The sequence below is a fragment of the Aptenodytes patagonicus genome, chromosome 25, assembly GCF_965638725.1.
Source record: "Aptenodytes patagonicus chromosome 25, bAptPat1.pri.cur, whole genome shotgun sequence".
In the NCBI taxonomy this organism is placed as follows: domain Eukaryota; kingdom Metazoa; phylum Chordata; class Aves; order Sphenisciformes; family Spheniscidae; genus Aptenodytes; species Aptenodytes patagonicus.
The window spans coordinates 105,832-166,779 of NC_134973.1; the positions used below are offsets into that span (position 1 = coordinate 105,832).

Consider the following 60,948-nt stretch of genomic DNA (forward strand, 5'->3'; position numbering starts at 1 on the left):
CCTCAGTCAGTTTGCAGACGACACCAAGTTGGGCGGGAGTGCTGATCTGCTCGAGGGTAGGAAGGCTCTGCAGAGGGACCTGGACAGGCTGGATCGATGGGCCGAGGCCAACTGTATGAGGTTCAACAAGGCCAAGTGCCGGGTCCTGCACTTTGGCCACAACAACCCCATGCAACGCTACAGGCTTGGGGAAGAGGGGCTGGAAAGCTGCCTGTCGGAAAAGGACCTGGGGGTGCTGGTCGACAGCCGGCTGAACATGAGCCGGCAGTGTGCCCAGGCGGCCAAGAAGGCCAATGGCATCCTGGCCTGTATCAGAAATGGTGTGGCCAGTAGGAGTAGGGAAGTGATCGTGCCCCTGTACTCGGCCCTGGTGAGGCCGCACCTCGAATACTGTGTTCAGTTTTGGGCCCCTCACTACAAGAAGGACGTTGAGGTGCTGGAGCGTGTCCAGAGGAGGGCAACGAGGCTGGTGAGGGGTCTGGAGAACAAGTCTTATGAGGAGCAGCTGAGGGAACTGGGGTTGTTTAGCCTGCAGAAAAGGAGGCTGAGGGGAGACCTCATTGCTCTCTACAACTACCTTTCAGGTAGGGGGTCGGTCTCTTCTCCCAAGTAACAAGCGATAGGACGAGAGGAAATGGCCTCAAGTTGCGCCAGGGGAGGTTTAGATTGGACGTGAGGAAAAATTTCTTTACTGAAAGAGTGGTGAAACATTGGAAGAGGCTGCCCAGGGAAGTGGTGGAGTCCCCATCCCTGGAGGTATTTAAAAGACATGTAGATGAGGCACTTAGGGACATGGTTTAGTGGGCATGGTGGTGTTGGGTTGACGGTTGGACTCGATGATCTTAGAGGTCTTTTCCAACCTCAATGATTCTATGATTCTATGATTCTATGATAGTGGCTTAGCAACTTCATCCGCCAGTTCCTTCAGGACCTGCGGATGGATCTCATTGGGTCCCATGGACTTGTGCACCTTCAAGTGCCTTAGATGGTCTCGAACCTGATGTTCTCCCACAGTGGGCGGCTCTTCATTCTCCCAGTCCCCGCCTTTGCCTTCTGTGGCTTGGGCAGTGAGGCTCGAGCACTTGCCAGTGAAGACTGAGGCAAAAAAGTCATTGAGTACCTCCACATTCTCCATGTCCCGGGTAACCAGGTCTCCCATTTCGTTCCGGAGAGGGCCCACATTTTCCCTCGTCTTCCTTTTATCCCCGATGTACCTATAGAATCTTTTCTTGTTGCCCTTGATGTCCCTGGCCAGATTTAATTCTATCAGGGCTTTAGCTTTCCTAACCTGATCCCTGGCTGCTCAGACAATTTCTCTGTATTCCTCCCAGGCTACCTGTCCTTGCTTCCACCCCTTGTAGGCTTCCTTTTTGTGTTTGAGTTTGTCCAGGAGCTCCTTGTTCATCCATGCAGGCCTCCTGGCATTTTTGCCTGACTTTCTCTTTGTTGGGATGCATCGCTCCTGAGCTTGAAGGAGGTGATCTTTGAATATTACCCAGCTTTCTTGGGCCCCTCTTCCCTCCAGGGCTTTGTCCCATGGCACTCTACCAAGCAGATCCCTGAAGAGGCCAAAGTCTGCTCTCCTGAAGTCCAGGGTAGTGAGCTTGCTGTGCACCCTCCTTGGTGCCCTAAGGATCTTGAACTCCAACATTTCATGGTCACTGCTGCCCAGGCTGCCCTTGAGCTTCACATTCCCCACCAGCCCCTCCTTGTTGGTGAGAACAAGGTCCAGCATAGCACCTCTCCTCATTGGCTCCTCTACCACTTGGAGAAGGAGGTTATCATCGACGCATTCCAGGAACCTCCTGGATTGCTTATGCCCTGCCATGTTGTCCCTCCAACAGATGTTGTGGAGGTTGAAGTCCCCCATGAGGACCAAGGCTTGTGAGTGTGAGGCTGCTCCTCTCTGTCTACAGAGGGCCTCATCCACTTGGTCTTCCTGGTGAGGTGGCCTGTAGCAGACCCCCACCGTAATGTCACCTGTCCCTGCCTTCCTTTTAATTCTGACCCATAAGCTCTCGGTTGGCTCCTCATCCATTCCCAGGCAGAGCTCTGTGCACTCCAGCTGGTCACTGACATAGAGGGCGGCACCCCCTCCTCGTCTCCCCTGCCTGTCCTTCCTAAAGAGCCTGTATCCCTCCATCCCACCACATCTCCATGATGCCAATAAGGTCGTAGCCCTGCAGGCGTGCGCACATCTCTAACTCCTCTTGTTTATTCCCCATGCTATGTGCGTTTGCACAGAGGCATTCAAGTTGGGCCCCTGATGAAGCTGCCTTACTGGCTGGAGTTCCTTTCTGCTGCTCTTCAGGCGCTCTCCTGCTCTCCTGTGTTCCTTCTCCAGGCTCTGGGCTTCTGTTGCTGGCCCTGGCATCAAACTGGTGGGAGTGGCATGGATTGAGGTTCCCCTCCCCCGGCATCTCTAGTTTAAAGCCCTCTTCACCAGCTTGGCAAGCCTATGACTGAAGATGCTCTTCCCCTTCTCTGACAGATGGACCCCCTCAGCCCCCAGTAGACCTTTTCTCAAAGTGAGTCCCATGGTCTAAGTAGCTGAACCCCTGGCTGTGGCACCAGTCCCATAACCATTTGTTGACTCGCCAGATTCAACTGGCCCTTTCAAACCCCTTCCCTTTGACCAGCAGGATTGATGAAAAAACTACCTGTGCTCCCGAGTCCCTTACCACCACTCCCAGGGCTCTGTAGTCCTTCTTGATAGTCCTCAGACTGCTCCTGTCTGTGTCAGTGGTGCCCACGTGAAACAGCAGCAGCGGATAATAGTCAGTGGACTGTACGAGGCTTGGTAGCCTCTCGGTGACATCCCTGATGGGAGCCCCCGGTAAGCAGCACACCTCTCTAGAGAGTGCATCCCACCGGCAAATGGGTGCCTCCGTACCTCCCAGAAGAGAGTCACCTACTACTATCACCTGTCGCCTTTTCTTAGTGGCGCTGGTTGTTATACAGGGGGCAGATCGGGCTGCATTACTCAGCTCCAGCGCTTCTCCTGGTGTGACAGGACTTTCCTCTTCGGCCTGCAGAGTGGTTAAGTAGATCTGCAAGGGCACCTCAGGCTTCGGGGGAAGTCTCTTCCTCCTGCTGGTCCTTGCCTTTGCAACCATACATTCTTCTGCATTATTGCCCCCCCTGCTCCCTTCTGTGTGTGCCAGTGGGGGAGTTATTGGTTGTTGGGCCATGGGCTGCGGGTCCGCTGCAGACTGCACTTGGAACCAGCTATCTAGCTCCTTTCTCTGCCTCCCTGATGTTACACAGTCTTCTCACCGCCTCCTGCAGCTCAGCCACCTGCTGCAGAAGGTCCTTGTCCTGGGCACACCTTTTCCAGGCAGGTATGCTGCCTGTCCCTACCCCAGGAGAGAGGTCTAGGCACTTCCTGCAGCCTGAGGTCTGCACCGCAGCCTCCCCCTTCAGCAGTTCCGTCTGCATGGAGGCATCTGCCACCACTGGGGTAGACCCCCCAGCTGGAGCCGCGGCTTTTACCCTCAGACAAGTGCCCACCATTCTGCCTTGAGGGTCAGGTTGGATGAGTGCCCTTGACCTATGCCCAGTTGCTGGGTTATGTGCACGCCGAGTCCCCCACTTGGCCCATGGAATGCCTCTCCTTCAACGAGGCGCCCTCCCTGCATGCTCTGCCACGTGAACTGCCCCGCAATCTGCCACGCCACGCCCTAGCTGATGTGCCACACCCTGTTTGCCCATCTGTTCGCAGCGCTCCTGGTCGCTAGCGCTCCCTGGGGCTGCCTTTAGTGGGAATGGGGGGTGGCAGCCATTGCTCCTTGCCCCGCCCACGCCTCGTCAGCCACCCTTGTAAGAGCTGCTGGCTCCCGGCAGGTCTCTGCGCTCCTCTGTGGGTTCCCCGGCTCAGGAAACCCCCCTGTACACCACGATCTGCTGCTCTGCTGCAGGACGCGCCTGCACCGGAGCTGGTGAGTGACCATATCCTTGGGATTAGTGGGACTTGGTGGAACAACTCCTGAACATTCTGGAACATCTGGAGTGCTGGGATGGAGGGCTACAGGCTGTTCAGGAGGGGTAGGCAGGGCAGGCAAGGTGGACGTCTCACACTATATGTAAGGAAGAGGTTTGATGGTACAGCCCTTACAGTCAGCAATGATGTGGCTGAGAGCCTCTGGGTGAGGATTAGGGGGATGGGAAACAAAGGATATGTTGTAGTGGGTGTCTACTACCGATCGCCCAGCCAGGATGTTAGCACTGATGAGTTATTCTACAGGCAATTAGGAGAAATCCCTGGATTAGTAGCCCTTGTCCTTATGGGGGATTTCCACTTCTCAGACATCAGCTGGGAATACCATACTGCTGTGATGAGCAGGTCTGGGAAATTCTTTAAGTTTGTGGGAGAGAACTTCTTGTCACAGGTACTCAGTGAGCCAACTAGGAAAGATGCCCTCCTAGACTTATTTGTGAATGGAGAAGGACTTGTGGGAGATGTGATAGTAGGTGGCTGTCTTGGCCACAGTGATCATGGAATGGTTGAGTTTAAAATTGTCAGTGTAATGAGAATAAAGGACAGCAGAGTTCCTAGCCTGGATTTTGAGAGAGCAAACCTTACGCTGTTCAGGGAGGTACTTAGCAGAGTCCCTTGGGCATCTGCTGTTGAGGGCTTAGGAGTCCATGAGTGCTTGTCAGTTTTTAAGAAGCGCCTTTGAGAAGCACAGGAGCAGGCAATTTCATTGTGTTTGAAGTCAAGAAAGTGGGGCAGAAGACCAGCTTGGCTGAACAGGGAACTCCTCATGGAGCTCAAGAGGAAAAAGGAATTGTGCTATCTCTGGAAGCAAGGTCAGGCTTCACAGGAAGATTACAGAGCCATGGCTCCCATATGCAGGGAGAACACACAAAAGGCCAAAGCTCATTTAGAGTTGAAACTGGCCAATGTTGTTTTAGATAACAAGAAGGGCTTTTTTAAGTACGTTAATAGCAAGAGGAGGTCTAAAGAAAACATTGGAGAGATACTTGCTGAAGATTAATGGGGATGAAGAAAAAGCAGAGGTGCTCAATGCTTTTTTTGCCTCAGTCTTTAATAATACTGATAGAATGTGGGCTGCCCGGTCCCCCGAGTCAGAGGACCATGAGTGCAGGAACAGTGACTTTCCATTTGTGGACACTGAAATTGTAAGGGACCAGCTGTATCAGCTGAATGTTCACAAGTCCATGGGGCATGGTGGGATTCACCCCAGAGTACTGAAGGAGCTAGCATCTCAGTGTTAAAGAGGCATTTGGACAATGCACTTAATGATACGCTTTAACTTTTGGTCAGCCATGAAGTAGTCAGGCAGTTGGACTACATGATCATTGTAGGTCCCTTCCAACTGAAATATTCTAGTCTATTCGGGTCCTGGGGCTCTCTGGAGGGCAGCAGGGTCCCACCTGGGCCATGGCAAAGCCTGGTGAAAGCCCTGGACCTGTCTGGAAGAAGAGCCTTGTGGTGGGTATGAAAGGTGTATGTAAAATACAGCACATGGCCACCAGTTCATAAAGAACTGAGAGACGTGATGAGGACTCAACAGCCAGTGTTGCCTATACTCAGTGTTATCGCACGTGGCCCTGGCCGAACCACTTGCACACATCCATCACAGTACTTGTATGTGAGTGTCAGAGAACCAGTGAATGAAATTCAAGAGAGAATGAGTGTGAATGAAATCAGTTTTGTTTAAAATAAAATCACCTATTCAGTATATCACCCTGAGGTTTGCTGCACAGTCTATGCAAGGGGCGGGAGGGGGGGGTTGCTCTGACACTCTGCTGGGCTCTCTCAGGACAATTCCCTCTCCTCAAGGTGTGCAGAGCAGGGGCTGGAGGAGCAGGGACCTCAGCAAGGGACCACGTGCCCAGTGACATGAGTCCTGGGGTCCTGACATTCACCTTGAAAATGGTGCCACAGGCTGAGATCACAGCAGGAGTGGGCAGAGCCAAGCAGTACAGAAAGGGCGTTGGATTGCTTGCTGAAGTTGCAGTGTCTAATACTAGCCACAGGTCATATACTTTAGAAGCCATTTCGAGAAGGACAGAGATCCCAGGACAGCTTTCCTGTCTGTAATCTCCTGGAGCAGCACACTCGGTAGCAGTCCTTTGAGGTCTGTAACACAAATCCTGCCAGGCTGCACAGGGGAGACAAAATGGCTCTTGGCTACTTTGGTCTGTACTTAAAATAGGAACAAAGCTGCTCCCGTGTGCGTCTCCACAGGGCCTGGGATTGGGGGGAGAGGGGCACACGGCATCTGAGAGGGTTCATGGTGCCTGCATCTCTCTTTTTTCTATTACACTCACAAAGCCGTAACTTCAGCTCGAGCTACTGAACTTTGGCACCAGGCAATAAGCCACCTTCTCCGGATACCTGAGGTTGTAAGGATACTCAAGGACAACCAAGTCGGGCTGATACAAGGCAAGAAAAATGTGTGAGTGAGTCAGTGCAGTGGATGCCGGCAGTAGAAGTGGGTAAGTGGACTGCAATAAGCACCGGGACGTGCTGTCTCTGCACGGTGCGTCTGAGGCCCCTCTGTCATCCTAAACATTAGAGTTGAGAAACCAAATGGCACAGTAAGGGCAGACACCTATGTCAGAGGATTGGAGTGGGGATGGCAGTGGGAAAGAGAGGAAGTGGAGCCGTGTCAATGGGCCATCATCTGTCACGGGCAGGATTTAGGGCAGAGTCCAGGTAGCAGACAGCTGCTGAGAGACAGATAAGGGGGAGGGACCCAATGTCCCCAGATAAAAAATTCTGCATCAGGCTTGAAACAAATGAAGAAACTGAATGGCACCAAGAGTTGAGGATGTGGGAAAAAGGAAAGCAGATTAACAAAAATACCCATACAATGGTGGCAACAGGGAGCTGCGCGTTATCTTCCTAGGGAATAGTGCGATCAATAGTATTGGAATCTCTTGGGATGGTGTTGACCCTCAAAAGGGAGCTGTTATTCCAGGAATATAATATAATATAATACAATACAATATAATATAATATACACGCATATAATAATAATAATACATAATAATAATAACAACACATAATAATACACATTATATTATATTATATTATTCATAGAAGACACCGCTTTTACAGGAATAGCCATTGGTGGATGGAGAGAGAAAGGGACCTAGAAGGTTTGCAACTGTATATAATCTCTTCCTAATCAAGACATTCTTTAAATCCCACTAGCTATTCTGCATTTCAGGATATCTAAGATGGCAGAGACCTGCTCAAAGCACTCTGAGCACATTATGTCTAGGAGGGTATATGAAAGAGTTTGTCTTGGTGTGTTCGTGTTGCTTATTATACTTTGTGAGAATATGAAAATAAGTCAAGGATTTGGGTATAAGTCGTTGATTCAAAGATTTTTCAATGTAACCACAACACATGCTATGTATAAGTCAGTGCTTCCAGTGTAAGACAGTATGGTGAACATAGAGTAGCTGGTGAAACCAACTGCACTGTCAGAACAACCTGTGTGTTGTCATTTGTAAAGGTGCGGTAAGTAAAACTAAGCTCTTGCTGTTGTAATGTGCAGGCTCTGATGGCCTTCAGAGAAACAGGATCTGAGACATTTACATGTGCAGTGCATTATATTATTGCATTATATTTTGTCGAACTGCAAAAGGAGCTGGACTACTTCTGGTACACCTTAATCATGTAAATGCCCATTACTCTATTGACCCCAGCCAATGCTGAAACTGTGCTGAGGTAGGTGTAGCGAGCAGGCAGATGTGGAGGGGCCCAAGTGGAGCTAGAATTCATAGCCTCTAAAGAAGGGGTGGCCAGCAGACTTGGAACAGAGTTGTCTGCTTTCTGTGAAGACACGTGAGGATTTATTTTGAATGACCTCGCTTAGCTGATGACATAAAGACTTTAAGACTCCTTAGCCTGTTAGGGTTAGGAGTGTTGGCATGAGTAATGTCACCAGTCTAAAACAAGAGCATTTCTAGAAGGGAGGTTTGGTGCAGTTAATAATGATTGGGCCTTCTCTTGAGAAGCATAGTATCTATCCACTGTCACCCTCATTGCCTGACCATAAGCACATGCCTAACTATAATCTACAGGTAAGTAGATTTCTGAGTTTGTCTGCTACTGATGACTCCTTCCAAATTCCCAGCTTACTCTGCTTTGACAAAGAGACATGAAGTGATAATCAGAAAGGCATGTTCAAAAGGGCAGTCATGTTAGCAACAGCATCTTGTCAGATTTCAGGCGTAAATAATTGCATGCTCTTCCCTGAACTATCTATGCAGTTCCAGTTAGACACTGGCTCACAGCATCCTCTCTTAAGATCTGAGGAATTGCAATATCTACTGAAGACAGCCTCCCTCTTTCTTCACAAACAGGATATATTTCAGGAGTAAATGAACTAATCCCATGGATATGTTCTGTCCTGGTCTTGAATTATAATGGCTTTGGGATCCTTAGGATTGAGAGGTGCGTGAAGAAGACGGTAGGATGAGGTGTCATGAGAGAGTCATGACTCAGAGTGACTTGAACTTATGTAAGAATCCCACTATTTTCCACACTATAACCAAGGTGAGATTTGTTGGTGGGAAGATGGACTAGTAAGGCTGCAGTCCCCAGCAGCTCTGTCCAACACCGTGTGCCACATCACGCAGGAGCACTCACCTCGCCATCACCGACCCTGGCGCACACCCAGCTGTACGCTTATCAGCATTCATTTATGTTTGGAGTTTGAGTATACCAAGTCAGGCTGGGTGTGCAGGGACTTTGGTTTTCCACACGAGGGTGCTGTCCACATTGGCAAAGACCACACTGCAGGTTTTCCAGTAGAGCACAGCATAACCCAGCATCGCACCAGAGAGATCATAGCCAAACTGACCCTCAGGCCCGCTCAGAGCTTTATTTGGACGTGTTGAACAGGATTTCAGAGGGTTACTCTTTCATAGACTATAACTAGAGGACTTGTTTGACATCTGAACGCAATATCGTCCTGCTCACAGTAGGCAGCTGGTGGATAAATGATTACATTTAAAAAAAGCTGGTTTTCTTACTCATAAATATATTGTAATATAAATACTAACCCATCAGGGGTTCAGCAGCCTATGTTCTAAAATGATAAATGATTTTTAAGTACCTCAGATCCTAATTATTTCATGAAACAACTTGAAGAAGCCTGATATTTAGAGACCGTGTGTCCGTCTTTGTGTTTCAGACCCCTTTGGATGTCTCAAGGTACATATCCCAAAAAGACTGGTACCTTTTACGGCTTCAAGGGAGCCCTCTCTGCAGTGGTAGTGAGGGCCAGTGTTCAGCACTCATAGTCATAGTTCAAAATTCACCATGATTTATACAACTGACGAGGCACGCACAGGTCCTATCCCTGTGCACCAGGTCAGGGCTCCTCACCAAGGCTTTGTGTTGTGAGTTGCTTTGCTGTGTGGAGCCTTGCAGGTTTGTGCTGTGCTTTGACGGTTTGTGCTGCGGGTCTGTGTGCTGGAGACTCTCGGGTGAGTAAGCAGAGACTGCTCCTCCTGAGTGGCAGGATTCGTATTACACGTCTGTAACTGAGAGAGTCACAGCTAACCCAAGGGGAAAAAAAGACAAATAACACCCTGAACACAGCCCCTTCCTTTGCTCCAGTGGTCTTAGATGTTTTTGTTTCACCCTCTACACACACTGAAATGAGCAGATTTTTGCTCACGGAAGGCCCAATCCAAATCCTTTGGAAGTCAGTGGGAGTTTTTCATTGACGTCAGTGGGCTTTGGATGAGACCCAGAAAAGCTGGCTTTATAAATACAGACGCTGCAGGTCAAGCACTGTTTTAAGTTGGTTTCGGTGATGCCACATGACGAGCTACAGGACCACTACCTGCATGTAGGAGCACTGGGGTCCCCCCAAGGGGCTAAGATACAGCCAGAGATTCCTGACATGATTGTAACTCCAGGGCCTTACTACCTCGTGCAAATATATTCACTGATACAGTTGCCCAGATCCTAATCTGTTCATGGCAACCTGGGCTACTGGAGCAGAAACTCTTTTCAAGCCATCAGTCTGCTACGAGCTTGATTGTGTATTGCTTGATTGGAACGGAGCATGTGGACTAAATTGTGTAAGCGAGAAAACTATAACAAGTCACCCTATTTGTTTTAAAATTGTTAACATTTCTATCTGCACAGGTATTTATAACCATGCTCATCACAGCCATGCTGACTACAGCTTTAGAAAAGTCTGGAAATAAAGAGCTGATGGACAGCATTTTAGTAAGATGAGAGAAGAGTCTTAAGTGCTCCAAGAATGCATTATAGCACTCTGGCAAACAATAACAGTACACATGATCTGTGCTCCCAAGACTTGAAAGCAAGAATGATGGGGTGGAATTTTTTTTGGCCTATGTAAGACAGGAAGACAGAACAGATCATCTTAAGGATTTTTTTTTTTCCTGGCCTTAAAATCTACACAGCTGTACTGCAGTGATTCCAAAGCTGTGGTCCACAGTATTAGCTCTTTCTCCTTGTTTTGACTGAAATAATATGTAGTACTTTAACCACTGTTTTTCCGTATGAAGAGCAGCTGCAATTTGCTGAAGGACCTTATTATTTTTCCTTTTTTCTTCACTTGTGAAGAAAACGCTGGGTTAAAATAAATATATTCATTGTTGGCAAAAGATGAAATGTAGAACTGCAGAAATGGGTTCCAGCATCACCCACTCAAGTGTTTATAGGCTGCTATATATCCTGCTTGATACGTGATGTTTGGATTTTAGAATATATTTGCGTGTGCATGCATTCATACATGTATTTAAAATGTATTTTTACACAAGTGATAGAGCTTGTGTAAAAAGAGCTCAGACATGGAATGAGCAGATCTGTTGTAAAGAGCTTTAGGAGAGAAATGGAGGTAAAAGAGGTTACAGGCAAAAGAGAAGGGGGAGAAGCACGCATGACAAGAAAAGGAGCAGAAGCTGGTTCAGCAGGGCAGTGGCAGGAGGCTGTCTCTTCCATCAGACTGCAACAGGGTCTCATGATGAAGATACACCTTCTTTATCTTTTTATTTGCACTCATGAAAGGTGCATATAAAATAACCATTAGGCTAGCTCATTAGCATTTCATTCTCACTTTGGCAGCTATAAATGGCACCGTGCAAATGGCAGTATTACCTTGCAGTGACGGATGACAGAAAATCGGGTCTTTGGTGACGTTGTTCTGCCGGACTCCATCTGTATTAGGGCTGCCACGTCATTTATGTCACCTCATACATGTCCCAGCACGGCTGTCCCTTCCAGCCCTTCTCTTCCTGGAGATGTTTGTACCCTCTGGGGGAAGGCAAACAGGCCAAGTTTTCCCCTAATGTGGTAACACACCCGGGCCTTCCTGTAACGACCCGACACCTCCCAGGTGGCAAGGCTCAGACAGGGTGAAGCACTCCAGGGTCACCAGCACCTGCCTGTCCTCCCAAACCCCCGCTGTGCCCCGTCCCCAGCAGGTCTGGGTGCCCCTGCTTATGGTCCGCTGGCTTTGGGTGCCCATCGAAGCCCTCCCGCCTGAGGGAGACCCCGCCCCGGGGGCCCGCAGGGCCCTCAGCTCGGGACTCTCCCACCCGCGCCGAGGCCTCCCCGCGGAGGCCGCCCTGAGGCCGGGGAGCCCGGGCGGGAAGCCGGCGGACAGGGCTGAGCGAGGAGAGGCCCGGCGCCGGACGGGGGAGCAGAGCAGCGCCCGGGCCGGCCCCGCCCCGCGGCCGCCGCCTCCTCCTCGCTCCGCCCGGGGCGCGCAGGGGCCGGGCGCGGCGCGGGTCTCCGCGGAGACCGGGTCGGCGCCGGCCCGGCTGGGGAGGCTGGAGGTGAGCGGGCAGCAGGCGGCGGGTGCCGTAACGGCGGGAGCCCGTGGGGCCGGCGGTGCCGGGAGGGTAGGGGGAGAGTCCGGGGGCGCTGGCGGGGCGGCGGCTGCCTGAAGGGATAATGGGGGAGTAGGCAGTGCCCGGGAGGTGACGGGGAGGCGGCAGTGCCCGAGGAGGGAGGGGGTGGCGGGGCCGGGGGCCTGTGGCGCCTGGGCTGTGAGCGCAGCCGGGGGGCACGGGCTCCCGCTCGGTCTGCAGAAACCACGGTGGAAAGGGGGTTTCGGGGACCGGCTCCTCACGCCGGTCCCGCCCCGGCGGAGAGGTGTTCTGAGGGAAGAGCTGCGAGGACTTGGCTCCCACCTGCCGAGGGGCCCCCGGCGGAGTGGGGAAGGGGCCGGGTGGGCTCGTTGGCTGCGACAGCCTGGAGGAGAAGAAAAGTCCTCCGCGCCGCTGGTACAGCACAGCCAGGTCGTATGAAATCAATACAGAAATAAAGGGTCATATTGAGCTGTCTTTGTGGCGAGGAAGGTCAGAGCAGGCGGCCATAGCAGTACTTTTTGGGAAGCCATTCTGTCCTCCTGTAGGTAGCTCTTAGTTGAGTCTTCAGTACTTCACTCTTAACTCTTTGCATGAAAAGTTATGAGATTGAGGGAAGATTATCTTGCCGGCAATGAAAACTGTTCCCAGAGAAAAGGATGGCAAAGCTGGCCACGAGGCTGAAAGAATATGTGTGGGGTCTTTTTAAAAAGATTTGTGTAATGGTCGAAATTCAAGTAGTAGAAGGACAAAAAAAAATCATCTTAGGTTAAAGTTGCCAAAAACCCCAACCCAAATGCTTGATGGTGAATTCCACTTCTGGAATCATTTAAAGCCAGATTGGATGGTAGATTTTTAGGAAGCACTGGCAGTTGAGTAAGACTAAAGTCAGATATCAGAGCATGAGGTGAGTGTTTCCAGGATAGGTAATGATGCTTAATGTGAAGTCAGACATCTGAATTTTAGCTAGCCAGATTTGAAAGTGCTTGGTTATTTATCTACATCATTTGTCAGCATCTAAAGATAATTCCTTGTTTTGCAAGTGTAATGTGAAGTTTTATGAGGTAAGTTTTGCAGAAGTCAGGTGGAAGGTGTGTTTGAGAGGACAGACGTGGTGGTGTTTGTCCTCCAAAGGAGCCAATCTCTCCTTTGGCCAACAGGGATGACTGGTTGTGAGATGTGAGACTGTGCTGGTGATTGATGTATCTACAAGCTCAGGTTTATCAAGATAGTCAGGAGACTTACAGAGGCTTAAAAATGCAGAGGAGCATTTCCCCCAGAAAAGCTTTTATGTTGTTAACCTAATGTTGGAAGATGAAGGACCTTGTGAGATGCTTGTGTCCAGAGCAGCAAAGAAGCTGGCAAAATTGAAAAGTGCATCTGATGTTAAGCCAAAAGTGCTTTTTACCTAGAATCAATGCTGCTGAGTGAGGAATACCTGTTCTGGGTTATTAGCTGCTACAAACTGGTGAAATTAATATAAAATACTAATTTTCTTAATCTAATTCCCATCTTGTGTTAGAGTTATATTAAGGAGATAAAGGAGAGAGTAGAGATTTCTCAGCTTGAAAGCTGCTTCCAGGCAGGAAGGAGAACAGATACCTGCAATGAAAAATTATTACATTGTCCTTCTGTTATAGTCCACCTAAATCCACAGAATCTGGATTTATTTTTGCAGTCAGATAATTTTTACACAGATAATTCAGAGAGACTCAGCTTCTCTGTTTGCATAGGGCAAAGATTAGATTCCTGCTGCCAACTCTACAGGCTGTGCTTGAGGAGCTTATGCTGTATTTCAGCTCTGATCAAAATAAAAATGTCTCTTCTGAGTTGGTGCCCTTTTCCCATGTTCTTAGACAGTGTCTGGGGCAACCCTGCTCTAGCAAGAGAGATGAATGGTGGTGCTTGGGGATGTCTAAACTATCTGCTCTTACGTCCCAAGTCTACCTGAGGACAACAACCTGTCTGAGCTCTGAAACCCTGAGGTTGTCTACTCGTGCAGACATCATCACAGACTTAAAAGTTCAGTTTTCTAGTAAGCACTTCTTTGGCAGAAATAGAGCTAATGAAGGCTTCTTTTTAAAACTTCTGCACTTGATGGAGTTCCTTTTCTTCTCTTCATGAGGTTACCAGCTTGATGGAAGGCATTTTTATTGTGGTTTTTTGAAGGCTACTTACGGTTTTCTGACATCCTTTTGGGTGCAGAACTTAAATGGTGTCTGGTCTGAAGGAGAGCACGAGCTCTGAAGAGTCAGTATCACAACAACAGCCAATCTTTTATAGACCTAGCAGTGTCCAGTAAACACAAAACCAACTATGTCAGTCATTCCTGTAATTGAGAATTTTTCTGAAAGGCAGCTGATTAGGATCTTTGATTATATTCATGAGCCCAAGCAGGCTCAAGAAGCAAAAAGGTGTCAGGAAAGTCTGATTGCTTTCTGTCCTTTGAGATATATATCAAGACAATTAATACTGTTTTTCTAAATTTTTATTCTGTATTATAACACCAGCTTCTATAATACTCTAAACCCTTCCCTCCAGAGCTTTTGGGGAAAAACTTGCTTTCGGGTTCATAGATTTAGACAAATTTTTCTTTTCTGAAATGTTTACGGCAGAGAACAATACTTCACAGGCCAGGGAAGGAACTGAAAGCCTCTGTAGATCATGCATTTCAGCATTCTCTGATTCTAGGAAGCAGCATATGTGGGCTCGATATACAAAAATCAAACTGCAAACCGGTTATTTCTACTTGTGAATAGTGATTATGGTAAATGAGTGTTTAGTCAATACAGCTGCAGGTGGTAAGGCTGTAGCCATCTAGGCATACTTCTGAGCTTTGCCTCATTTTCTTCCAAGGTAGTTACAACCATGGGACTTCTCTTTCTGGAGAGCACTGCACACCGAACTAGTATAAAAGAGTTTGGTTTGTGACCGCTGCTTGCAGCAGATGGAGTGATCTAACATCTGTTCTGTAGCAGCTGGGTTGCCACGTGTCCAGGTTATGATGATTTGTCAAGACTTTGGAAGCAGTTGTTTTAAACGAAAGATCTCTCAGAGAATCTTCAGATCTTAATTCATAGCCAATTTCTCTGCAAGAGAGTAAAACGTAGCTAGAATGTTATCATACACTACTTTTTCAGGTCTAAGATGAGTAGGGGAAAGTTTTATAAGCTTGCTACTCACCCCTAAGAGAAATATGGGAGAAACGCCAGCACAGAGTGTTTTATGTGATGTGATGCTGAGGGTCACTTCAAGCTAGTTCCTATGTACACTCAGAAATTGCTTTGGGCTGCATATATAATATATTTAGGCTTAATTTTGTGGTTTGGGTTTTTTTTTCAGGTTTCTTTTGCAGAGGCCAGTAAGGACTTGATGACATGAATCCAGATATTTCCAGGTATGGTGTAGCAGTGGGACATTTGGAGCTCAATGGAGGCGTTTTCTGCAGCAGTACAGTTTGATCAGCTTGAGCTGCATTTCCGTAGAGAGAAGAAGTAACACTTTTGCCTGCCCCAAGCCACTTGTGCTTTTCTCTTGTACCTTGCATTGAGCCTGCACAAATGATTTTGAAGCCAGGTACTGAATTGCAGTGAGGAACTGGTGTGGGGTAAAATCAACGCCGAGTAAGAAGAAAAAAAGTTCAAGTTTTAACCCAAATCTTCTTTTCAGCCTGGTTCTCTGTGAAGCCTCACAAATTCTTGTATTGAGTACAGGGAGGTCGTGGCAGTGAAGTGGGAGTGCTGGTCAGGAATGGGTGGAGGCCAGGGTCTAGTCTTTGATGGCAGTGTTGGTTTACACTGGCTCTAAGTTACAAGGAGTCTGTCTCAGCAGGGGAATCTTTTCATGCTGTAAAGAGCAGCAGTTTCATTTTAAGGATTGTAGTGGATCTCTCCACCCATTGATACAATCTTAAAGGAAACACGTCTGTTTCTTCCCTCACTGTGGTTGCCTGCGCTCCAGTCTTTTTGGCTTTGTTCAGGTGAAAGCAAACTTACAAGAAATGAGATTATAGAATCTCAAAGGACTAGCATCCACAAGTCAAAACAAATAGTCTGTCTTGATTTTCTGTACTGTGGGCTGTAACTAACATGTACTTGTTCTCTCAAATGCTGAAAATTGAGTCTGTATCTCACAGCACTATCTGGAAAATCACATTTTTTAAAATTTGGACTCTTTGGATGCATCCAAACATTGCTATAACATAACAAGTACACACTTGTTGTGGTTTAACCCGGCAGGCCACTAAACACCACACAGCCGTTCGCTCATTTCCCCCCCCCACAGTGGGATGGGGGGAGAGAATCAAAAAAAAAAAGTAAAATTCGTGGGTTGAGATAAAGACAGTTTAATAGAACAGAAAAGGAAGGGAAAATAATAATGATAAAAGAATATACAAAATAAGTGATGCACAATGCAATTGCTCACCACCTGCTGACCGATGCCCAGCCAGTTCCCAAGCAGCAGTCACCCCCCACTGGCGAACTCCCCCCGTTTATATACTGAGCATGACGTCACATGGTATGGAATATCCCTTTGGCCAGTTTGGGTCAGCTGTCCTGGCTGTGCCCCCTCCCAGCTTCTTGCTGGCAGGGCATGAGAAGCTGAAAAGTCCTTGACTAGTGTAAGCACTGCTCAGCAACAACTGAAACATCGGTGTGTTATCCACATTATTCTCATGCTAAATCCAAAACACAGCACTGTACCAGCTACTAGGAAGAAAATTAACTCTATCCCTGCCGAAACCAGGGCATCGCTAAAATCCAATTTAAAGAGGGGAGTGCAGTTTTGAACTGACTCTACTTTAGCTGTGAATTTAGAGCCTGTTGATAAGAACAAAAATGTAATAACATTTCCAGGGTCAGGACTGCTTACTGTGCTCTGTGTTTTATCTCCTGCTTGTATTTCTAATGTCTGTTCCAGATTTCTTCCCTGTGGGAGAAAACCCATGCTTTCACCTAAAGGGAAAGGGGAAGCCAAGAGTCTTTATCTAATGCAAGAACTTACTTAAAAATAGACTTTGGCTCTTTAGAAAGCCAAAGTCATGTAATTATTTCCTACTAGTAAAATTAATTGTCCTCATTCTAGTTAATATTAATAGAGTAATTGAACACTGCAATGGAATATGTCACAGGTTTAGAATTTATACCACCATTTTCATTGCAGTGCAACACACTGCAGGTTGTGTTGTAAAAGCTCCAGCTGACAGAGTCTCTTGACCTGGAGTACATCTGATAAAGAGGTACATGGGAAACGCTGCCAAGAGCTGGGGCACTGCATCCTTGCCCAGCAGGGTATAAAGCCCCGGCATACACAGTGCAGGTTCTTGTTTTGTTATGTCAGGGAGATCAGTTCAAGGAGCCATTACCCAGCCCAGACTGATGTCTGGTGCAAAGCTACCATAAAGGGCTGAGGTGTGGAAAGCATTGCTCTCCACCAGTTGCATCCTTGCCATCAAAGGAATAAGACAGAGATACTCTCCTTGGTCCTGCTATGCATTCATGATGTGACTCAGTGGTGGTCCTGTTCTCGCACACGGACCTTCTAGCTGTAGGCTGTTTTCCACAGATTGCTGAAATATATTGCAAGTCCTTGTTCCATGTCCTTGGCCACCCTCCTCCTTCAAATAAAGGCTTTCATTTTATTACTTTATTGTGGGTCTCTACTGTATGCATGTATTAACCTTTAGTATATCTGTATTGAAGGTTTAATATTTAATTCCACTGGCATTCCATGACAGGTTCTTCTTAAGTAAAGAGAAATTAAATGTCATCATTTTCCCAGTTTTGAAAATCCACCGAAGGCTGTTTGTTCTGTTGGGGGTAATTTTTGTGGTGTATTCATGGTTACTGAGGAGTACACCTCAGCATGTTTGTCCATAATTACACAGCAATGTCAAGAATCCGGTGCACGTTCCCAACTCCTTTTTCCAATATGCTTTAGTTTTGATTAATTCAAGAGTAGCTTTCATTTGAAAAAATAGGAAATATGCTCAAAGAGGACCAACTGCAGTAATTCTATTAACTTCAAGATTGATTCAGCTTTTACTGAAATTGGGTTTGATAACAACTAGTTTCTTTGTTTTAAAAGTCAGTGCCAAAAATCAAGAAATTCTTCAAATATTTTGCTTTGTGAGGTTGTTGCACAGATGGCCACAGACACGGGTATGGCATACACCTTCGAACCCAACAAGTGCCAAGGCTTTGAATCAAAATAGATAAGGAAAAAAAAAATCTTGAAAGAGGTAAACTACAGGCTGTGTTCAGGTTATTTTTTTGTAATAAGCAGTGTTATTTTTACCCCTGGGGTACTATCAGAGCCTTTTGGGCAACTGCTTCCTTATTGTTCATCTGTCTTTCTTCATACATATATGAAAGATAGCCTCCTTCTGGAGAATTTGAAAGATGTTACGTCAGAGTTTGTGTTTAATGTTTTCAAAGAAAAGATCAGAGGAGTTTTTCTGTTTAGAGATGATGCACGAAGGCAGAATTCCCAAAATAATAATTTCTATGTGATTTTTCATGTAAAGTTATTTGTGGTGAATTGAAGCAAGGAGAAAGTGACCCTTAGTATCTGTATTTTAAAAATAAACCCTGAGCTCAGCCAGCATGAATGAGGGCTGTGCTGTGAGAGCCAGAGGTGCTGACTTTGTGCAGGGGCATCCAAATGGCTGTGGCTGTCACTCTGGCCTGTGCTCAGGGCTGGCGTATTCCCCCCTGCAGCTGGTGTAGGCATGATTGTGTCAGCTCAGGCAGGGCAGAAAAACTGGCTGCAGTGAAGATAAATTAATATATGTATTGTAGAGAGATTGGCCCAGTGTGGAATAAATGCAGTGTTTGAGTGATCTGTCACAGTCCCCTCATGCCTGCAGCGTAACACAGGGACTCCTCATTAGCAGAGCAGGAGGTGGAATCTGCAGCTTAAGGAGTGACTGTGTTAATATGGAGAAGATCGAGAAGACCACCTAGGCTAAGCAATCTGAAACACTCTGTCTGCATTTGGCAGGCTCACTCATTAAAATGGTCCCATTGTACGTCAAATTCAGAAACGATCCCGTAACGCCAAAATTGCTGGATAAATAACATGATGTGGTTGCAGCCTTCAGTATCATGACAAATAATATACTGTCCCATAATGATTTGTTATGTAATAGGTAAAGCTCAGTTGGAGACAGGTTCTCTTGATGTTAGATACTATTCCAGCAAAGAACAGAGGAGGACAGTGCCTGTTGAAAGAACTTGAGTTTTACATTCTGCTTTATAAGCTATCCGTATTACAGGGCTTTTAAGTTATCTGTGCTAATCAAGAATAATTCATATTCAAATTTTTTTAAAATAACCATCATCATATGATAGATTGCATTACTCATTAAGCAGTAGTGATTGTGAAAAGTGAGTCACAATTCTTTTAATCTTGGAGAAAGGGAAATCTTTCTATCAGTTGCTGTTTCTTTCTCAATGTTTTTAATGTAATTTGCTTTTGCGGTAATGTTGGGAATGTAGATGTTATTCTCAGATAAGGTTTTAAGTTTTGTGTTTTGAAATGAAAAATAATAAAAACACGTTCTAGTTTTAGAGGTATGAGAGTATCGTTTAAAAAAATCTTAATTTTAGACTAATTAAATTTCTTTTTTTTCCTCTAAGCTTTGGAACAGCCTGGGAGTTTGTGGGAACAAATACCTGGGAAACTGATGGAACTGTTGATACTGAAATTCAAAGCCAGCTCATACAGAGTAATTAAAGCCTGTGTGTTTCCTACATGAGGGAGGAGAACGAGGATTGTGTGAAAAGTCATACTCGGCATCTTGTAGGTGTACTAGGTTATAATATAGGATGCCTCCCTCAGCATGCAAACAAATTCATCCCGACTGATAGATAAGTGCTTTTCTAACCTGCGTTGGCATTCAAGATGATCCAATTCCACTTTGATGTTTTATCTTTGCTACATCTGTGGCAGAGAAGTCGCGCACATCTGTCCTTTGTCTTCCTATTTTATCACAACTGATTCTTTCATTTTGACCTAAGATTAGCAGTTCAGGAGTTCAGTGCTTCGCTTTAGCTGAATGCTCATGGGTGCTGGTGTGATGAATTAGAAAACACATCTTTGGGGAAATGGCCCATTTGCGGGATAACCGAGTGCTTGTCTCACTGTAGGGGCTGACTGTACAAATAAGGAGCAATGGCAACGCTTTGGACTGCAGGTAAGTAGGAACTCTAGATGAAACTGGGGATGAAGAGCTTCTGAGGGCTGCTACAAACTGCAGAATTAAGCGCGTGGCCAGAGGTGGCAGCGCAGAAGAGGAAGAGCTCTCCTGGAAGGGAACAAAGGCTTGCCAAGGGTGATTCTTAAAGGACAGATTAGGAAAGGGCCATCAGACAAGAACTGTATGACTATTTAGGAATATTTATGCTTTGAAAGAGCTGAAGAATCGGGTAATGCATTGGACAAGCATTGCACTGTCCCATGAGCTTGTATGAAAGAGGCTTTACTTAGAGCTGTGCGGTATTTTAATGTGACTCGAGTATGGCTTGGAAACTTGAACCTACTACCTGCTTTTTATTTTTCCCAGTTTTTAAGTTAGAATTAAACTTTTTGAGGCCTGATACGTGATTGTTGAGTAACAGGGACAGTGATAAGCAGTTGAAAAATTTCAGTTGGCCGTAGAAGAGATGTCTGGGGTATGTATCGTATCGAAAGGTCTGGGCAAATATTTTCTGTTTCTCCAGCATCTGAACCTCCATGCACAGGACCTGGGTTGTAAGGCCAGAACTTGCCTTTGGAAGTGTTTCGAGGATCTCACAAAGTTATTGCTGCTCATGCTTAAAGTTTTGAGCCTTATTCAGTGTGTATTCTCACAGCGTGTGATTCCTTCTTGTCCCTTTCTCCTTCCAAAATCTGTGAAAATGCTTCTATTGGTGTACAAACTGCTTGTTGCTACAGTTTTCAGGGATAAATAGGATTTCTGCTTAGAGGGCTTTTTGGCAGTTTTTACTGTCTCTTAACTCAGTTTGAAGGAGAAGGTCTCACTAAGACTGCCTGACTCTTGCTTTGTTTGGTACTGATGAATTCAGAGAAAGGAGAGATGAGCAGTTCAGGTGGAAGTAAGCTCCCTCTTGATTTCTTTGTGTGATCTTCCAACCTGAATTCTTAGCTCAGTGTGGCCTGAGGCCAATAACTTGATTTTCTTCCTCAGTTCTATCAAGTGATGTCAGTCATGACTGCTATTTCTACAGCGAGACTGGAGGAAATAGTAGGCATTAGAAGAAAGAATGAAGGAAAAAATCCAAAGAAATTGCTGAGTAGCTCGTTTGGATTTTATAGTGCCTCCTTGCATTTTACATTTGTACTCTCTCAAGAAACACACGTAGATCTGGAAATACATGTCTTTATGTATTTTGTGGAGATGTTCTAGCTGGTACTTTGGATGCCTCAGTTGCCTTACTTGGACACTAGTCATGTCTGATGTTCTTACTAAGATGTAGTATGGTCTGTAGTTTTTTACCCAGTGATGGTAGAACATGGTGTTCTTGTGCCTTACCAAACAATCAGCATGCAGTCTCCAGCGGTTTTTTGTTGAAAATTTTTTTGTTTGTAGAGTTAGCATTCAGTAGCAGAATACTGATTGTTCCCAAGTGTCAGGACGAGGTTTATGTTACCTCACCGTGCCCTGGAAGTAATAAAGGAATGTTAATTTATTTAATAATACAGCCATGGGGTTAGTGCCAGACAGAGCCTACAAAGGTCTTCAGCTTTTGTCTCTGCTGCATTTTACACTGGTAACTTAATGCAGCACTTTATTTTATCACCTGATGAGATGCATCCAGGGGTCCTGAGGGAACTGGCGGATGAAGTTGCTAAGCCACTATCCATCATATTTGAGAAGTCGTGGCAGTCCAGTGAAGTTCCGACTGACTGGAAAAGGGAAAACATAACCCCCATTTTTAAAAAGGGAAAAAAGGAAGACCCAGGGAACTATAGGCCAGTTAGTCTCACGTCTGTGCCTGGGAAGATCATGGAGCAGATCCTCCTGGAAACTATGCTAAGGCACATAGAAAATAAGGAGGTGATTGGTGACAGCCAACGTGGCTTCACTAAGGGCAAATTGTGCCTGAAAAATTTGGTGGCCTTCTACGATGGGGTTACAGCGTTGGTGGGTAAGGGAGGAGCAACTGACATCATCTACCTGGACTTGTGCAAAGCATTTGACACTGTCCCGGCTGACATCCTTGTCTCTAAATTGGAGAGACATGGATTTGATGGATGGATAAGGAATTGGCTGGATGGTCACACTCAAAGACTTGTGGTCAGCGGCTCGTTGTCCAAGTGGAGACCAGTGAAAAGTGGCATTCGTCAGGGGTCGGTATTGGGACCAACACTGTTTAACATCTTTGTCGACGACACAGACAGTGGGATTGAGTGCACCCTCAGCAAGTTTGCCGATGACACCAAGCTGTGTGGTGCAGTCGACACGCTGGAGGGAAGGGATGCCATCCAGAGGGACCTTGACAGGCTTGAGTGGTGGGCCCGTGTGAACCTCATGAAGTTCAACAAGGCCAAGTGCAAGGTCCTGCACATGGGTCGGAGCAATCCCAAGCACAAATACAGGCTGAGCGGAAAATGGATTGAGAGCAACCCTGAGGAGAAGGACTTGGGGGTGTTGGTTGATGAGAAGCTCAACATGACCCAACAATGTGCGCTCGCAGCGCAGAAGGCCAATCGTATCCTGGGCTGCATCAAAAGAAGCGTGGCCAGCAGGTCGAGGGAGGTGATTCTGCCCCTCTACTCCGCTCTGGTGAGACCCTACCTGGAGTACTACATTCAGCTCTGGGGCCCCCAACATAAGAAGGACATGGACCTGTTGGAGCATGCATGAGGGCTGGAGCACCTCTTCTATGAAGACAGGCTGAGAGAGTTGAGGTTGTTCAGCCTGGAGAAGAGAAGGCTCTGGGGAGACCTTATAGCAGCCTTCCAGTACCTGAAGGAAGCCTACAAGAAAGCTGGAGAGGGACTTTTTACAAGTGCATACAGTGATAGGACAAGGGGTAATGGCTTTAAACTGAAAGAGGGTAGATTTAGATTAGATATAAGAAGGAAATTCTTCACTATGAGAGTGGTGAGGCACGGGAACAGGTTGCCCAGAGTAGTTGTGGATGCCCCATCCCTGGAAGTCTTCAAGGCCAGGTTGGATGGGGCTTTGAGCAACCTGATCTAGTGGAAGGTGTCCCTGCCCTAGGGGTTGGAACTAGGTGATCTTTAAGGTCCCTTCCTACCCAAACTATTCTATGATTCTGTGATTCTATGATTTTTGAGACTAGTTTGACAATGGGTGCTGCAGTTCAACCCAGGTTTCTTCAGCCTTAGTAGGGAAGCATCTTCAGGTTACTGAAGGAGCAATATGGCAGAAACAGCCGTGGTATTTCAAAATGTGCATGTAAGTTCTTGGGTTTTTCTTAAATTTCAGGAGGGTAGGTTTTGGCTTGTTCAGGGATCTGCTTGGCAGGATCTCATGGGAAACTGTTCTGGCAGGCAAAGGGGTCCAGACGGCTGGCTGATCTTCCAGGACAGCCTCCTCCAAGCACAAGGGTAGTCCATCCCAACATGCAAGAAGGCAAACAAAAATGGTTGCGAGGCCAGCAGGGGTGAACATGGAACTGTTGATTGAGGTCAAACACAGAATGGAAGTATCAGAAAGGTGGAAGTGGAGGTGGGTGGCCAGGAGGAATACAGAAGTGTTGCCTGAGCGTACAAGAATGGAGATAGGAAAGCCAAAGCTCAGCTGGAGTGAGGAATGTGAAGGGCAACCAGAAGGGCTTCTGTAAGTACATTGGCAGCAAGAGGAAGGCTATAAAAGTTTGGGCCCGCTGCTCTGAGTACCTCCTGACCAAAGACATGGTGAAGCCAGAGGTACTCAGTGCCTTTTCCGGCCTTGTTTTTAACTGGTTAAACCAGTACTTGTTTTTTACTGAGCAAAACCAAGGAGTTGTAGTCATCCCCCTCAATGAGGGATGATCAAGTGAGAAGAGCTGTCTGATTTGCATTCTGACGTTGATGAGTGACATTAGCCTGAAACCTGTGCTGTTGGTCATACCTGGCTGTCTGCTTGGGAGCCAAACACTCGACAGTCAGAGCAGCCTAGCAGCAAAGGAGCTGGCAAGTGGAGCACAAGGTATGGAAGTTAGTAAGTAATTTATGCTGGGTAAGGAACATGTTCACTGGAGATCTAGGTAAGCAAGTTTGTCTGCTTGCTGGACTTCTATTTGCAGCTTCTAATGTTTGTTTGGGCATTTTATGCTTTTTCTGGGACAGAGGTCTCCCAAAAGAGAGTGTGTATGAAAATTGTTGCCTTTGAACAGAGCAGCACATAACCAGCCTGCACCAAAGTATGAGATAGGGTTAATGTTGGTGAAAAGCTGGAAAGTCTAGGAACCATGGCAGAGCAACCCAGCTCTCTCAGTGGGCTGAAAAGAGATGTTTTCTTAGCGGGTTGTGGAGGTGAATTTCGCCTTTCTGCTTTTGAAGTTAGGAGTGAAGAATCAAGCTTCTGTTGGACTAGTAGTGGAAGTAAACAAATAGTGAAAAGTTCCTTGAAAAAGATGAAGAATTGTAAAATGAATTTATTCTTGGATGGGCAGCAGACATAAAATAATTTGACAGGAAATGTCAGCTGGTAGATCTAAGCGAGGAGAACATCTGAAAGCCAGGAAGTTGAGGATAACTGGTCATTGGTGGAGAAACAAGGCTGCACAAATAATTTCAAATTTTCAGCTGGCTTCCAAAGAGGAGGATGTGGAGAACAAAGTCTGGATGAGGAGAGTGAGCCTGGAGAACACAGTGTTGATGATTACAAAGGGAAAGAGATTGTGATTTTGTTTCTTTCACTACTAGTCAGAGTTGAAAAACAGTCTTATTTCATGCAAAAACAAGGGGGAGATTCTGCCAGAAGTTGCAGTTTTAGGGAAAAGACAAGGGCATTCAGAGTCACAAGAGAAAGAGGTGAGAAAGCTGGGGAACAGAGGAGAAATAAAGCAGAATTAGCTGCAGGTAAAAAGAGATTCGTACCCAAGTTTCATACCAGAATCCATCCATGTGACTGGAGATTCTGCATCAGCTATGGCCAGAGCAAGCAGGCTTATAATAATCTCCAAAAGAAGTTCAAAGAAATGGAGCTGTAGAGGGTGGTGGGTTTGTAGGAAAGTTACTTTGACAAAGAGAGTGAGGAGAAGGCATGCCAAGAGTGAAGATCAATAGGTGGGTCATGGACTGGAACTGTAAGGAAAGATTTTTTTTTTTTTTTCCCCATGGGAGGACATTCTTAGAGAGCCATTTTTCTTAATTGATAAATCTCAGCTGAGTCCCTTGGACACTGTCCATCCATGGTCAAATTCGCTTGATGGTAAGAGCCTTAAAGTGGTGAAGAACCAGCAGAGGGATAGGGAAAGAGAGGGATCTCAGGCAAAGGAAATGTTGTTACGGATAAGGCAATATCAGAAAGCAGGTATGACACCAGGATAGCTAACAGGGATGAGGAAATGGAAATGAACATATCAAAGCTGAAGTGAAATTTGAAAAGGTTAATGTATTCCCTTCAGGCAGGAGACTGGAACTAGCTAATCGCCGTCTCAGCATGCTGAAAATAATGGTACATGTAATTAAGAATTTTGGAGCAAAGATTTTTTTATCTATAAATTTCACCAAATCTTTAGTGACAATACTTGATATATGTTAGAAAAAATGTATGAAAAATGTTAGAAAAGATACATGAAGAAAAAATTATCCCAGCAACTATAATCCCAGTATTGTGATCTTTAGTGTGAAGTTTTTACAAAAAAAAAAAAAGGACAAAAAAACCCTGGAACTGAGATTAAGAGATTAAATATAATATGGGTGTTCAAAAGATAGCTTATGTTACGTTAATCTGAGCTTTCTTTTTTAAAATTATTTATTTCTGCACAAAAGAGTTGCAGTAAACTTCATGTCTGAACTTGTAACTTCTCTTGTGTAGCTGTAACAGGTAGTTTTAGTTAAAGTGTTAATTTAGTTAATTCCCATAATCAGGATTATGGGAAGTATCAAAGGGGTAAGAAACTGCCTAGAAGAGCTATCAGGAGACAATTTACCCATGGAATTCTTGAATAATTGATTTCTTAGCAAAATTAGTTAAAGGTTCAAATGCATAATATGCAGTGGTAACCCAAATTCAGGAAGTATGGACCAGAGTAGGACTAGAATACAATGGCTTCTCCAATTTGAAATAACAGGAACCTTTATAAATATGCAGAGGACTCTGTTTCTTGACCCCAACTGCTTCTCAGAAAGATAGGACAGGCCTCTCCATTTTGCTCTCCAGAATATCAAGATTTAAGAGGCTTTTTTCGTTTTAATTATTTCAGCCATAACCCCATGTCAAAAATAAAGCAACTTGAATCGAGAAGCAATGTAACTGCATCCTTATGGTGGTGTGCTTCCACATTAATTAATAATTTCCCCTGTGGCACTACTGTGCTGCTGGTGGTTAATTAAGTCCTGGGAAAACTGGCTATACCAGGAAGGCTTCTGCAGGACCTGTGCAGGTTCTGGCAGCAATGTCATTAGCATGATGCTGCACTTAAGCTAATACGACTTGGCAGACCTAAACAGCTTGGCCCAAAGCCACTTCGGGGATGTTTGTACCTGTGGCATTGTCCACCCACAAACCTGTATAATCCACCTGCAGACAATGGACCATCTCTGGTATAATCAAGAACTGGAAGGCCTTTGTAGCCAGAGTAAGAGGAATGAGGTGACCTTGAATGACACGGTGTGCAGAGTTGTATATGTGGGGACTAACAGCAGAAAATTTGTATTAAAAAATGCAGATGTTAATGCTAGACACACCTCTCAGAAATCCTGTTCAGAAACAGAATCTAGTCAGAAACAGGAATGTGCAAAGAAAGGTTTTCCATTTCTCTGGCTACAGCTAGTTGTATTAGCTATATACAATATAGAGAGGATTAGAAGCAGTGGACTTGTTTAGCCTAGGCAATGAACTATGAGGGAAAAGTATTGTTCTATAAACAGTAAGAACAACTTGTTTCTGGTAAAACCCAGTGTTAATACAAAACCAAATGCATTAAAAGTCTTTATTGTGGTTATTTTGTACCCACCAGAGGGTTTAGGAACAGCTTTCTAGTATGAGCAATTGATGCAAAAACATTGAGACACCTCTAATACAGCTTGCTACCCTTATTGAAGGGATTATTGTTGTCTGTCATAGCAAAAAGCTGAAAGTGGCCCAGTGAAGTCTTGGCTATCTCTAAAATTAGCAGCTTCCTGAGGTAGAGAGGAGGAGGAAACAGCGAGTTGTATGTTGGAATTTGGAAAGAAGTTGGAAGTTCTGTGGCATTGGGTTCAGAATTCCTACAGCAAAGACTAAAATTACCATCACATCAATGTTACCAGGATCTGCTGTGCTAAGGTTAAGGCAGGGTGAGGAAGGTTGGGGGAAGGAATATTGGTTAGTCAAAAAGCAAATTAAAAACTCCAGTGTAAGCTTTTTTAAAAAAAATATGGCTCTTTTTCTTGTTTTAAAAGCAACTTGAAAACTCCAGTGTAATCTTTTCTTTTATGATGGATCTTTATATTATCTTAACAGTATAAGTAGTGAACAGTGGCTAATCCGATAATGTCTAGCATAATGCTGTAGCTGTAAACTGCAGGGCAGATACCTACATCTAGTCGTCTTCATAGTGAGAGGGTAATTACCCAGTTCCTCTCTCTCTCTGTTTCTCCTCCACCCTTATCTCTTATATTCATATGTGTAAATTTACATGAGTATTCATGTACCTATATATTCATGTTTAGCTTGGGAATAGATTCTGTAAGTGAAGCAGCAGAATAACTCTTTGAAGATGTGAGCAACAGTCATGTTTTCTGGGTAAACCTGCTTAGCCATTTTAGCTGTGAGACAAGGAGTAACCTTTCTAGCTAGATGCCGTGCTGCTTCTCAAACAGTTCTGCTTTGAAAGTGAAACTGTCCCTAAGGGGTTAAGTATAGTAGTGTTCCTGATCCATGGCTCAGGGTTCAGGGAGCCCTGCAGTGCTGCTCCCTGCTGCAGTGTGCAGATACTGCAGCTGAATTCCGGCTGGCCAGCGCAGCAATTTCTGTTTTCCTTGGAGCAGTTCAGGGCAGCCTGACAGCAGAGACCTTTGTAACTCTAAGGATTCAGATAAAGCCAACAAGTTTAAAAAAAAAAAATCAGGAAAGGCAAGGTTTAACAAAGTAGGGCTGCACAAAGTCCAGTTGCTTCAAGAGCTTCTAGCTGTGTCAACTTAAAGGAGCTTTGCTGGATTATATATTGAGTGCCTGATCTTGTTGCAGTGTAGGCTCGGTAAATGCTGAAGCCTTGTCCTCCCAGTCCCCATGGCATAGCTGTGATACTTCTCTAATCTTGATTTCATCTTTACATACATGTATATTCTACAACAAACTCAATGTTCTTCCAGCGTTTACTATTTTGCTCACTGTCTGTGAAATCCTAATGCTGATCTGTTTAGTATCATGTATGGGAGAGTGCTCTACAGCGTTGATTTTTTCCCTTTGTTCTTGCTCTTCTTTGTGTGAGAGGCTATCTCCCTGTTATACTTGTACTCAGAGCTGGAGGGCTTCATCCTGTATATTTTTACAAATCTACAACAAATAACGCAAGGTGCTCTGTGAGGTATAAAGAACTTTTGAGAAAGAAATGGGCCTGCTTATGCTTTTCTGTGGGTGCTCAAAGGGCGTTTTAGATACACCGTTGTCTTCAGCTTTTCAGCTGCTTCGACTTGGGAACTTGGCCTGTGTAAATTGCAAAAGATAAATATATTGCTTCATACTGTACCCTTTTTTATATTTTTGCTATGTGTAAAGATAGCTGCAGAGATAAAGAAATCTTCCAGGAAGGTGATCCTGACTATATATAGTTTGCACATGAGAGTAGATTAGATGGTGGCTGTTTACTTCCTTAGCATTTTGAATCTAAGAATATTCCCCCTAAGCAAATTGGACGACTTATTTTATATACTCCCCACAGAGAGCCCTCAGCAGAGTTCAGCTGCTTTCCTCTACCAAGCATGTGTTGCATCATTTTGTGTTGCTGCCAGATAGATAGACTTCTGGAAGGAGAATCCTTGGTTGTGTAATTGCAAAGCTAGCTATTATGGCAGCTTTCCCTAGCATGCCTGCTGTCTCTGCACTGTGGGATAACCCTGTGGTACTGAAGAAATGTTTTCTAAAGAGCTGAGGCAGCGAGGAAGTGTCATTTCTCTCTATAGTTCTCTTAGGTATTCCTGATGTCCTGATGCTTTTCCTGACTAGAGCTAAGATTTTTAACAGCTAAGAAAGTTTACCAACACTTTTGAGGTTGGTGTCTTTCATGCCTTGTAAAGTTCTTTGTTATTCAGACACCTTGCTGACTTTTCTAAGCTGGTATCCAGTACCAATCTGAAGTGTACAAGCTGTTTTGAAACACTGTCACCACGCTTCATAGTGACAGTGTGTTGAATTCATTGTAGGCTAAGCCCATACTCATACAGTTTGCTTCTACATAGACATTTTCTGCTCTATAACTGTAGAGTTTTGTGCAGAAACCTGCGTTCACACAGTCTACAGGAGACTCAGGGACATCCTGAAAACATGGTTCACCGAGGCTCTGAGGTTCAGCACAGTAGCCAGCCTGTCCCTTGGGCTTATGTCTGTGTCACCCCAATGGAGCTATACTGGTTAATAGCATGTTTATTGAGTAGTCTGAAAAGATTTATCTGGCATGTATGTATGTGTGCTTCAGCTAGCTTCTCTCTTTTTAATGCACAACGAGCCCTGTCACCATTCTCCCATGGTCCTGGCTTCAGGTGCCTTTGCTGAATCACCAAAGGCAAGACGGAAAGGGAACTAGCGCTAGAGGATCCTACAGCCCTGCCAGAGGAAAAGGGGACAGATAGTGAGCAGCAGATGTTCCCACCTTAAAACAGCCTTGATGGGGGAAGTTAGGTGTATAACCTAGGCCCCAAAGAGTTGTAGAGACTCAAGATTTGGCAGGCAACTTAAAAACTGTTGCATCTTGATTGTCAGGCTCTTAAAACAGAATTTGAAGAGTCTATAAAGCCTGTTTATCTTCATTTTATGTGCCAATGATTTTTGTCCAGACATTGCACTGGAAGGAAAGCTAGCAGAAGGAATGAAGAACAGCCTGGGAGTGGGAGCAAAACCACAGTTTCCAGAGTCCCAGAAGCTGCATCAGAAAGAAAATACTGTGATTATTGTCAAACTGAAACCTTGTAAAAGACCTGGATGTTCTTTTCGGTGTTAGTAAAGTTGGATATTAGCCTTGCTGCCACTTCTTTTAGTTGCAGTTCTACAGTATATCAGGCTGTTTATTTTTAGGAGGTATTTTTATGTTGTGGGTTTTGGTATCAAAAGCTGAAATCAGGGAATGCAGGGAGGAAGAGAAGAATGCATTTTTAGTAAGATGGTTTTCCTTTTTCTTTGGGGAAGAGGGAGAGTGTTTTCCTGCTTTGTATATCTTAAATGGTCAGAAAGTTTGCATCCACTTGGTATCAATTGCACATATATTTGTAATCAGCTTTGTCATCATACTGAATTGGCTGTGAATGCTCCAGGAGAAATGAGAGTCAAGTTTGAAGAAATAGGGTCCTGTTCTTCCCTGTTGTAGTCAGATGAAAAGACACATTGAGATGAATCATAAAGTCCAAATCAAGAAAAGACATTATGATTCAGATGATATCCCTCGGACTCTGCAAAATTTTGGAATAAGGCAGATCTTCAGTTTAACTAACAAAGAAACTACTTCTGAATTAAAGATGTCTTCAAAATCAAATGTATGATACATTTTTTGATTTGTTAGGCAGTTCTCCTTGCAGAAAATGGGCCAGGGTTTGGGCCTCCACTGGGTGAGATGCTTTATGATACTCAGGTCAGACACTTAAATTATATGCTTTTTCCCTTGGTTTCGTAAGATGGCATTTCCCGTGTGCTGTTCAGATGATCTCAATGGGCATCTCATTCCCACACTTCCCCTTTCCTTATTCTGTGCCTGCACAGAGTCTCCTTGGCCTCTGTTCAGAGCTTGTGTTTGGGACATTTGTTGTTACCAGCTAGAATGAGCAGCCTGTATTGGAGGGCAGTGCAGCTCATATTTGTGTATGAGATAGAATTATCTAGCAACAGTATTTTCTGTTGAATGCTTTGTTACACCCACTCTACTGTTTTTAATGCTGCTAAATTCTCTGATCATGTATGTAAATCCCACCTTCAGGCATGGTCTTTAAAATTACATTAAGAATCCAGCTTACACTTAGCACAGAAATTCTTACCTGGAAGTACTTTCCTTAATCATTTAAAGCAGAAGATAGATTTCCCCCCCCCCCCCCCTTTTTTTTTAAAGGTGAAGTCTCAGTATAATATTAATCATAATGCATACATATGCACACATGCACACAGTGGAATTGCAATGTGTAAATAGAAACAAATAAATACAAAAGATCAAAGACTAAAAAGTAAGGATATGTACGTATAAAAGGACAGCTGGCAGCCAGCCCTGGAGCAGACTTGCTGCATCCTCGTGATACCAGGCTATCAGTCCTGTAGAAGGGAACCTATGAACGTGAGAAGCTGTAGTATTAAACTTAAAACTTTCCAATACATGTTGCTGAGAATGACACTAATGTTCTGTTGAATTCTGAGGCACTTATCTCCATTTTAGCCCTTTTTTGGTTCTGTGCCAGGAGTCAGCAGTCACCAATCACCCGATAAAAATCTGCGAGCAGGTTATCAGTTCCTTGGGCACTGATGCATTCCACACCTCTTCTGCTTTCACAGCCAGATGCAACCTCAGCGAGGGTGTAATTGTTCCTCTGCTTCACTGGCTTGTGCTGACAGGTTTGCTCTGTGCGAGGCTGTCCTCAGTTTATTCTGGTCTCTCTTTCCTTCCAGGATGGCACGCTCTCTGAATGAGTGGCTGTGGCAGCATGAGTTCTGGCTGCCCCCAGGAATCACCTGGGAGGACATGCAAGAGTCTGAAGACGTCCATTACCCTCAGCCTCGTGATCTCCTGCTTAGTATCCCTTTTGCTTTAATCTTGGTTGTCATCCGATGTGCCTTTGAAAGGTAAGTTATTTAGTACTGTTTGGGGTTTTTTAGGGATAATGCTGGCAGTTTGGGTCCAAAAGCTGGCTTTATTGTCTGTGCCAATGTATGACTGAAGAGGTCCACAGAAACTCCAGGTCATAAAGTCTGCTGAGGTACATTTTTCAGCTCTTTCTTTCCAGCCCTGTGTACTGGCTAAAGAAGTGTGTTGAATATAGAACACAAACCCTACCCTTAAGGTCTAATTAAAAGCAATGTGGCTCTCTACACTTAAAACAGGTAGGCCCTAGATGAGGATTATGCTTGTGTTTTAGAAGGCAGACACGCTGTTTTGTGTTCTGTTGCACATTGCTTGCTGTTTCTGGGTCGAGTGCAGCAGAAATCACATTTAGACTACCCAAATACAGTTAAGTCTCCTTTATCTTGGGTAATGGGGATCTGGGGTATCGCACCTGACAGACAAGCCTGAGTAAGATGCATTAGATTGGGCTGAGTCACCTGACCTCAGAATCAGCACTGCATAGCCACTCAAATGTGTGTATTTCACTGACCACTGCTCTGGGGTCAGGAGTGTCATTTCCTTGGGAGTGCCATGTAGAGACATTTGTAGCTGCTTCTTTCTGGCCAGAGCCGTTTGAGTGTTTTGCATATTACTCTTCAGCACAGAAGATTTGGGGGTTATGGCAAAGGCATAGCTAGAAATCCTGCAGGGTTCATTGACTCTGAGTTTCATAAAGGTCCTGAGCTCATGCTGTTGCTTTATGCAGTTTAGTCAATAGTTAGTGTGGTCTGCAACACAACATGATTTGCTGGTGGATAACTGATATTTACCATAGTGTCAGTCATTGTCAAGACTGCAGAGTAAATCCCCTTTCATGATTTTGAATACTCTTCGAAGTGGTCTTCACTGGATTGAAAAAACCATATTCCTAGTTGCTGATCAAAGAGGTAATCTTTTGAAATAGTTTAGTCAAATCTACAGTGGTTTTAAGCTTAGAAAGACGGGAAGAAAGACAATTAAAATGTTTTTGTCGTCTTTTTTAAAAAAGTGGCTGCACAAGAAAATGGAAGCAGACCTTTGTAGGCTAGAAAGATGTTTCTTTTCCAGATTCTCTGTGATACAAGGACAACTTGGAAAAGTTTATAGAAGTTGAAATGATTTGGAGCTCTGCTGTGAGAATGTTTTTAATAAAAAAAAAATTATAGCCAGTATTTTTATGTAAATACAAATGCGTGAATGATTCTTTAAATAATCATTTTGTGATGATACAAAATTGGACTCCAAATGTCTTCTTTGTAAACAATATGTTTAGTGTGCATTCCATAAATTCCATGGATTTTATCCTGTACTTTCCTGGGGACATAGGTGTCTCTGTTACCTCCACTGATGTGGGAACCAAGGTGCTGTAGGTAACCATTAAAACACAAGTGACTCACATTTCTTCCTTGCTGATCTGCAAGACATGGCTGGATACAGTACTCCTTCAGGTGGGCACTGTCAGTCGGTAACCTGGACACATCTGCAATGCGAAGCTGGAGATTAGCCCCCATGTCCTGCATTGACTAGGACTGTCCAGTTCCAGGGTCCCCAGTACAAGACATGAACAGGAAGAAGAAGGAGCCAAACTCTTCTCCATGGTGCCTGGTGACAGGGCAAGAGGCAGTGGGCACAAATGGAAATGCGTGATACTCCATCTGAACATAAGAAAATGCTTTTTTTACTGTGGGGGTGGTCAAACATTGGAACAGGTTCCCCAGAGGGGGAGTGGAGTCTCCGTCTGTGGAGACAGTCGAAACCCAGCTGGACACAGCCTTCCACAGCCTGCTGTAGCTGACCCTGCTTGAGCAGCAGAGGTGGGGTGGATGGTCTCCAGAGATCCCTTTCAGCATCGATTCTGTGACTCTGTCCCTTTATTCCCCTTCCTCTTGCCACACCACTCCCAGTCAATCTAAATATCTTCTCCATCTGGTTTAAGATGCCAATGGCCAGGTAAAAAGATTTTTTTTCTTTCCCATCCAAGCGCTGCCTCAGCTGGGAGAGTTTCCACAGGCCTCATCCTACTCATTAATTTTAAAGCTGTTTTGATTCACAAACTTCATTAAAGCTTCTTGTCACACCCTTAAAAAAAGATAGTATCACAAGCCCATTTTACAGGTCCAGGAAACCTATAATCATACCACTATTTTACCTATGCCAATTACAAGCCAGTGTTCTGAGCTGTATTCTTGTTTGTCCTAACTCTGCAGTCATTTATTTCAGCATGACATTTTCTCATTCTCAGTCATTACTGTTTCACGTTCAGTTCATCCTGGAGAAGAAAGCTTCCCCTAATGAACGGGAGGTATGAATCAAGTCTTATGTTGCTCCGTTACCCTGTGTGTACAGTGGCACTAGCCCTGTTTAAAATAATTTGCACAAAGTTTTGAGAATTGCAGACTGAAAGGATGTGTGTGTTATTTCTCATTCTCCGTGTAGATGGCCTTGACTTTGTAGCTTTGTACATCTGGTCTGTGGGTCAAAATGAGTGTATGTAACTAGTATGCAAGTTTGGTTTTGGTGGCTTGCTTGGCTTCTGGCAATTTATTCTACCCTCACCTATTACTTGTAACTGTGCATTGGGTGCAAAGTGTTTTTTTCTCTAGATACACTCTGTGTTCCCGGTGGTGCCTACTCTGGAATTTCAGAAATGCTGTAATGTGTTCATGTCACTTATCTGTGACAGAACTCCAGAAAAATCCATCGTATTGAGAAGTCGTGGCAGTCCGGTGAAGTTCCCACTGACTGGAAAAGGGGAAACATAACCCCCATTTTTAAAAAGGGAAAAAAGGAAGACCCGGGGAACTACAGGCCAGTCAGTCTCACGTCTGTGCCTGGGAAGATCATGGAGCAGATCCTCCTGGAAGCTATGCTAAGGCACATGGAGGACAGGGAGGTGATTTGAGACAGCCAGCATGGCTTCACCAAGGGCAAGTCCTGCCTGACTAACCTAGTGGCCTTCTATGATGGAGAGACTGCATCAGTGGACATGGGAAGGGCTACAGCTGTCGTCTGTCTGGACCTCTGTAGTGCCACGGTCCCCCACAACATCCTTCTCTCTAAACTGGAGAGGGATGGATTTGATGGGTAGACTGTCTGGTGGGTGAGGAATTGGTTAGATGGTCGCATCCAGAGGGTAGTGGTCAATGGCTCAATGTCCAGATGGAGATTGGTGACGAGTGGCGTCCCGCAGGGGTCTGTACTAGGACCGGTACTGTTTAATATCTTCATCAATGACACAGACAGTGGGATGGAGTGCACCCTCAGCAAGTTTGCAGATGACACCAAGCTGAGTGGTGCGGTCGACACGCCAGAGGGACAGGATGCCATCCAGAGGGACCTGGACAAGCTGGAGAAGTGGGCCTGTGTGAACCTCATGAGGTTTAACAAGGCCAAGTGCAAGGTCCTGCACCTGGGTCGGGGCAACCCCCGGTATCCATACAGGCTGGGGGATGAAGGGCTTGAGAGCAGCCCTGCCAGGAAGGACTTGGGGTACTGGTGGATGAAAAGCTGGACATGAGCCAGCAATGTGCGCTCGCAGCCCAGAAGGCCAACCGTATCCTGGGCTGCAGCCAAAGCAGCGTGGCCAGCAGGTCGAGGGAGGGGATTCTGCCCCTCTGCTCTGACCTGGTGAGACCCCACCTGCAGCACTGCGTCCAGCTCTGGAGCCCTCAGCATAAGAAAGACACGAACCTGTTGGAGCGGGTCCAGAAGAGGGCCACGAAAATGATCAGGGGGATGGAACACCTCTCCTATGAATACAGGCTGAGAGAGTTGGGGTTGTTCAGCCTGGAGAAGAGAAGGCTTCAGGGAGACCTTATTGCTGCCTATCAGTACTTCAAGGGGGCTTATAAAAAAGACGGCGGCAGACTTTTTAGCAGGGCCTGTTGTGACAGGACAAGGGGGAATGGCTTTAAACTAAAGGGGGGTAGATTTAGACTAGATATAAGGAAGAAATTTTTTACTCTGAGGATGGTGAAACACTGTCACAGGTTGCCCAGAGAGGTGGTGGGTGCCCCATCCCTGGAAACATTCAAGGTTGGGTTGGATGGGGCTCTGAGCAACCTGATCTAGTTGAAGATGTCGCTGCCCACGGCAGGGGATTTGGACTAGATGGCCTTTAGAGGTCCCTTCCAACCCAAACTATTCTGTGATTCTATGATTCTAAAATACTAAGAGGCAGGAGAAGCCCTGAGGATTTTCTGCAATCCCTCATTCAGTAACTGCATCGGCCACCATGCTTGGGCCGATGGTTCCATTTTCTTGGTCTGGAGATTAAATGGGGAAAGACCCTGCTTCCTCAAGCATGGATTTTTGGCAGCCAGTCACGAGTGGTGTTCCCCAGGGCTCAGTTTGGGGCCAGTCTTGTTCAATATCTTTATCAATGATCTGGATGAGGGGATTGAGTGCACCCTCAGTAAGTTTGCAGATGACACCAAGTTGGGCGGGAGTGCTGCTCTGCTTGAGGGAAGGAAGGCTCTACAGAGGGGTCTGGAGAAGCTGGATCGATGGGCCAAGGCCAATTGTACGAGATTCAACAAGGCCAAGTGCTGGGTCCTGCACTTTGGCCACAACAACCCCATACAGCACTACAGGCTTGGGGAAGAGGGGCTGGAAAGCTGCCTGTCGGAAAAGGACCTGGGGGTGTTGGTCGACAGCCGGCTGAACATGAGCCGGCAGTGTGCCCAGGCAGCCAAGAAGGCCAATGGCATCCTGGCCTGTATCAGAACTAGTGTGGCCAGCAGGAGTAGGGAAGTGATCGTGCCCCTGTACTCGGCCCTGGTGAGGCCGCACCTCGAATACTGTGTTCAGTTTTGGGCCCCTCACTACAAGAAGGACGTTGAGGTGCTGGAGCGTGTCCAGAGAAGGGCAACGAGGCTGGTGAGGGGTCTGGAGAACAAGTCTCGTGAGGAGCGGCTGAGGGAACTGGGGTTGTTTGGTCTGGAGAAAAGGAGGCTGAGGGGAGACCTCATCGCTCTCTACAGCTACCTGAAAGGAGGTTGTAGCGAGGTGGGGGTCGGTCTCTTCTCCCAAGTAACAAGCGATAGGACGAGAGGAAACGGCCTCAAGTTGCGCCAGGGGAGGTTTAGATTGGACGTGAGGAAAAATTTCTTTACTGAAAGAGTGGTTAAACATTGGAAGAGGCTGCCCAGGGAAGGGGTTGAGTCCCCATCCCTGGAAGTATTTAAAAGACGTGTAGATGAGGCGCTTAGGGACATGGTTTAGTGGGCATGGTGGTGTTGGGTTGACGGTTGGACTCGATGATCTTAGAGGTCTTTTCCAGCCTTAATGATGCTATGATTCTATGATTTTCCAAGGAGAACCTGCTGGCTGAACTGGGAAAAAATGAGACAGCAACATCTTTTTAACAACCAGTTATTCTGTGGATTAGGTGGTGGCTGTGGGAAGAGGACATGCAGTATCTGGCTGGGGCCTGGGAGAGCTGAGGAGGTTGTGGGTGCAGCCCTGGAGGAGAAGAAACAGCTCACACCTCGGTGAAGCAACTCTTGTGTGAGCCAGTTTGCTCTGGGGAAGGTGGGAAAACGGGGCATTCAGTGCTGGAGAGCAGAAAGCTTGTTACGGCTGCTGTGCTCCTATTCTTTGCCACAATACTGAAGCAGGTGCTGGGGGAGGTAAGTAATGATGTCCTGACAAAAGAGAGGATCTAGAAGTTGGGAACCTCTCCCCTTTGATGTTTCCAGATTGTGCTTGTGAGTAGGAGGTATGTCCTGCACCCATAACTTGGAGCCTGATTTTAAGCACCTGTATACCTTAGCAGAACTTTTCCCTTGACATAAGCCTGCAAGCAGGGATGTCAGCTTCTCTTCTAGTCCTATAACGTTTGAGACTCTTTTCTGTAAAAATCAAATTCTTGGAGTGCTATGATTGTGAAGGAATCACAGCTTCTATTGCAAAGTGTTTCTTGCCTGTATGGTTAGGAAAATGTGGAAACTGAAGTGCTTTGAGGGATAGTAAAGCAGAAAGTTGTAAAACAGAATTTACATCCAATTTAATCATCTGATTTTTGGATTTGACCCATGATTTTTGGATGTTGGGGAACTGAAAGCCAATGTCAGTGAATTTGAATCCAAATAGTTCCCAAATTGCACTAGAGGAGGATTTTAGTCAGAAAGATGAGGTCTCTTCTTAGGAGGGTTGCGACAGTATGTGAGCCATGTGTTGTACATTAAAAGAAAGGGATACTGTTGATTTGCAGGAAACAGATGCTTGAACTCAGAACCACAAGAAAGATAGGACACCCTTTTCAAGTATTTTATTTTGAAATGTATCTTTCTGAAATTCATTTTGCACAGACTTTTGTTGCTGATCAATAATCAGGAAGTATCTGAAAACAACTTCTGTTAGGTCCTATAGGCAGGTTTTTTTGTTCAAAGATGTGGGACACGTTGTAGTATTTAATTTAAAACTGTGAACTGACTTGACTCAGTTTGGACAGTATCACTGTAGCGACTTGAGATCTTGTATCAAACGGAGCAGTCAGTTTAACTGATGTGAAGCATTCTCCTGTAAGCAAGAGAAGGTAGAGGCTATTCCAGGAGCATAGGGATAGCCCTCTGCCAAAAGAAGCATGAAGAGATTGTGCAGTTCAAAGAATAGAAGTTCTGGTTGCTGCTGTCACTGGTTCTGCATTTCTTAGTACTAGAAGATATTTGCAGAGTGGCACCCTTATAAACTGAAAAACATTTGTGGGAGAAAAAAAACCCACCACCCTTCAAAGTTAAATTATTTCTTGTATCTCACGCTAACTCTGAAAGCCTCTGCAGAAGGCATGTAGCCCACTTTTGCAAGGTGGGGGAGTATCAATTTATGCCGTTTCATGATTAATCCATTTAGTTTCAACTTCAGCAGGTTTCGCACAAGACAGTTTGTTCTTTGGTGATTACTGAATAAAATGCCTTAGTGTGAACTTTTCCATGTAAACTGTGAAGTGAGAGAAGCTCACTGATGAAGAAGGTGGCTTGAGATGAGAATCATCTCACTGACTGTACCTTGCCTTACCTAGCTGTGGCGAGTGGTACAGTTTAGTCCTCAGACCTTCTCCTTCTGTCTTCCAGAGGGCTGATAAACTGCCATGATGAGATCGTCCCTGCAACTGAGACGATGAATCTGTGATGTTGAAATCAATACAAGCATCATGCTCTTAGGGTTGTGCTTGGAACAAGATTTAACTGAAAACTGAGTCAGAGCGTACATCCAACATGTACAAACGTCTCTTAGGAAGAATTTCAGGGCTTGATTTCCCAATGATGATCATAAAAGTAGGACTGGTCCCATAATTCATGGTTAAACCCAAAGCCTCAACAACAAAGGAATTGTAACTTTGGTTAATTACACCCTGTCTTCATCAACTGCAACTGGCTTCTTTCTGTTACAGTAAGATTTTATGCCATGACCATAACAAACCAGCAGGAAAGAGAGAGAAGACAGGGATTAAACAAAATTAAGAAATCAGTCAGGATAGTTTAAATAGTTTTTCAATAAAAAACTTGTTGTTAAGCTGCCCTGACACCTGGCAGAAACATTCTCTTTTCTTTTAATCTGTCTGGAAAATTTCAGACCTTTCAGTTCCCAGTGTGGACTGATAAGAAGCTGCAATAAGGTGGTTCTTCAACAACAGAACTTGATTACATCTTCCTCTTCAGAGGAGCTTGTATCGAATGACTTACCTTTAAAAAAGAAAGATCAGGCCTGCTTCAAGGAACCACTTACTATAAGAACGAAGACCTAGTGCAGAGCTTAAGGTAAATGTTTTCTCAATTTCGGTATAGTTATGGATATCATTGAAATACGGTGTCATTGTTCTTAACACAGGACCTGCTGGTCTAATGTCACTGCTAACCCCTTTGATATTAAACAAATTGTAAGATATAACTGAAACATATCTTAAGAGCAATCAGAGCTAAAAACCAAAATTCCCGATGATGGCTACATTCCTCTGCCATCCAGCAGTCTGCCGGCTGCAGCAGTGCCAGGGTGCTGCTGAATTTCACTGAAACTAATCAACGCTTACACATAGCTTTTGCGTTAACTATGTGTCTTGTTGGAAAGTAGCTAGCAAGCACACTTACCCCTGGCTCTTCTCTCATGGTAGAAACACATCTTTTTCATTCGTCTTGGTACATCTTTGAACATTCCTGTAGCCAGTGATGTCAAAGGAATTTCCAGAGATGATGAAAAAGAACAAGTGATATACAGGCTGGTGGGCTAGCTGTGCAAAAGAAAGGTGGAAATCAGCTGTTACATGAGTGAGCAAAATGTGTAACCATTTTGTGTTTTGTGCCTTAATGTAATAGAAGTTACAACATTCCTTAGGTAGGTGGTCTGTTTATAAAATTGCTTTTGATACCTGTTAATTAAATTAAGAAACAGGTTCTTGAAAAGAAAACTTCCAAAAGACCCTTCTGGAAGGATGCTTGGTCTAGAATAGTCCCTAAGCACATGCATATATGGAGTATAGGCTGTATGGCTAGAAGAGACCACAGGCAACCACACCATATAATGACAGTCATAAATATATCCCATACTATTTTTAAGTAAAACATCTTTAAACACCTACATAGTGAAGTAGCTTCCGCAGCTTTTGCTGCGAAGTAAAAAAAAGAAAAAAAAAGAAATCTTGTTCTGTGCCTGAATCATTAGGGTTAACTGATCAGAGGACCTGCCTGAACAGCATGAAGACTGACCAGGCAGAGCAGGCTTGGGTCTCAGCGCTCATTCCTCTGCATGGTACTCGTCAGCTCATACCCTCAACACCAGTTTACAGTTGATAACCCAATAACTGTTCAGGGAAGCTGTTAGCACCTTAAGCAAAAAAATTCTACTCCAAAATGCAGAGATAAGGTTTTCCAGAGATTTTGCGTCTTTGGTGTTCAGCAACAGTGCTGAAAAGTGCTTCTAGGCAGACAGTCTGCTCTTTTTTCTAATGAGACTAATTGCATGCCAGTGGCAGTGTGTAAAAGGTAGTGATTAATAAGGAACAACTAATTCTCTAGAAATTCAAGGAGGATGCAGTTAATTTGGGCCTTTTTTAAAAACATTGATTTGCCAAGTTTCCTGTTCGTGCAGTGTCCATGCAGGACCTCACTTCACACCATTGATGAGGCTGTTTCCTACTGCCAAGGGAGAGGAGAGTGTTGGTAGTGGAGGAGTTGAATTGTTGAGCTCAGTTTTGTTACCCCTTGATAACTTTTTTCTATTTATGCAGATTTTTGTTCTTTGCATTGTTCCACTGTGAAAGACTGAAGATGCACAGCTAGCGTAAATATGCATTCCTTGTGACTAGGTTTCTAGTTGCTATGTCCTTATTTTACAACCAATGTTTGATTTGCATTAGGAAAAATGGAAGTAAGTTACTCCAGTAAAGACCAAGTGGCCTCTTGTTTCAGCAGGACATTTCTTCTGCGTTAATACCACACATCTGATAGAGCTTCCCTCTTGATCCTGAGCCGAGTCCTTAGTTCAAGTGGATGTTATGTATGTTCAGTGTTCTAGATCGAGCAGTGAACAACATTTAGGCCTTATCATCAATGTGGTACTCTGCGTAAGCTGCAAGCAAACCAGAGATCAATGATAGGTATCATGGCTGTCTCTGCAAGCCTGGGCTTCGTGCCATAATCCCGGACACCCAAGCACGGTGGATTCAGAAGTTGACAAAGCAGGATATAGCATTTCCCAACCTCATGTAATTTTGGATATTACAGCACAGAGCTCAGGACAGTAGAATACAAGTCCCACCCTTTCTGCTGTAAGTTTGGGTTTTTTTCTTCTCAGTTTCTTTATCTAGCTGCTTGACATGATACTTGTGCTTAGATTCAAAATGGAGGCAGCTGTTGTGTACTACATCATGTTTTAACAGCGCTGCAACGTCAGAAATCACTGTTCTATTTTTGGCTGAACCTTTATCTTTTACAGAGCCATAGCCCTGCCCCTCAGTAGCAAACTGGGTGTGAGAGACAAGCAGAGACCAAAAGCTCAGCCCAACCCCATGCTGGAAACATTCTACAGTACACGCTGCAAGAACCCTGAAGAGGTGAGTCCTTTCTGCCTTTGCTTTCCTCTAGATTTAGCCCTTGTGTCTTTAGCCAAATAAAATCACATTTGGAATCCTGAAGTTTGGTAATGCCACTCATATTTGGAAACTCAACAAAGCAGCAGGAACCACTATAGCACTGGCCACCTGACACCAGCCAGCCACAAGGATCATTCTGCAAATGCCATCAGCTATCACTTCTGCTTCTGAACATGTGGGAATAGCAGCTTTCTATAGGTAGCATTCAAAAAAAATTAAACCCCAAGCTTCTATGGACAAGAAACTGTTCTCCCACAGGAAATAATGACAACTCCTGTTCCCTCTTGTGTTTGCCTTATACATGGCACAAGGAGGCTCTGTTTGAACATCAGGAAACACTTTCTTACTGTGAGGGTGACCAGGCACCTGGAACAGGTTGTCCAGAGAGGTTGTGGAATCTCCATCCTTGGGGATACTCAAAAGCCATCTGGACATGGTCCTGGGCAACCGACTCTAGGTAGCTCTACTTGAGCAGGCGGGGTTGGACCAGATGACCTCCAGAGGTCCCTTCCAACCCCAGCCATTCTGTGATTCTGTAATGGCTTCTTTTCATATATTAGCAAATCCCTGTCACATCAGCTGCCTTGAACTGACTCCCATGTGGCTAGTCCTCGCGGCTCAGCAGGCATGAATTGCTTGATGCTCCCAGTTCTGGGGTGGGTCATTCTGTTGCTGTGCAATCCATGAGTTTGAGATTGGCCTTTCAGGAAGCCAGCTTAAGTCTTGGCTGTCATCACAGAGATTGTAAGGAGCGTCAGAAAACTGCAAACAGAAATGGTGGGTAGTTTTGCCATGAGAGAGAAAAAGAGTGATCTTGAAGAACTTGGCAGGATAATCCAGAGTTATAATGGCTGCTGCCAGTGGCAGGATTGTGAATTGTCAGGCAGTATTAGGGTTTAACCTTGTCAGTGAAGTCCCTGGATGTGACCCCTGTGGTAGGGAAAGGAATCAGATTTTCTTTCAGCTCCTTTTTGCAGGCTTTCTTGGCCTTCAAGCCATAGCTGTTAACCCTTACCAAGGATGTATGAGCAGGGGGCTGGGGTTCCAGTCCCAAGGGGCAGTCCTAGTGCGAACATGTTGCTGCCTTGACAAGGCTGATGCGGCATGGTTCATACTGCAGTGGGGCATGTGGAGCCCCAGGACATTCAGTACCAAGTTAAAAGTAAAAGAATGGTGGCTAAAATTAAAATGCAGGCATTCATCTGGGTTGCGCAGCCAGCCTTTCTCCCCAGCAGTGGGAAGGAGTGTTCTCAGGAACACTTGCCAGTATGGTGGTCCCTGACCTTCCTCTTGCCTGTCTGTCTGAAATCCGCACATTTCTCAGTGACTCCTGTCACAGAGATCTAACTCAAGGCCTAGCTTTGCAAGCAGGATTTCCCCACAGGTCTCCCTGCACCTACATTGAAGCTGGCACTTTTATCCCAGAGAATCTGTGATACTGGAGCATATCCTCACCACAAGACTCCTGACATGGAGCAAGAATGGTGCAACGGGCTGCTGCCTTGCTCTCTCTGTTCACTGGTTACACCTCAGCCAGTCTTCTAGCTTCCTCCCTCTCCCATCAGCTCTCAGACACCTGCTTATGAGTCAGTTTTTACTTGTCCAATACAAGATGAGATTTTGCTGTTCTCAGCAGCCTTCTCCTTGGGAGGAATTCCATATTATGGAGCAGCTGGAGAATATAAATTAGTGTCTCCATTTGTCTCCACCACAGGAACAGAAGTCGCTAAGTAAGAGTGGAAAGAAGCAAATCTGAAAATTGGTAATGAGCATACCTTTGTACAACATGCTCAGACAATATAAGTCACTCTCAGATGATACCATTAACGTAAATGCATTCCATGAAAAACTATTGCTTTACTTAAAAAATAAGGCTATCCATGGTGACACTTCCAGAAGGAATATAAAACATGACAAACTTTTTTCACATCACATGCCAAACTCTTTAAGAGCCTAAGGACAAGAAGGAAGGTAATTGCAGGATTTCTGTGGGTAATCTATTGAAAAATTATCCCTTACAGGTTTACCACAACAGGAGAATATCCGGTAGGAGAATGGTGTTGCCTCTGCTCATGATGTCAGTCAGGTTATTGGCTGATACTGCATCAGAATGCTGAAAGGCATGACAAGATTAGGTGCAGAACTTTAGCAATTATTTAAGCTGCAGTAACTCTTTCTTGGAGTGATAGATTTAAGGGATGCAGTCCCTGAAGACAAGGTGAGGAAGTGATTCGACAACAAACTTCTGTGAGGAGATGACACCAGAGTTTGAAAGTAGAAACTGGGAAAGTTCACATAAAAAACGTAAAGTTTCAACATTTAACATGAATAACCAGTTGCTTACAGGGGGAATGGAAAGTTTTTCTACTATCTGAGGTCTTTAGACTAAGACAGCTTTCTGAAAGATGCCTTAGTTTGAACAGATTGGGCTTGCCAGCAGCCTCCAGCTGGGCTCTCTGGTGGGTCAGACGAGATGCCCATATCACCCCTTCTGACCTTTGAACCCGGATCTGAACCCTGCTGCCTCACCTGTTTTCCAGGGTGAGCTGATCAGTTTAGCCAAACAGTGCGACCTGCCGGTGAGGAAGGTGGAGAGGTGGTTCCGGCACCGGAGGAACACAGACCGACCCAGCCTGACGAAGAAGTTTTGCGAGGCCTGGTGAGCAGGAGCACAAGCCATAAGCAGCAGGGGCCTTTCACTGGAGCTTAGCTTTGCAAGCAGCTCACTGCCTCCCAGCCTGCCGTCCACCCCTACGCAGAGAGCACCCCAGCTCCGCTGCCTCCCCGCCTGCCCTCCACCCTACGCAGAGAGCATCCCAGCTCCGCTGCCTCCCCGCCTGCCCTCCACCCTATGCAGAGAGCATCCCAGCTCCACCGCCTCCCCACTTGCTCTCCACCCTGCGCAGAGAGCATCCTGGGTCTTCCCTGCCCCACCTGATTCTTCTGCAACTCTCTGCTGCTTCTCTGTTACTGAAACATTCCTTGCTTTTCCCCTTTATTTTCACTCCCAAGTCTCCTTTTACTCCTGTCTCATGTTTATTCCTTATAGGGCCTCTGTTTCTGACTTTGTAAGACTGGCATTGTGCTTTGAAACACAATTGTACCTGAAAAACTCCCTATTGTTTCGCATCTTACTGCTCCTTGCTGGTTTGCTTTCGGTGCCTCCAAAACAGTCAGCCTTTCTGTTGCCTTTCCCATGACTTCCCTTTGCTTCACCGCAAGCTGATTCCTTCTGCAGCATCTTTTCTGCAACTGTTCTGCACGCTGTTGCTTTAAAAAGTCACAGGCAGCGGGCTAGATTGTGTTCTGCTGTCAATTGACTTCAGCATCCTGAAAGTCAAAAGCCAGCATCCTTTTATAGTGGCAGAAAAAGGGGCCTATGTGAAAGCTTGTGTTTTCCAAAGAGCAAAATTCTTCCTGGAAACAGCTGTGTGGAAATCCTCCTTATTATGTGGAGGCACAAAATAAATCGCACATCAGCCAGTTCTGTGAATGTTAGTCCTGGCTGAGTTTTCCACAGAAAAGAAGGATTCTCCCGAATTTGGTTGAAATGCTTTACTTATGAGTGGCTGCTCTGCTATTTGTGTAAGGAAGTAGGTTCTCCCAGGAAAGCCACAGAGGTGAAAGAAATCATTAAATACCTGCAGTGCTATTCATCTGTCTAAAAGTGTATATCCATAGGGTAGGCATCAACTTTGAGCTAATCACCTCATGCTCCATTTAGCACTCAACCTCTAATTCAAAACCCCTGCCTAAAAACCCTAATTGAAAAAGAAAAAAAAAAAAGGATGTGTATTATTTATTTATAATATTCCAGATAGTTGCAGTTAGAAATAGTTACAAAATCTGTGAACAAGGAGTTGTAAAGCAACCACGCTTAATCTGCTTCCATCAAGATGAAATCTAGTTCTCCCTGCACTCAGCTGACTTACAGTAAATAGTAACAGTAAATAGTAAACAGTAAATATTTTTCTGACTCAACTCACTGGGGATGGTGTCCTTCCACCTGCCCTCTGTCACCATTTGCAGTCTGTAGAAAGAATGTCTTTCCAATGTGATGTAGTAGCTTTGTACAGTTTATATCTCTCTTGGAGCTCCTGGGGGTTTCATTGACAGGTGGAGTCTCTCTCTCTCTCAAAATGTAGTTACTTCTGATTTGTTATGGAGATTTTTGGAAATTCAAGGACTGGTTTAGACAGTTTTACTGCTTTGAAGATTTCCTGAGTTTAGTTTATCAGCTTGTTTATTCTGTTGGGGAGAAATTCCCCTCATTCCTTACTATATGTGTGTATATTCAGTGTGACCTGCCTCTGTCCACTGAACTTGGCAAACAGTTCATAGGTACCTCTGTGTGGGTTTAATGTGGGTAAATCATTACCAGCTCTTGACTGAGACCAAACATGACAGTAATTAATTACTTTACATGATCATGAATTTAGCATGCCTAATCTCCAAAAGCCTAGAAAGAGAGATTGGCATTGTTTGACTTTTACAAATGCATCTGCTAGTGCTGGGAAGGTTTGGGATGATTATCTGAGTGATTTTAGTCAGCAGGATTCTCGTATTTTCTGCCATCTCTAAAGCAGAAGAATTGCTCTTTGTGAAGTCTGTTGAATGTGCTAGTGACATGCAAAGAGCCACTCCTGTTATGATCTGGGCAAACCTTGAACGTATTAATGTATGTCTTTGCCTTAATAGTGTCATTCTTTGAATGAGTGTGATTGATACACAGAATTGCAGCTTGGTGGTTAATGAATGGAATTCTAACATACTTTGTTTTGTTTGTTTGTAGCTGGAGGTTTACATTTTACATCACTTCTTTCTTCACTGGACTTGCTGTCCTGTACGATGTGAGTACACCAGCAGTGCCACCTGCTGTTCTACCTAGCCAGTGCCTGCAAGAATGGCAGATTTTGTTGTCAAACATGTCAAACATGTCCTTTCAGACCTTCTTATAGAGGTTTTCCCACCAGGTCAGTGTGTATCCTCTGCACAGCACACTTAATGAGACCACAAACATATTGGACCATGCTTATTTTAAAAACTCCAACTCAAAACCAAGAGGTTTCCTCTTCTTCTGGCAAAGCAGAAGGCAATTAGGATTGTGTAAAAATAAATTTCTGTGGGGCAGGAGATAGAACACTTACCTGAGATGGAAGCTGCAGGGCCTGTTTATGTGTTGTATCCAATACCTGTTTAAGGTAAAAAACTCAGGCTTCCCTTGGAGCATGGACTGCAATTTAATCATTTATTAATTTTCTTTTCCTTACCCAAGGTGTGAGAGGTTCAGGCTCATGCCTCTGCCTTTTCTCTGATTTGATAAATAATGAGTTCTCTTGATACAAATTGAACTGCCTCAACAGGCAGAAGAGGTAATAGAAGACATGCATATGCTCTAATCACTGAGCTGTGGTCACTAAGCTGGGACTAGGGGTACTGATCATCCTCTGGCTGTGTTTTAAAGGTTCCCCTGGCTCTTTTGCTGAATCCGATTCCTTAGGTGAGCTTTGCAAAAGTCTTCTACACCAGCACCTTCTGAGGGGTTAAGTAATGGAAAACCTGCAGATCCCAGGACAGCAGGCACAAACTATGCTTGTAACTTCTCGTTATTGTAATAAGTGAAGAACTTTTGAACTTACACTGACTTTCAGGTCAGAATTTAAGGTACTCTAGGAGTATGAGGATTACAGGATGAGCTAGCAGAGGAGTGAAGGTGTCTAAATCCCAACTGCAGTGTTTTGTGGATCTGAACATCAAAATAGAAGGCTATTCTTTGAGGCCAGCTATGCATGTTTGTATGGATGACCTGCTTAGCATAGTACAAGAGCCCTGTGGCAACATAAGGGGCAAAATCCTGTTCTTCTGCATGTTATCTGACCATTCTAGGAATGCAAGATCATCTTCACTTTTTGTGAAAGTCTTTTCTTTGTTCAGTACATCTTCCAATTTTCACAAAAAAAGGAGGCATCTGTCCTACGGGCAACAGCTCTAGATCCTGCAGCAAATAGCATGTTATTCTGTTATCTAAAATTGTACCAAAATAACTACATTAAAAAGAAGAACAAAGAATTAATGTGACGGTGTATTTGCATGTGACATTTCCTGACTTTTGTGTGTTTACTTTGTAATCTGAGTAGTATTTTAACATGCATTTGTTTTTGTGAAACACCCTTCTTTCTTTAGAAAAAAGCAAATGTTTAAATTCTGTATTAGTAGCTTTAGACTGATGGCAAAACCTCTGCCCCATGAGTCAGTGAAATAGCATGTAGCAATAGAAAGTTATCTCACAATAGGCCACCAGAAAACAGCTTTACTTGCTGAGAGTAGAGGAATGATGACATTCAGGGATCTGGGGCTCCTTTCTAGTTTAGGTAACACAGTGTGCCATAGTTTTTTCAGAGTTTTTGCTTTGTCCTCTCTGATTCTCTATCACACATCTCTCCTGGTTCTGTACCTGTATTTGCGGTAAATCCTACTCCCAACCCCACTCCCAGCCAGGAGGAGGCTGTGTCTACTCCTAATTACCACTGCTCGCAAAAACTACTGCTTCCTGCTTCCCTTCCATATTGCTCATGCACCAGCAGGTGCTCAGTGAGAGAAGGAGAAATGTTGTCGTCTTGCTCTTAGCTCTGATATCTGGAGCCTTGTAGAACTGTTAGAGAAAATTACCCTTACAGATGTGACATAGAATATGTTCCATCACTGTATGCTCTAGGACGTGCTTGCTCTGGTCAAATCTGGGCACAGCTCCATGCTGGAAGAACTTTTGGGGACTTCAGTTGCCATGTTTCTATGAAAGTTTCGAAGCTGCCAAGTTCTAAACTACCAATTTTCTATTAAGTGTGAATCTTTTCACACTTCATCTTTTCACAGGTTCATTACTTAACAGACTGAAGCATGATCCTCACCATTAGAGGAAGAAACACGTTCCTGACACACAAGTTTTCAGCCTCTTTACCATGTTTAAGTGTTGTTGTCCAAACCACAGAGATTCTTAATCAAATAGTTGTAAGAATATTTTAATATATTCAAAACATAACCATCACCACCCAAACTTGTAGAAGGCTGCAACAAGTTGGTAGAAATCTTCCCTGAGCTATTTTATTTGGGACTGGGCTAAACAGCACATGAAATTTCAGCACAATAGCCACAAATTGGCAATGTCTCAAGCAACTGCAAGTTCTTGTAGTGGAAATCTCTTGGCAACTGAATTCCAGACAGTGTGACCAGCTCTGCCTGTAATAAAACGCAACAAAGTCTGTAGCAGTAACAAACTAAAGGAGTTAGACAGTTGATAAGAGAATTCCTCTGCCATTCTCACATTCATGTTGCATTTTCTTTCCAGAAGCCTTGGCTTTGGGACCACAGAGAGTGCTGGACAGGATATCCACAACAGGTGAGTCATGCAAGAGGGAAAATTGCTGTTATAAATCATGTATTGTCTTTTGATATCTTTTGAAAATCAGGTTATATTAGTGACAAAAGAGAGGGCACTGCATTAAATTCAGACTCACAAGCCCTAAGAATTCAAAGCCAGATCCTCATCAAGGGAGAACGTCTTTGTATCTAGTGTAATCTAAACACAATAGAGGATGAGTCAAGAAAGCAGGAGGAGACTGCAGAAGTAAAGGGAAAGTGAGAGTTCTGGCCAGGTGAGCCAAGAAACTGAAAAATGGGAATGCTCCAAGGTTGTTTAATTTGTAGAAGAGATTGAGGCCAGAGAAGGACACGTTGCCTGAGGAGAAGTAGTGAAGACTTCAGTGGAGAGTATCTAGAGCAGAGGACATGCTCTGAATGCTGTGTACTTTCAGCTATACTGAAGAATCGTGTCCACAGTGCTCCCCAAGGAGTTTGTTTCCCAGTGGAACTGATAGTATGGCCAGTAGCAATACAGCATCATTCCCATTAAGTTCAGAGGATGCTCTTTTACAGTTTTATAATGTATACTCTTGAGTTTTTTCACAACAGCATTACGAGAAGCTGTCCAGTGGGTTGAAAAGCGTACATCTCTTATCAGCCCAGACCAGAATAACCTCAATGAAAATTGCCAGCTAGGCACAAAATCTGCTCCTTGTTCATCAACACAAGGAGCAAAGATAGCAACCAAAAGCCAGGTACTTTTTTGCCTGGCTGTCTCCCTTGCTATTCCTACTCCTGTAACTTCACAAGTTGAAAGACTTAGAAAGGGGCTTCACCCACTGAGCACAGGAGCTATTGCCTGCTCTGCCTTTCCCCTTACGTTTTTATGTGCTCTGAATTCTCTAGAGAAGACGACTGTTGCCTATTCTATAGCAGGAGCCTTCCTATATCACACTGCTGTGGATGCCACAGCAGACATAGTAAAGAGAGCTAAATTTCATTAAAGTGAAAAATCTGATTTCAACTTTGGAAGAGGTTCTTCTCTCCTATGAGAGCAGCTGCTAAGTGTTTCTAGCAGGATAGTAATCTCCTGTATTATCATGCAGGGAGCTCCCACAGGATTTTACAGTACTAGAATTTCCTGGGTAGGAAATAAAATTTTTCATTAGTTGAAGAGGAGGCTGAAGGAAACTTGATCCCAGTACCAAGACGAAGTCAAGACTGCCTATGTTCCAAGGCTTTTTGGTCTGGCAGTCAAAGTTAGAGCAAGACCCCATGACTGTACGTCGACGTTGCAAACCCATAAAGGGAAATGTAACGCACAATTTTAACAGTGTGAGCCACAGGAAACATAATGGAACAAATGAGTGAAGAATGAGGTAGTATCTTTCAAGCCGAGTCTCCAAACAATCCGCTGTTGCTCAAAGGCAAAAATTTTAGGGGCAAATCTGTAGTTCAGTGTAAAAGTCAAACCATACAAACAGGTGGTGCTTGAATAGGAATGTAAGACTAAAAGGATCACTCGGGTCCTTGCGCCCTGTGCTGTACATTTGGAGTACATGTCTTTTCAAAAACAATCCAAGTCATCATAACAGCACACTGGGGTCAGTTGACTGTGGCTGGCTGCCAGGTGCCCACCAAGCCGCTCTGTCTCCCCCCTCCTCAGCTGGACAGGTGGGAGAAAATACGATGAAAGGCTCGTGGGTTGAGATAAGGACAGGGAGAGATCACTTACCAATTACCATCACGGACAAAACAGACTTGTCTTGGGGGAATTAATTTAATTTATTGCCAATCAAATCAGAGTAGGATAGTGAGAAATAAGAACAAATCTAAAACCACCTTCCCCCCCACCCCTCCCTTCTTCCCAGGCTCAACTTCACTCCTGATTTTCTCTACCTCCTCCCTGCAAGCGGCGCAGGGGGATGGGTAATGGGGGTTGCGGTCAGTTCATCACACGTTGTCTCTGCCGCTCCTTCCTCCTTACACTCTTCCCCTGCTCCTGCGTGGGGTCTCTCCCACAGGAGACAGTCCACAAACGTCTCCACCATGGGTTCTTCCCATGGGGTGCAGTCCTTCAGGAACGGACTGCTCCAGCATGGGTCCCCTGTGGGGCCTCAGGTCCTGCCAGAAGACCTGCTCCAGTGTGGGCTCCTCTTCTCTCCTTCTTCACTGACCTTGGTGTCTGCAGAGTTGTTTCTCTCACGTATTCTCACTCCTCTCTCCCAGCTGCTGTTGCACAACAGTTTTTACCCTTTCTTAAATATGTTACCACAGAGGCGCTACTACCGTCTCTGATGGGCTCAGCTTTGGCCAGCAGTGGGTCCATCTTGAAGCTGTCTGGAACTGGCTCTGTCGGACATGGGGCAGCTTCTGGCATCTTCTCACAGAAGCCACCCCTGCAGCCCCCCCGCTACCAAAACTTGGCCATGTAAACCCAATACAGACACTTTCCAACATCTGTAACAAACAGAAAAGACCAAAACCAGAGCTAGAAATGTCCCACTGGCAAAGAGCAAGAAAGGTCAAGGACAAACGTGTATTAGCAGGAACACAGAATGTATTAAATACAATTTCTACTAAACAGACCATGCCGTGTGCTACAGACAATGAGAAAAGAAATGCTAGTTCTCCCAAATAATCTTATCTTTGGGGGGAAAAAAATCCCTTCTGATCCAGAGCTCCTGTTTGGATAACCTCCAGAGTGCGAAGAGCACATCCCAGCCTGGGAGATGTTAATATCCCCCCTGGTAGCACCAGTGCATCCAGCTGTGCTGCCTCTTGTGGCCAATCACTGGTGCTACAAAGGAAAACAAACTAAAATCTATGAAGGCCATAAATCAACACTTTGGGTAGAGAAAGCCCAAATAAATTGGTATTTGGGAACGCCATACTCCATGATTCTTTGGAAATGCTAGTGGCAAAGCCCCTTCAGTCATAGTAATTTTTTTTTTTTTATCAAGTAGGTTCAGGTTTAAGGAGGCTGTATAGTGCCACAACAGCAAAAAATTACTTGTTAAATAGTATATATCTTGCTGGGTGGGTCTAAGCTTTTAGTTTTCCAGCTGTAAAACCCCAGAAAAATTACCCGGAAGAATGCAGATTACTGTTCACACTGGGATTGCACTTTCCCCCCATTAGTTTGATTAAACTGAAAAATCTGTGATAGAGTGCAAGGTGCCTGAAGCATCTCCTTGCATCCTAAAAAGGGAATGATTTATTCAGCTACTACTTATCTATTTCACCATAGTGAAATGGTTTGCATAGTTTTTAAAGCTCTATACTGACTCCTCAGGAATCGGCACAGTGCTGAAGAAGTCCTAAAAATATTCAAGATCTTCCCGGTGGTTCCCTAAATGTTCCACGTGGTGCGGCAAAGTGGAATTTCCCCTGCTATTTGCTTTTGCCTCGGTACAAATGATATTTAAGTAACCACGTTGTTCAATTGAACTATTTCCCCCTGGAAGCTGCAAGAACAAATTTTGTTGGTTTGGTTGTCTGATATTCTTTTGCCTAGGAAGGAGTCTTCACTTCCAGCCCTTGCTCTGCTTTATCTGATGGGTATTTCACTGTCTCTCCCTCTCTCACAGCCTCTCCAACCATCCCTGTTCTGGTACTACCTGCTGGAGCTCTCCTTCTACTGGTCACTAGTCTTCACCCTGCCCTTTGATGTGAAGAGGAAGGTGAGTGGCAGCCTCAGGGAAGAATCAAACACAAACAGGACTCAAGCTGAACACTCAGGAGAGTGATCTCCAAGAGCACGTGTATAGTGCTAGTCTGAGGTTTTGGGGGACTCTGTCCTTGCTCATTCCCAGGAATTTCCATTCCCAGTCACTGGCTTCCCTCTCCTCTGGGAAGTGGTGAACACAAACCCTGATATAGAAAGGTGCAAACTACTGCAGAGTTCTCAATCCAAACTTAAAATCCAAACTTAAAAATTGCTCTTCTGAGACTCTTCTAGGCTGCAGTGATCATAGAGACAGAAGAGATTATTCTCTGCCAGTTAAGCTGCATGTGTTCCTAGGTGCCAGTGCCCCGACAGACAGGGTGCTGCATGATTACATAGGCATACACATGCATTGAGGCTGCGAGTATACCCTTGTAAGTAAAGGGTGGTTGTGAGTCTCCATCAGCGAGCCTGGGGGTATGAGATGATTGTGCAAACAGGTAGGCACAGAGCAGAGATGGATATGGGCATTGCTTTGTGACAGAAAGGAAGCTTTCTTTATGTTGAATTTGTCTGTACTGAATCATAGGCTCTTACTCTTCTGTCTTCTGATTTGCACCATCATCAGACCATTACTGGTGGAGGGAGAGAGTGTTCTTTGTTGTGAGATGATCAGTTTACACCATAAACTCCTCATTCCTGGGTCTCTTGGTTGCTTACATTTCTAGAATGGTTTTGGTAAAAGACTTATATGGCTAAGACCTTATAGTGGGAGGTTTCTTAATCGTTGGTTAGAGAGATTTCATTGCTACCTGCAGGAGGCATGCTTTAACCAGGACAGAAGGTGCATCATGTATTTTATTCTCTGCTGTCCCCTTTCTCATCAGGACTTCAAGGAGCAGATAGTCCATCATGCTGCAACCATCTTCCTGATCAGTTTCTCATACTGTGCCAATTACATCCGCATTGGGACACTGGTGATGGTGATTCATGATGCTTCTGATTGCTTCCTAGAGGTGAGCTCCACAACGTACATGCCTTGATCTAGCACAGTATGGGCCAAGCATTATGGTGTTTCACAGATAACTCAGTACTGATCTCCTGACCCAGCCTAGGGTGCCCTGCAGAGAGCCAGGAAGAGGCATTATTACCCGCATGCAGATTGTATCGTATCTGGCTCATTAACCTCCTGGAGCATGTGCAGATGCACTGTCTTGGCCTTCTGTTTTATTGTTCTTTCTCCTTCCAGCCAACTAAGATATTCAATTACATGAAGTGGAAAAAAACTTGCGACAGCCTCTTTATGATCTTCTCAGCTGTTTTCCTCATCAGCCGCCTGGTCATTTTCCCCTACACGTGAGTCTGCTGCAGTCAAGGGAAATGGAAAAGCTGCCTTCTGAGAGACAGGATAATTCAGCTGGATGCTGATTTTTTTGCTGCAGCCTTTGTTTTTCAGTCCTTGAGCATATGTCCCTGCCCTTTGCATAGGCTACAGTGTCACATGGCTGTTGCACCTGCCTTGGGGTAAACTAGGGTGGTCTGCCTTGGAGTTCATAGAGTAGTCTTAAAGTCCTGAAGTATACTACGGAGGAGGAGTCCTCGGCCTATGGCTCTACCCTGCTTATTTCTGGTGGGGAACTGAGAGTTGGCTCATATGTGTTATATATAAGAAGGAGGTGACTGACCTGAAACTTCCTCCGTAACTAGAGCTTTCTGGGGCTTAATTACGGCCCTACTAACAACACACTTTCCCTCCACTGCAATTCTCTCTCTCTTGCAGAGTGCTCTATAACACCTACTATTACTCCATGGAGATATTCCAACCCTTCTTTGGATACTACTTTGTGAATGCTCTCCTGATAATTCTGCAGCTGCTCCATGTCTTCTGGTCCTGCCTAATTATTCACATGGTCTACAAGTTCATCCTCCAGGGCACGGTATGGATCAGTTTGTGGTCCCCTGTACATCACATGGGGAGGGAGGGTCCACCTAGACTGCTTGGGAGCACAAGGGTTCATCTGGGATGGATTCCTTCTTGCTCTAGTGAAATTATACATGTACATTCCTAACAGTGAGGTGAAAGGAACACTCAATACTATTAGGGAAAGTTGACCAAAAAATAGTAAAATTTTTATGAGTCACTGCAATATTGGGTCCACTGCTGATGCTTGTATTCAAGAAAAATGTGGATTGGACTCCAGGGGAGATTTCTGTGAACAAAGCCAGTGACATCTGAGTAAGGATCCCAACACTTGGTCCAGTATGATTTGCATTTGTAACAAAACTAAGAAATCAAGGCAGAGAAAGTTGTCACGATTGGTGAGGCCAATGCAAAAGTGCTTCCCTTATAGTACAGGATTTTTCATTATAGTGTTACTGAGATCACAGAATCACTGAATGGCTGAGGTTGGAAGGTACCTCTAGAAGTCTTGTCCATATTCCCTGGCTCAAGCAAGGTCACCTAGAGTAGGTTGCCCAGGACCACGTCCAGACAGCTTTTGAATATCTCTAAGGACAGAGACTCCACAACCTCTCTGGGCACCCTGTGCCAGTGCTTGGTCACCCTCTCAGTAAAAAACTGTTTACTGATGTTCAGAGGGAGCCTCCTGTGTTTCAGTTTGTGCCCATTGCCTCTTGTCCTGTCACTAGGCACTACTGAGAAGAGCCTGGCTTTGTCTTCTTTACACCCTCCCTTCAGGTATTTATATACATTGGTAAGATCCCCCTGAACCCTCTCTTCTCGAGGCTAAACAGTCCCAGCTCTCTCAGCCTTTCCTCCTATGTGAGGTGCTCTCCAGTATGTCCATGTCTCTCTTGTACCGAGGAGCCCAGAACTGGACACAGCACTCCAGCTGTGGCCTCACCAGTGCTGAATAGAAGGGAAGGATCATCTCCCTCGACCTGCTGGCAGCACTCCTCCTAATGCAGGCCAGGAGGGGCAACGGCACATTGCTGGCTCATGTTCAGCTTGGTGTCTGCCAGGACCTCCAAGTTTTTCTTAGAAAAGCTGGTCAGCCCCCAGCATGTACTGGTGCCTGGGGTTGTTCTTCCCCAGGTGCAGGACTTCACACTTCCCCTTGTTGAACTTCACAAGGTTCCTGTCAGCCCACTTCTCCTGCCTGTCAAGGTCCCTCTGGATGGCAGCATGATCCTCTGGTCTATCAGTCACTCCTCCCAGTTTTGTGTCTTCAGCAAACTTGCTTAGGATACACTCTGCCCCATCATCCAGATCATTAATACATGTTTCATACAGATTGTCTTACAGTGCTGTAGATGTCTACAGAGTAGATATTTCTGTCTAAACTAGCTGTCTGGACTCTTTTCGTAGCAGTAGAGGTAAACAGGCATGCCCAAAGCATAATCCATTCAAGATTGCACCCACGTAGTGCTGTTCATCTCTATCAGTCATAGAGCAACCCTAGATGAATGTCTGAGATGCAGCTGTATAAACTTAAGCGAAATGCATCCCACTCTTTCTGAACATAGCCTGTAGTATTTCCTGTGAGACCAAACTGCTGCTCAGCATGAAATTCTTCCCAAAATCAAAGACATTACCTAATGGCACTAGATTGGCCACATGCCAAGGACACAGTCCAGGAGTAACAAGTCCCTGCCTTGTGGGAGTTGACCTCATAGCCCAAGATGAGTTGTTTTATTAGTATCCAACTGGGAAATTCTGTCTTATGGGAACTGAGCACAAGTATTAAAGGCTCATCTTCATCCATATTGTACCCATTTTCTTTATCTGCCTTCACTTAAGCACAGAGCAAATTACTTGCAAATTAGGAAACAGAAACTTCACACAGGGCAGAAAATGAAGACGCAACTGAAGACGCCCTTTTATTGTTTTCCTAATTCTAGTGTGGGCTGAATTACCATTGCAGTTATTACAGTGTAAAATGATGAGGTAATAAATAACCTTATTAGAAAGAAATGAACCATCAGGGAGAAAAATACTGAAGCACATCCAGAATTTTTCCTATTTTATCTAAAAAACATCTGCCACATTTGATGCAAAAATATATTTGAGAGCTTTCCATATTGAGCAGTGAATAGCAAAGAAAAATCATCCTAAACAGATCTTTTTCAATGATGATATTTAATAGCCCAAAGCAGTACCAGCAAGAATACAGGACATTCTCCCCTTTTTGAAAGCCATGAAATTCTCGCTCCAGTCGGAAGTTCACATTCTTCTCATGGGCCTTTCTGATCTCCACAGTTTTCCTCTCTGGCTACAGGGTTATCTGCACCACCTTCTCACATGATGTCCCCTAATCCCCCGTAATTAGAACTCAGCCTAGAGCCTGAAGTACGAGTTTCATTCCCTCATACAGGCAACCTGAGATACATTGTTGTAATTCATGCAGCTATATGGTTCCTTTGTGAATCTTGCTAGGTTTAAGACCTCAGCCACATTCTATGGCCATGAATAGATAAACTCAGGAGTATTGATTGCTATTTGTCCTTATGCTGCAGATCAAGACTGCTGCATAGTTCCTGAGCTGCCCATTCCAGAATGACATGAGGTCCAGGTTGTTCACAGAAGATAGCATCTCCTACCCATATTGTCCTTGGAGGCAGTTTGAATTCAGTGCAAGTTTAGATTCTTACAAATCCTGTCTGCATTTGGGTGTAGTGATCTCTAGAAAGAGCATCAGGCCAAATAGACTTCTTAATATGATCCAAGAGATATCCCCAGAAGAACTGACAGAGTAAATGGAGACTACAGGTGTCCGTGCAGCAACTGACATGCCCCTGAGCAGTTTCCAAAGCTCAGGTCACAGAAGGGGTTTGCTGCGTTCCCTCAGAGCACTGTTTCCAACAAGGAGTGTGATACCGTGAATTTGTCCCCAGTTTTGGCATCTTGTATTGCAGAGTAGAAACAGCCTGGGAAGCCAGCAAGTGCTAGGCTGCTTCTTCTAATCTGTCTTTTTATCACAATGTTTCTTCTTTATTTTCCTTTTAAAGCAATGAATTAAGTATTTACAAAAGTGAGTTACAGATCTCTCAGTCAATAGCAAGAGGAAAAACCTGAACGTAAAACTGAATGTAATCAGAGTTGAGTGGCTTTGTGTTGAGCTACTGGTTTGTTTGAAAGCATATGCTTTCAAACTGTCCAAAGCAGTGTGCTCAACCTGCAGCCACCCAGGCCAAGTGTGGTCAGAAGCTATCTCCTTGTCCCTTTTGGAAAATGTAAAAGAGCTTGATTAACTGCCTCCACCCATCCTTCTTCCACACACTGATGCCCAAAGCAGCAATGTGGATCTTGTCAGTCTTACACGGTTTTCCTCAGTCCTGGGCATCTGTGGTTTGGTGCAGCTTCTCAACCTGTACAGTAATTGCTAATGTTGATTAGGATCACAGCTAGGATTCCACTGAGGCTGAAATCAAAGAGATGGAGATAATCTATTCCCAAAGGTGGTATAAAAGCTGAAAGGACACGGTAGAACTGTGTGCCAAAGGCAAGTGGCTGAAATAGCAGATGAATGTTTAGCCTGTTGCTCAGCTAGCACTGCATCTTGTGCAGACTTCTATGTTTGTATTGCTTCTCACTTACATTTTTCTGTAGATGAAAAAGGACATGAGAAGTGACACAGAAGAAAGTGACAAGGATGAAGAAAGAGAAAATATTAGGGAAAAGGAGAAAAACGGGATCACGTATTTCAGCAATGTCACAAGCAACAATTATATCCAGAGGAATGGGTCTGAGTCACTGAACAACAGAACCCATCTCACCAATGGCCATGTCAAGGAAAGATAGCTACTGTTCACGTGCTTCTGATCTAGTCTTTAATGAATCCAGTCCACTGTCTTTAGAAACAGTTTTGCTCATTGTGTAGATAAAATGGAGTGCAATTGAACTATCATAGCTGAATTCCTGCTTCCTGTAAACAGAAGTGTTTATACTCAGTGATATTTGAAGGAAGTTTTTGGTCTTTCTTCAATAAAAGCTTACTGTAGGCTGTAGCCTTGAAGCAGATAGAAAGGGATCAAAGTGGTTTGTCTTGTATTAGACTGTATCATAGTTGTTGTTAAATGTGTTAATCTTGAAAAATACTTAAAAAAAAAGGTGGATAAACTCTGGCAATGTCAAGTCTTAACCACCTAATGTTATTTGGTAGGAATCTGTTTAGCCTTGATCAGCCTCTGGAGGCCCTGGCCCATTGCCACTAATGATTATGGCTAACAAATAAGTGTGAGACTAAATCTTAATATGGGGACACCTCTTTTGAGAAGACAGGTGCCCCATACACACTCAGAAAATTAAAACTAAGCATAGTGGAATGAAAGCTTTGGAAAGACATAGGAGAAAACATCTTCTTCTCAAAGGAAATGCTGCTGAGTGCCGTATGACCAGTTTTGTATTGGTATGGATCTCAGTCCCTTCTGTTGTCAGCATTACTGCCACAAAGGTAGGAACTCAAAAGCCCAGATTGGAGAGAGTACCCACCCAAATCATAGTTGGAAGAGCTGGAAAATCCAGGCAGCTGTGTCTCAACTGTAATCCTTTAAACCTGTCTTGGAAGGAAGCGGAGTCAGAAGAAGGGAGGTGACAAGAAACTAGATAATCTAGAAGACAACACTGATTAAGTGCTTGTGTTTTCACCTAGTGTGATTGGCACAGTGGGAAATGTTTACAGAGTCAGCTTGTGGCAAGAAGGGAATACATTTCTCCTATCCTCGGAGGAAAAAGGATCCAGAGAAGATCTGCTGAACCTTATGGAATAGTGCTTTAACATGGCCTTCTAACTCCAGGGCCTTTGTCTAGATGTATCAAGAATAGCAAGTTTAAAGCAGTAGTCCATGAAGTCATGATGCAGTTCTGATTCAGTTTGTTTAGATGTCCTGTATCTTATAACCTGTGTAGTCTTAGACTTTGGATTCCGTAATCCCTTAAAAGAGTTAAATTAGTATGACATGAATTTCTGTTTTATAGATCAATTAATCTATGAAACCAAAGTATAAACAGATTCACTGTAATGAGTGCAGGGACTTAGACTGCCAAGGCCATGCAGACACTTCCCAGTAAGGGCTAATGCTAACTGGGGGGGGGACATGGACCAAGGAAATGACTTGAGGAGGTGGTGCACATGTTTAAAATTAAAAGGCAAGTGACAGCATAGAAGGACAAGAGGGTTTTCAGCCATCCATTCGGTTCACCTGAGATGTGACTGAGAGAGCTTTGATCTGAGCTTGTATGTGTTCATCTTAGGTTTCAGTCAAAATACATTGGATAATTTCAGAGCGGAAAAAAGTGGTTCCAGTGCGGGTGATTCCAGGGCAGTAACATGCTCTGGGAGGAGAGCATCTGTTCCTGCATCATCATTTAAATTCATATTTGCTGAAGATAGTTTGTCTCTGAAACCTTGAGCTAATTTGAAGTTCGAAGTACATGTTGCGTATACTGTCATGTTTCTTTAATCTGAGTAAACAATCTTGCCACTCCTTTGCAGGTGATGTGTTCAGGAGGGATGGTTATATATAATTTTGTACTACTGAATGTAAACGTTCTTTATAAATTACTTTTGAAAGGTTTGATTGTCTGGGGTCTTTTCTACTTCTTTAACTAGCAGGAGGTAACCTGGCTAGTTGCACTTTATAGATGGATGTGTGATGAGGAAGACGTGTATGGGTGCCATTGCCAAGGTCGATACACATGCAGCGCACATGGAGAGGATGTTGCATACCCAGGACATGCAGTCATACTGGGCCATGCCAGTAGAGAACTGCAGCTGCCTGATTTGTCTCATACTAGGTAAAGCTGCATTTGGCCCTGGAACAAGGGACACTTTGGGGCACCCTACACTAGACCTAGGGGTGGGCCAGCTTACTTGGTA

General features: G+C 44.7%; 1 protein-coding gene across 5 annotated transcripts; it reads left to right on the top strand.

The window, feature by feature from the left end:
- Positions 1 to 11,750: 11,750 nt before the first annotated feature.
- Positions 11,751 to 60,646, top strand: LOC143170658 (ceramide synthase 4-like). Of its 5 annotated transcripts, none has more exons than XM_076359112.1 (12): positions 11,751 to 11,805; positions 15,181 to 15,235; positions 31,805 to 31,978; positions 41,928 to 42,045; positions 44,625 to 44,743; positions 46,877 to 46,934; positions 49,430 to 49,480; positions 53,034 to 53,126; positions 53,998 to 54,126; positions 54,360 to 54,466; positions 54,891 to 55,047; positions 58,680 to 60,646. In XM_076359112.1, the coding sequence occupies exons 2-12, from the start codon at positions 15,216 to 15,218 to the stop codon at positions 58,869 to 58,871; spliced, it is 1,218 nt and encodes a 405-aa protein (XP_076215227.1). In that variant the 5' UTR covers positions 11,751 to 11,805; positions 15,181 to 15,215; the 3' UTR covers positions 58,872 to 60,646. The 5 variants fall into 5 exon arrangements, with proteins under 5 accessions (XP_076215227.1, XP_076215232.1, XP_076215231.1 ...); XM_076359113.1 differs by lacking the exon at positions 11,751 to 11,805 and adding an exon at positions 12,254 to 12,270; XM_076359117.1 differs by lacking the exon at positions 31,805 to 31,978.
- The last annotated feature ends 302 nt before the right edge of the window (positions 60,647 to 60,948 follow it).

Excerpts from the sequence above, each read along its gene's own strand:
- LOC143170658 (XM_076359112.1), top strand. The coding sequence starts at position 15,216 with ATGAATCCAGATATTTCCAG. Across the intron at positions 42,046-44,624 it reads GCTGCAAGAACCCTGAAGAG|GGTGAGCTGATCAGTTTAGC; the intron begins GTGAGTCCTTTC and ends CCTGTTTTCCAG. Across the intron at positions 55,048-58,679 it reads AGTTCATCCTCCAGGGCACG|ATGAAAAAGGACATGAGAAG; the intron begins GTATGGATCAGT and ends ATTTTTCTGTAG.